The sequence below is a fragment of the Nomascus leucogenys genome, unplaced genomic scaffold, assembly GCF_006542625.1.
Source record: "Nomascus leucogenys isolate Asia unplaced genomic scaffold, Asia_NLE_v1 000971F_64457_qpd_obj, whole genome shotgun sequence".
NCBI lineage: Eukaryota > Metazoa > Chordata > Mammalia > Primates > Hylobatidae > Nomascus > Nomascus leucogenys.
Window position 1 is genome coordinate 1 of NW_022096870.1, and position 64705 is coordinate 64705.

At 53.7% G+C, this 64705-nt stretch overlaps 1 protein-coding gene across 1 annotated transcript; it reads left to right on the plus strand.

Moving 5' to 3' along the window:
* The first annotated feature begins 25933 nt into the window (after positions 1–25933).
* LOC115834073 (testicular haploid expressed gene protein) lies at positions 25934–41577 on the plus strand. The gene is made up of 9 exons (XM_030808856.1): positions 25934–26241; positions 27468–27590; positions 27879–27950; positions 28357–28418; positions 29175–29244; positions 30431–30548; positions 35098–35257; positions 41317–41461; positions 41496–41577. Exons 1-9 carry the CDS (start codon positions 25934–25936, stop codon positions 41575–41577), a joined length of 1140 nt encoding a protein of 379 aa, XP_030664716.1.
* Positions 41578–64705: the final 23128 nt, after the last annotated feature.

Sequence of the window (64705 nt, forward strand, 5' to 3'; positions counted from 1 at the left end):
AAAGGTGTTTCGGGAATACGGGGGTGGAGGTTGGCTTCCCTGGCTGTTTAATAACAGAGAGTTCTGCCGTGAACTCCAGGGAGGAAGGTGGAGAGGATTCCAGATAGCAAGGTCCTTCTCGCTGACTTTCAGAATGCCCTCCGCATTCTCCTGCCCTGGGTGGAGGCAGGCAGGGGGCAGGAGCCCAGCCCCTGATAATCCACCTCCCTTGGAGCAGCAGGTCTGGATGCTGCTTCGCGATTCCAGCTCTGTGACTGCATGGATGTCAGGAAACAGGACTCTGACCCCACACGGTGCCTACAGCATGGGTCCTGTCTCCCCTCAGAACCTTCAGACAGGACCCCGTCTCCACAGACCCCCTCCAGACATGGCCCTGTATCCCCCTCACGCCCCTCAGGGCAGGACCCCTTCCCCCTTCATGCCCCTCAGGGCAGGACTCCGTCCCCCTCACGCCCCTCAGGGCAGGACCCCGTCCCCCCTCAGACCCCTCAGGGCGGGACCCCGTCCCCCCTCAGACCCCTCAGGGCGGGACCCCGTCCCCCCTCACACCCCTGAGGACAGGACCCGGCCCTGTGCGCTCAGCCCAGGCTGGGCGGCTCTGTCTGTCCTGCTGCCCATGGGGTCCAGATATCTCCGCCATCTCAAATCCACCAGGAGCTTTTGGGAATTGGGGTTCCGCGCAGCCCGGCCTCCTGACAGTGGCCTGATGAGCCCAGCAGTCAGGGCCTGGGATGGGTTGACAGGGCTACGGGTGCCTTGTAGCCGCTTTGACCCCAGCCACTCATCCCTAGGCTGTGTGGGTGTGTGCGTGTGCATGCCAGGTAGGTGCACATATGTAGCCATGTGCTTCTGCATGTGTGTGCAGTGTGACTGCGTGTGTGCCCATGTTACTGTGTTCATATGTTCGCCGTATATAACAGTGCCCCTGTGGCCAGGTGAGGGCCTGCAAGCACTCGAGTATAGCTGCCTGTGTGCTGGCGTGTGCACGTGTAAGCACGTGAGCTGCCTATGCAATGTGTAACTGCGTTTGTGTGTGCCTGTGTCACCATGTGTGGTGCCTGGCGTGTGCATGTGTAAGCATGTGAGCTGTTTAATGCATGTGTAAACCTGTGTGTGTTTGTGTGTGCCTGTGTCACCATGTGTGGTGCTGGCGTGTGCATGTGTAAGCATGTGAGCTGAGAAATGCCAATGGTAAACCCTGTATGCGCTTGTTGTGGGACTGGTCACCATGTGTGTGCTTGGCGTGTGCACGTGTAAGCACGTGGAGAGCTGTGAATGCATGTGTAAACCCTGTAATGCGCTTGTGTGTGCCTGTGTCACTGCTGGTGTGCACTTGTGGTGTGCATTTGTGGCTCGTGCTCGGCGTGTCCTTGGGGCACTGCGGCTGTGGCATGCCCTCCCCCTCCCCCACTTCCAAGTGGGCGTCCATCCAGGGATGCTGCACTGTGTGGCGTCTCGCCCGCCTCAACTTGGCCCACTGCCCTTCAGGTCAGCCCCCACCCCAGGGGAGTCAGATGCCCTCGTTCACTCCTGGCTGTGGCCGTTTGCTGCCTTGTGACATTGACCCTGAGCGGAGTGAATCTACTGTTTGCAACTCCAGCATCCCTGGCACCACAGAGCGCTCGGCGCCAGTGGGTCTCCCGACCCTTCCTGAGTCTCCTGACCCTCAGGAAGGCCATGGGCACAAGCAGGGGGCACTCTGGTGCAAATTACAAAAAGATGCCCCTTCTTCAGAGTGGAGCCATCGTAGGGAACAATAGAGCCAAGAGATGAGAAGTCGGAAGCCTGGAGACATTGTGGACACCTGGATCCAGCTATGCCTGAGGTCCATAACTGCACACCATTTCAGCCCAGAGGGTGGGCCAGTAAAGTGCCTTCTTTGCTCAAGCCAGCTTGTTTCAGTTTTTTTGTTTTGTTTGGTTTTGTTTGTTTGTTTTTTGGAGACGGAGTCTTGCTCCGTCACCCAGGCTGGAGTACAGAGGTGCAGTCTCGGCTCACTGTAGCCCCTGCTTCCAGGGTTCAAGCGATTCTCCTGCCCCAGCCTACCAAGTAGCTGAGATTACAGGCGCCCACCACCACGCCCGGCTAGTTTTTTGTATTTTTAGTAGAGACGGGGTTTCCCCAACTTGGCCAGGCTAGTCTCGAACTCCTGACCTCAAGTGATCCACCTGCCTCGGCCTCCCAAAGTGCTGGGATTACAGGCGCCCGCCACCACGCCCGGTTGATTCATTTTTTAAGTTGACAGAACACTGATCCAGCAGGTCTCCCATCCCAAGAGGAGGTGTAACACCTTCCCAGGGCCCCTGCCTTGTGGCAAATCCTCTCTGGGGCCTTGAAACTCTAACGCTGGCGTGTGTGGGGAGCCTTTGGGGCGAGTTTCAGGCCCCACCTTCCACTTGGGGTGTGGCCCGGACCAGCGCGTGGCTTCTCTGGGTCTCAGGCTCCCCACGCCGAAGGCTCTGTGATGAGCCCTGGCGGCTTGTGTGCAGTAGAGCTCAATCCACAGGCTCACTGGGCGGAAGCCGGCACAAAATAGCGACGATAATTAATAGAATCACATCAGGGCCATAATTACAGGCGGCCTCAGACCCACCCAGGCGGGGCCTCTCTCGGTCTCTCTCTGCAGCACCCACCGCCCCAGTGCCGGATTCAATTAAGCTTTTGTTTTCTTCTCAGCTCCTGGGGGTGGGAGGGAGGGGCTGCCCACGGCCGGTTCCACTGACAGGAGGAGAAAAACGACTTCAATAAAAAGGAGGAGGCGGGCGCCGACCCACGCACACGCTCCTCCCCACGAGGGTGGGCGATTCCCGTGGGCGGCACTGAGGCCTGGCTCCACGGGGACCACAGGCAGGCGACCGGCGCCCGAGCCTCAGTTTACCCTACCGTACAGCGACGTGGTCCCAGAGCCTCCCTCCAGGGTCACACGTGGGGCAGGGCCTGTTGATTAACCCTATCGTGGGTGGGGGGTCGGGGGGACCCGCTGAACCCTCAGCAAGACGCTGCCGACTGCCATCCACGGATGGGGAAACCGAGGCACAGAAGGCAAAGGGGCCTGCGCACACCTCCCAGCTGACAGGACAGGAATTCGGACCAGGGCTGGACCCACGCTGCCCTTCCCAGGTGGGATGGACACCTGCGTGCATGGTCGGCCCCTGCCCTCCGGCTGAGAGGGCCCCAGGGCCGCCGTGGCCCAACGTGCTATGCGGAGCTGTGCTCTGCCGGCCGTGGGTCAGAATCCTGACAAGTCCCTATGTTCGCTGTGACTCAGTTTCCTCTGCAGCGCCCTGTACCCTCCCTGCCTGCTGGTGGGGCTGGGGTGAGCACTGACCCAGCACCCGTGGCGCCCAGTCCCGGTCACCGGCCGAGCCCTGCTGCAGCGCCACGGATGAGACCCGCACCTTCCCCCGTGTGGTGAGGACCCTCTTGTGCGGGGTAAGTTCTGGGCTTTGCCTTGGCTTTGGGAGGTGATTTCTGCCCCGCCTGAGAGGAGTGAGTGTCTTGGTCTAGGGTAGGGAGGGCCACACCAGCAAGACCCACCGTGGGACTCGGGAGCGCCTTGGTCCCACAGCGTCAGACCTCCTTGGAGCTTGAGGGCAACCCCGTGGCAAGCAGTCAATCAGTCAAGCCCCCACGAGGGAGTCCTCGTAGAGCTCTGGACGCCCAGGCTGCCGTGCCCTTTCCTGGTGGTCCGTGCGCCCTCTGAGTGTGCAGTTCTCGGCTTCCCGGGACAGGACCACGGGGCTTCTCCTGGATGCTGCTTCGTGTGCTGTTCCCCGGCCCATGGCACCTGCACCCCGGCACTGTGACAAACCCTGTGACGAGGACAGCTTGCTGGGAGTTCCGTGCGTCCTCACAAATCAGCAAGACTGAGAGTGGGCTTGGGAAACCCCGGAAGAGTGAGGGTGGGTGTGGGAACCCCTGGAAGAGGGAGGGTGGGTGTGGGAACCCCGGGAAGAGAGAGGGTGGGCTTGGAAACCCCCGAAGGGTGAGGGTGGGCGTGGGAATCCCCGGAAGAGGGAGGGTGGGCCTGGGAACCCCGGGAAGAGTGAGGGTGGGTGTGGGAACCCCTGGAAGAGGGAGGGTGGGCCTGGGAACCCCTGGGTGGCTGTTGGGGCTGGAATGGGGGCACTATTTTTGGGCCACTGCCCTCTGACCCTTCAGCCTGGCTCATCCAACCCCGGGGCCACAGAGTCCTCGTGGCCTCCCTGGGAGTGCGCGCCTGCCCGGCCATGGAGACACGTGACCCTTGCCCCCAAGCTCCCCTCTCACCTCCCTAACCCCTTTGCCTGTGGCCCAGGCGGCTCAGAGGCACCCGCCTGCCCACCAGCCACTGTGTCCCCACCCTCCCCTCCCACCTGGGCTCCCCCAGCCAAGCCACAGAATGCTCCTTCCTCATCTCCCAAAGTCATGGGGACAGCTCAGATCAGGGCCTGCAGCTCCCACACTCCCCACCGAGCACCCTGGGCCAGCCCCTCCCCCTCTCTGAGCCTCAGTTTCCCCCTGTGTAAGTGAGGTGCCCAGTGCACGCTACCCTCTAGGCTTCCGGCGATGGCAAAATTGAGCTTTCAAAGCACCCACTTCATAAACCTCATTCAGACCATGGGCCACCGTAGGTCAAAGGTGTGTCCAAGTGTTTACTGAGGAGCAGGGCGGGACTGAGTTTTATACGCAGCAGGAGGAAGGAGGCACCTGCCGCTCAGGGACAAAACTCATCCGCATTTGTTAATCCCAAGCAGCTTCCGACCCCGGAGCCGGGACACTGGCAAGAGTGGAGGGAAGCGTCCACAGAGTGACCCCTGGGTGGCCGGGCTGGTCGAGGCTCTGGAATAGAACTGATCCTCTGGGCGATTCGGCCCCTCGGGGACATGGGGCAACGTCTGGGGCTTCTGTGGTTGTCACGACTAGGGGAGCTCCTGGAGTGGGGTGCGCGGAGGCCAGGGACACTGCTCAGCACCCAGCAGTGCCCAGGACGGCCCCACCCCAGAGAATGATCCGCTCTGATGCCCACAGTGCCTAGGGTCCAGGATCGAAAGAGCGGGCAATGATATTTTTACCCCTTTCCAAGTTCTGGATAATTTTCCCAAACCTGAGGATGAAACGAGAGAAGGCGCATAAGCTGCCTAGCAAGGTGACTGCACACGGTGAGGCGTCACACGTGTTGGCTGCACTTGCTGAGGGGTCACACGTGTTGTCTGTACATGGTGAGGGGTCATACATGTTGGTGGCACACCGTGAGCAGATATGTGTTGGCTGTTCCCCTTTCCTTTGGCAAATGTGGACTGAGTGCTGCTGTGCCTCATCCTCGTGTCAGGGATACCACGGCTCCAGGGTGTCCCTGACATAATGTTCCCGGCCCCCTCCGCTCACCAGAGCTGGGACTCTCCCCATGGGGCAGTGGCCTCTGGGCCTGTCCCCTCCAGCCTGCTCCGAGCAATAGAAAGTGAAAGTGGGCAGCTTCCAAACCCAGGCCATGAAAAGGAGGCAGGTGGAGCCCAGGCCATGGAAAGGAGGTGGCCCAGGGAGGCAGGCGCAGCTGGCAGCCCTCGCAGGCCCCAGCCTCCTGGTCTTAGAGCAGACTCCCAGATGTCATGGAGCCGGGGCACCGTCCTTGGTCTGCCCGAGTTCCTTCCTGACTGAGGCTGTTTCTCATCAACCAGCGTTGGGGTGGATGCCTAGTCCGAGTCCTGCAAGCCTTGCCCTTGGAGGACTTCCTGGAAGAGGAGACCAGAGGACAAAAGGGTTGTGAAGCCCCAGAGCAGAAAGGACTCAGCCCCAAAACTCTAAGGAGGCCTGTGGGTCACAGAGGGAGACTGTTAAGAGGAGTGTGGACTTTGTCCTTTGGGCAAAGGGCTTGGATGAATGTTTTAGGATGACGTGAAGTGTCTGGAAGGAAGGGGCATGGCTGGGCAGCACAGAAGCCAAGGGGAGGGCAGGGCACTGGTGCTGAGTCTGGATGGGCGAGGCAGATGCCTGGCACCAGGGTGAGCAGAGAGGAGCAAGACACATTTGGAAGACACTGAGGCTGCGAAGCTTCCAGGAGGTGTTCAGGATGGTGGATGCGGGGGAGCCTGCCGAGTCCTGTCAGCGCGTTCACCTACCTGCAAGCCCAGGAGCCTCTGCCTTCCAAACGCACCGGGAACCTTCTCAGCAAGCAGGTGGAGCCTCTGAAGGCAGCAGCACAACGCCTCTCAGCCACACTTGGTGGAACACACGGGGCAGCCCAGGCAGGAGGAATTCAAGAGCGGCCAACACGAGCCTACCTGCTGCCAGCAATGGAAGTCAGGATGGGGCCCCCGGGGCAGGGACCAGGAGGGATGAGGGGCCTCTGGGGGCCGTCACAGGTGGTGTTTTCATCGGAGTGGGGGCTGCTATGGTGAGTTTGTTTATAAATGTTCACTGAGCTCATCAGGACCAAGTATGCAGAACACAAACTATTCAGACAACTCAGCAGCAAAATGACCAACAACCCCATTAAAAAATGGGCAAAAAGGCCGGGCGCGGTGGCTCACGCTTGTAATCCCAGCACTTTGGGAGGCCGAGGCGGGCGGATCACGAGGTCAGGAGATCGAGACCACGGTGAAACCCCGTCTCTACTAAAAAATACAAAAAATTAGCCGGGCGCGGTGGTGGGCGCCTGTAGTCCCAGCTACTCGGAGAGGCTGAGGCAGGAGAATGGCGTGAACCCGGGAGGCGGAGCTTGCAGTGAGCCGAGATTGCGCCACTGCACTCCAGCCTGGGCGACAGAGCGAGACTCCGTCTCAAAAAAAAAAAAAACAAACAAACAAACAAAAATAAATAAATAAATAAAAAATGGGCAAAAGACTTCAATGGGCATTTATTGAAGAAGACACAGAAGTGGCCAACAAGCACATGAAAACATGCTAGGCATCTTTCGTCATGACCGAAATGCCAATCGAAACTATAATGATACCACTTCCCACCTACTGGGAGAGCTGTACTCAAGAATATGGAAAATAACTAGTGTCGGTGAGGCTGTGGAGAAACAGGACCCCTACACGCTGCTGACGGGGCTGTAACGTGGTGTGGCCACCATGGCAAACAGTCTGCCAGTTCCTCAAAAAGGTAAACGCAGAAGTTCCACGCGGCCCAGCAGTTCAACCCCTGAGTGCACCCGAAAGAATTGAAAACTGTCACTCAAGCAAGCACTGGAGTGTTAACGTTCATAACAGCTCGAATTACATCATTCAAAACGTAGAAACAGCCCAAATGTCCGTCGGCAGAGAGAGATGAACCACCATGTGGCATATTCGTACACTGGAATAGTACCAATCACAAAAAAAATGGAGCATGGCCTTGAAACATGACACTCAGTGAAAAAACTCAGGCCAAAAGGATGCATATTATCTGCTTATATTTACATGAGATGTCAAATATAGGTAAATCCAGTGGATTTCTTTTTGAGATAAGAAGAATGTTTTGGGAGGCTAGACATGGTGGCTTGTACCTACAATCCTAGCAACGTGAGAGGCTGAGGCAGGAGGATCCCTTGAGCCCAGGAATTGGAGGCTGCAGTGAGCTGTGAATATGCTACTGCACTCCAGCCTGGGCCAAAAAGCAAGACCCCAACAATTTATTTATTATTTATTTATTTATTTATTTATTTATTTATTTATTTATTTTTGAGACTGAGTCTGGCTCTGTCCCCCAGGCTGGAGTGCAGTGGCACGATCTCGGCTCACTGCAAGCTCCGCCTCCTGGGTTCACGCCATTCTCCTGCCTCAGCCTCCCCAGTAGCTGGGACTACAGGCGCCTGCCACCACTCCCGGCTAATTTTTTTTGTATTTTTAGTAGAGACGAGGTTTCACCGTGTTAGCCAGGATGGTCTCAATCTCCTGACTTCGTGATCCGCCCGCCTCGGCCTCCCAAAGTGCTGGGATTACAGGCGTGAGCCACCGCGTCCGGCCCAACAATTTATTTTAAAAAAATGTTTTGGAGCCTAACAGAAGTTATAGTTGCACAACATTGTGAAGGTACTAAAAGACACTGAACTGATCGTGCTAAAGTGGCTAATATTACTTAAGGTGCGGCGGCTCACGCCTGTAATCCCAGCACTTTGGGAGGCCGAGGCTGGTGGATCACCTGAGGTCAGGAGTTTGAGACCAGACTGGCCAACATGGTGAAACCCTGTCTCTACTAAAAACACACAAAAAATTAGCCGGATGTGGTGGCGCATGACTGTAATCTCAGCTACGTGGGAGGCTGAGGCAGGAGAATGGCGTGAACCCGGGAGGCGGAGCTTGCAGTGAGCTGAGATCGCACCACTGCGCTCCAGCCTGGGGGACAGAGCAAGGCTCTGTCTCAAAAAAAAAAAAAGTGTCACAGAATGCTCTCACTTGGTGGCCAATCATCCATCCTATGATCCCTTTCATCACCCATTCCATTCATCCTTCCCATCGTCCTTCTCCATAATCCTTCCCATCATCCCTCCCATCATTCTTCCCTATCATCCTTCCCCATCACCCTCCATTATCCTTCCCCGTCATCCTTCCCATCATCCTTCTCCATCATCCTTCCCATCATCCTTCCCCATCGCCCTTCCCATCAACCTTCCCATCATCCTTCTCCATCATCTCTTCCATTAAATCCTCTCCAGTCATCCTCCCATCATCCTTCCCTGTCATTCTTCCCATCCTCCTTCCCCATCTCTCCCATTGTCTTTCCAGTCATCCTTCCCCATCATCTTTCCCCATTGTCCTTCTCGTTATCCTTCTCATTATCATCCTTCCCATCACCCATCCTGTCATCTTTCCATAACCTTTCCCATCATCCTTCACCGTCATCCTTCCCCATCATCACCTATCCCCACCATCCTTCTCCATCATCCTTTCCCACCATCCTTTCCTATCATCCTTCACCATCATACTTCCCCATCATCACCCACCCCACCATCCTTCCTTATCATCTGTTCCATTGTTTGTCCCTAGACCAGCTCTGTTTCCTCCACCCTGGTTTCTCGACTGTGAGCACCAGGCCTGCCACCTGCCGACTCTACACCGCCTGCCATCTCTCCCATCTCTCTCAAGGTAAAAACCCAAGTCCTTCCCATTCCCACCAGGCCCTGCATGACCTGCCTGGCCACCTCCTTGCTCTCACCTCCTCCCTTTCTCTCCCTTGCTCAGCCTGCTGCAGCCACATGAGCCTCCTTTTGCTTCCATCTGCACAGCAGGCACGTTGGTCTCAGAGTCTTTGCTCATACTGTACTCTTCCTAGATACCCTCACGGCCTTCACCTCAGTGGCCTTCCCTGCCTCCCACCCTCCCCCAACTCTTCTTTACTTTCTTCTCGGCACTCTGTGGGGGCCAGGACCACCTCCCAGCCTCTTCCCAGGCCCAGAACCGTGCTTGGCACATAGCAAGTGTTCAAGTTTTAGCTGAATAAATGTGTGTGATGGCCAAGGTGCTAAGATTTTTTCTGAGAAATCAACAGGATGGGGGCCTGGGGCCTCTTCCCACCTTCATAGGCAGCTGCAGACACCACCTCCACTGGCCCCCAGGCCCTCCTCACACCCACTCAAACTCACCGGCTCTCTTTGGCTGAAAAGAAGGGCTATTTTTAACCACGTCATCCTCCGCCTCAAGTGTTTAATTGCACAATAATAAGGGTGGGCGACGGGAGAGCAAACCTCAGATTACACCAGCACATGGGGCAGGGCTGCCGGCACTGCCTGCCCGCATGGTCCCTCACGTGGAGACCCTCACACACCCTGCCCCTAAGGTGAGGGAAGACCTTCAAGGCATGCGTGTTCTGAGGAGCCTGCAGGCCCAGAGAGAGCTGCTGCAGAGAGGGAGGTGCCTGCCTGGCACAGGGCTGCATAGACGTCTATCCAAACTGAGGGACGGCTGGTCCTGTAGAGCCACGGGCCCCATGGAACGGGGACCAGGCCGATGCCCTCCTCCCCAGCCGCACTCACCCCATTGTGGTTTGGTGTCTCCCTGCTGTCCCTGCAGGCTCTGGCCCCATCCCACCTCCAGGCCTTTCCTCCTGGTGCCCTCTCCCCTGATCACTTCCCAGTCCCTTCCTCACCTCCTTCACTTCTGTCTTTGCCCAAAGTCCCTTCCTGGGAAGGCCTCCCCGAACTCCCTACCTTCCTGCTTTCCCCACGACTCTGCCATCTCCTCCCTGCCGCGTTCTCCCGGCTAACAGACTCTGATTCACCATCGTGTTTCTTGCCTGTCTTCCCCACTAAGACACCAGCTCCAGGAGGGCAGGGATTTTGCCGATTTTGTTCACAGCTGGGTCCCCAGGGCCTCTGCCGGGACGGGCATGGCACACAGTCGGTGTGCAGTGTATGCTTGAGGTACTTGTGAATCAATGAACGGCTGTGCAGGACCTTGGCAGCTCTTCCGGAAGTGTTTGGATGTGGCCAGTGCTGCCCCTCCCCGCGGACTGAGCAGCCACCACCTGGGGCTGCCGTAGTGAAGGCACACGGCCTGGGTGTTCCCACAGCAGAGATGTGTCTCCCCCGTTCTGAACGCCAGAGCTTTGCCATCCAGGTGTCGGCAGGGCTGGCTCCTTCCAGAGGCTCAGAGGGAGGCTGCGTCTGTGCCCTTCTCCAGCTGGTGGTGGTGGCCGGTGGCCCTCGGCCTGTAGATGCCTCAGTCCAGTCTCTGCCTCTGTCCTTGCACGGCCGTTACCCCTGAGTGTGTTGTGAGCCCACTCCTCATCTTAGAGAGACGCCGGTCATCAGATTGAGGGTCCACCTGACTCCAGGGTGACCTCATCTTAACTCATCACATCTGCAAAGACCTTATTTCCAAATAAGGTCCTACTCATGGGTTCCAGGGACGGGCCATATTTTGGGGGGAGACACTCATGGGTTCCAGGGATGGGCTGTATTTTGGGGGGAGATACTCATGGGTTCCAGGGACGGGCCGTATTTTGGGGGGAGACACAACTCAACCCATCATACTCTCCTTGATGCTGATTAAATCAAAGTCTGAGCGCATCTGGACCTGCAGAGTTGGGGTCTCTGTAGGAGGTAAGGTGGGGGGCTGGCCCAAGACTCTATGCTTTGGATATTGTTTTCACATCTTTTAGATTTGATATCATTTTGATCTTACAGGAAAATGGCAAGATTACTTGTCATACAGCAGGAACTCCCCCTGACTCCACCCAGAGTCACCAGCGGGCTGGATTTTCCCCATTCGCTGTGTCATCTTCGGCGTCTGCACCTCTATCTGTATCTACAGCCACGGGTTATCTACGTACTGTACAATATTCATATTTTTACGCATTTTCAGAACCATTTAAGACTATGCTGGAGGTGCAATGCCCACTTCCTCCTAAACATACCAGCGTATCTTTTCTAAAAACCAGGATTCTCTTTTACAACCCCGGGGCTGTTGTCAATGTTGGGAAATTCCACATCCACACAATGCTCAGATCTAATCCGCTGCCTGCATTTAAATCTCACCGGCTGCTGTGGTGATGTCCCACTGTGGGTGGGGGGGCCTTGCTACCCCAGCAGGTACCATGGCAACAGATGCTGCTGGCTGGGCCTGCAGTGGAGCAGCCTGGGCTGGGAGCCAGCCGGGGCGGGGGCTGGGGGGCCAGGCCTGGAGGTGCTGCTGGCCCTCGGGTCGGGTTAATGGCACCCCGAGGACCACACAGAGTGAAGCTCCTGGGCCTCTCAGACCACTTGGCCTTGGCTAAGGGTTGCGAAGGGTTCTGAGGCCTTGCCAGGGCCCAGAGGGAAACAGTGTGGCCCTCGGCAATCGGCTGCTGATGTCTGCCTCAGGCCGGGCATGGCGTGGGCGCCGTGTGCTGTGTGTTCGTGTCCAGCTCTCGTGTTCGCAGATGAGGAACGGCCTCCTTCTGAGGCTTTGGCAAGCGTGGAGGAAGCAGAGCCCGGTTGCCCAGTCCACGGGCTTGACTGCACCCAGATGCTGGGGAGAAGGGGCTGCTGCATCAGCGCTGCTCACAGCTGGGCCCTGGGGAGCCACCGATGTCCCTCCACCTCCGCGTTCCCATCTGTGACAGGGAGCAATGGTGGCCGTCTCGGCATTCCCATCTGTGACAGGGAGCAATGGTGGCCGTCTCGGCGTTCCCATCTGTGACAGGGAGCAATGGTGGCCGTCTCGGCGTTCCCATCTGTCACAGGGAGCAATGGTGGCCGTCTCGGCGTTCCCATCTGTGACAGGGAGCAATGGTGGCCGTCTCGGCGTTCCCATCTGTCACAGGGAGCAATGGTGGCCGTCTCGGCGTTCCCATCTGTGACAGGGAGCAATGGTGGCCGTCTCGGCGTTCCCATCTGTGACAGGGAGCAATGGTGGCCGTCTCGGCGTTCCCATCTGTGACAGGGAGCAATGGTGGCCGTCTCGGCGTTCCCATCTGTGACAGGGAGCAATGGTGGCCGTCTCGGCGTTCCCATCTGTGACAGGGAGCAATGGTGGCCGTCTCGGCGTTCCCATCTGTGACAAGGAGCAATGGTGGCCGCGCCTTCAGGGCTGCTTGAGGACGGAGTGGGAGGATGTTGCTACATGCCGTGTTGTTGATGGTGTCTGTGGTTTTACGGTGACCCTACTCTCAGGCTACATGGGCTGCATCTGTTAGAGCCATGGGTCTGCACTGTTCAGAATCATGTCTTTGAGGCCACGCTCTACCCACCTCTGTCTCCCGTTACCATGGGGTCTTGGCCTGCGCTGCTCTAGAACCCCAAGCCCAGCTCAGGCCCCAGGAGAGACATGGATGGGTCCCCACAAGCCAGACCGCGGCCTCCCAGAACCACCAGCTCATGGGGGATATGGGAGCGAGTAGACACGCGAGTGCAGGAGCCACGGGCAGGGCATGTGCAAGAGGCCAGTGGTGGACTCAGAGGACAGGCAGACACACAGAGGAGAGAGAAAGAGGGAGGCGAGAGAGACAGGGGCATCGCCCTGTGTCTGGTGGGGAGGGGCTTGTCAAGGGCTGGGTTGGGGGTTGGGGCTGCAGAGGGACTGGGGGACTCGTCCCAGCCTCTCCTCCAAGTGCATCTTGGGCTGTTCCCCAGAAGCCGGCTCTTTGGACTGAAAATAGACCTCACAGCTCAGACACTGTTTCTGCAGCCACCCTGGTGGCCCCTCACGCGTCCCCCGCTTCCCCCGGAATGCTGAGTGTGGTGGTGAATTTTTTGTGTGAACTTGACTGGGCCGCAGGATCCCCCGAAGTTTGGTCAAACATCATTCTGGGCATGTCTGTGAGGATGTTTTTGGATGAGATGAACATTTGCAAACCACCCGCTCTTAGGAACACACCCAAACTCTGCTGTTGTGTTTAGGGTCTCATGAGTAAATCTGGGATGAATATTTATGTGTGAACATCAGTGACTACATGCTCTGTGACATGTTTGGACGTGTGTCCCTCCAATCGCACGCTGAAATGTGATCCCCAGAGTTGGTGTGGGGCCTGGTGGGAGGTGCTGGCTCATGGGGCAGATCCCGCCTGCAGGGCTTAGCCCATGCCCTTGGTGACACGTGAGTTGAGTTCTTGCTCACCTGAGGGCCCTTTAGGGAGGGGGCACCTTCCCCCTTGCTGCCTCTCGCTCACCTGAGGGCCCTTTAGGGAGGGGGCACCTTCCCCCTTGCTGCCTCTCGCTCACCTGAGGGCCCTTTAGGGAGGGGGGCACCTTCCCCCTTGCTGCCTCTCGCTCACCTGAGGGCCCTTTAGGGAGGGCGGCACCTTCCCCCTTGCTGCCTCTCGCTCACCTGAGAGCCCTTTAGGGAGGGCGGCACCTTCCCCCTTGCTGCCTCTCGCTCACCTGAGAGCCCTTTAGGGAGGGCGGCACCTTCCCCCTTGCTGCCTCTCGCTCACCTGAGAGCCCTTTAGGGAGGGCGGCACCTTCCCCCTTGCTGCCTCTCGCTCACCTGAGAGCCCTTTAGGGAGGGCGGTACCTTCCCCCTTGCTCCCTCTCACCCGTGATGCACCAGCTCCCTCTTCACCTTCCTTGAGGAGTAAACCTTCCTGGCCTCCCCAGAGGTGGCCCAGAGGCTGGTGTCACACTTCCTGTACAGCCCGCAGAACCGTGAGCAAACGAACCCTCTTCATTATGAACGACCCAGCCTCTTTATAGCGACACAACAACGGGCTGACACACTCCGTAAGACAGATGACTGGCGGTGAAGATCCTGGGCCCAAGGACGGGGCATCTGTGATGCAGGTACCTGCCGCCCAGTTCCCTTCTGAGGGCTGCGCCCATGCAGGGCTGAGGGTGTGGGGCCTGCCCCCACGCCAGCCCATCCTTGTCAACCCTGCATGTCTCTTTTTCTCTCTCTCTCTCTCTCTCTCTCGGCTCAATGCAACCTCCACCTCCCGGGTTCAAGTGATTCTTCTCCCTCAGCCTCCCGAGTAGCTGAGATTACAGGCGTGCACCACCACGCTCAGCTGATTTTTTTTTTTTTTTTTTTTTTGGAGACAGAGTCTGGCTCTGTCTCCCAGGCTGGAGTGCAGTGGCGCGATCTCGGCTCACTGCAAGCTCCGCCTTGCGGGTTCACGCCATTCTCCTGCCTCAGCCTCCCAAGTAGCTGGGACTACAGGCGCCCGCCACCACGGCCTGCTAATTTTTTTGTATTTTTAGTAGAGACGGGGTTTCACTATGTTGGCCAGGATGGTCTCGAACTCCTGACCTCGTGATCCGCCCACCTCGGCTTCCCAAAGTGCTGGGATTACAGGCTTCAGCCACCGCGCCCGGCCGATTTTTGTATTTTTAGTAGAGATGGGGTTTCACCATGTTGGCCAGGATGGTCTCGAACTCCTGACCTCAGGTGATCCGTCCGCCTTGGCCTCCAAAAGTGCTGGGATTACAGGCGTGAGCCACTGCGCCCCGCCCTTAACTTGAATTTCTTAAGGCTGGATGTGTGTTCCTAAGATCTTGGCCACCATATTTCTTCCATTTGTAACTTGCTCATCCAAGTTCTGACTCATCCTCCTGTTGGGGTTTTGACCTGTTACTAATATATGTGAGGTTATTATATAACAAGGATACGTGATCAAGGCCGAGGCCGAGACCCTGCTGTGTACTCATGGACCCTGCTGTGTACTCACGTGTACACGCGGCCGAGGCCGAGACCCTGCTGTGTACTCACGTGTACACGCGGCCGAGGCCGAGACCCTGCTGTGTACTCACGTGTACACGCGGCCGAGGCCGAGACCCTGCTGTGTACTCACGTGTACACGTGGCCGAGGCCGAGACCCTGCTGTGTACTCACGTGTACACGCGGCCGAGGCCGAGACCCTGCTGTGTACTCACGTGTACACGCGGCCGAGGCCCAGACCCTGCTGTGTACTCACGTGTACACGCGGCCGAGGCCGAGACCCTGCTGTGTACTCACGTGTACACACGGCCGAGGCCGAGACCCTGCTGTGTACTCACGTGTACACGCGGCCGAGGCCGAGACCCTGCTGTGTACTCACGTGTACACGCGGCCGAGGCCGAGACCCTGCTGTGTACTCACATGCTGTGTACTTGCAGACACCTGGCCGAGGCTGAGACTCAGAGCCCCTGCGGTCCCAGCTACTTGGGAGTCTGAGGTGGGAAGATCACTTGACCTCAGGAAGTTGAGGCAGCACAGTGTGTGGAGATTACACTGTTGCACTCCAGCCTGGGTGACAGAGCAAGACACTGCCTCAAAAATAAATACATAAATACTGAAATTTTTAGGGGTGGAGGGGCATGACATCTACAACTTAGCTTCAAACGTTCAGGAAAAAACTGACAGGATGGTAACACGGCGGCAGGTCCTTCACAGCGGGTGACCAGGTGAAGGACACACAGAGTTCTTAGTGGGACCTTAAAGCCAGTTTGACCTGGGAGCTGCTGAGGTGACCTCAGTGACACAAAGAAACCTTCTGCCCCCACCTCCCTCCCAGTCAGAGCTCACCAGACACCTTCTGCCTCCACCTCCCTCCCAGTCAGAGCTCACCAGGCGCCTTCAGCCCCCACCTCCCTCCCAGTCACAGCTCACTAGACACCTTTTGTCCCCACCTCCCTTCCCAGTCAAGCTCACCAGCGCCTTCTGCCCCACCTCCCTCCCAGTCAGCTCACTAGACACCTTCTGCCCCACCTCCCTCCCAGTCACAGCTCACCAGGCGCCTTCTGCCCCCACCTCCCTCCCAGTCAGAGCTCACCAGATGCCTTCTGCCTCCACCTCCCTCCCAGTCACAGCTCACCAGACGCCTTCTGCCATCACCTCCCTCCCAGTCAGAGCTCACCAGATGCCTTCTGCCTCCACCTCCCTCCCAGTCACAGCTCACCAGGCGCCTTCTGCCCCCACCTCCCTCCCAGTCACAGCTCACCAGATGCCTTCTGCCTCCACCTCCCTCCCAGTCACAGCTCACCAGACGCCTTCTGCCTCCACCTCCCTCCCAGTCACAGCTCACCAGATGCCTTCTGCCCCCACCTCCCTCCCAGTCACAGCTCACCAGACGCCTTCTGCCATCACCTCCCTCCCAGTCACAGCTCACCAGATGCCTTCTGCCCCCACCTCCCTCCCAGTCACAGCTCACCAGACGCCTTCTGCTCCCACCTTCCTCTCACTTCATCAGTTGCAGCGAGCTTTCTTTCAAAACGATACTACTTTTCTTGAAAGAAAGGCGTGCAAACAAACAGCAGTGAGAACAGAACAAGTTTACTAACCAGCTTCTAGGCTCTGCCCCAGGCTTGGGCCTGCTGTCTCTTTCTTAAAAACCATTGACAATGCTGGGTTGTTAAAAAGCATTGACAATGCTGGGGACGTTGAACTTCCATTAGCACCAAGCTGCGATTTTCCCCTTGAGTTAGCCAGGACTGGCCCTGAAGAAAAAGGGCAGTAATTTCTCATCACAGTATTTGGTGTTCTGTAGTCTGGGCCTTGTGTCGCTTAAAGGCACCTGGAAGATGCCGCTCTGAGTCCCTCCTCTGGGAAACAGGCTGTGAACTGTGGGTCACTGTGTGAGGGAAGAGCACAGTTGTGCCTGCACCCAGGGGAAAGCCTGGCGCCACCCGTCACCCTCGTCCAGTGACATTTGTGGGATTTCTCCTCAGCCATGACCAAGGCTGTGCTGTTCCTCCCCAACGAACACTGCAAGAGCAGGCCCAGAGGGAGGCGGCAGCGGATGATTTAGGTTCTGCAGGAGCTGACCTGGGTTCGCGCCCGGTGCAATCCCGGGCCAGTGCACTGCCTCTCTGAGCTCGTTTTGTCCTTGGTGAAACGAGGGTGGTCATGGGGAAAGCCGCATCGCAGGACAGACTGTGGGGGATGATTCGGGTCGGGAGCTGCCGTTCAGCCCTGGGTCCAGTGTTAATCCCGGCGAGGCCGACCAACTGCCCTTGACTGCGGCGGCATCTGGTGGTCACATGTGGTATTGCTGCCTCCTCGCCGGGTGCCGCCGGCCGTCACTCACTCAGGACGTTTACTGAAATTCTCTTCTGCACTTTGGGAGGCCGAGGCGGGCGGATCACCTGAGGATGGGAGCTCGAGAGCAGCCTGACCAACATGGAGAAACCCCATCTCTACTAAAATACAAAAACTAGCCAGGCATGGTGGCGTGCGCCTGTAATCCCAGCTACTCCGGAGGCTGAAGTGGGAGAAATGCTTGAACCCGAGAGGCAGAGGTTGGGGCGAGCTGAGGTGGCACCACTGCACTCCAGCCTGGGCAACAAGAGCGAAACCCTATCTCAAAAAAAAAAAAAAAACAACAACAAAAAAAGGAGTTCTGTTCTGGATGCTGCTGGAAGTCCAGGCATGAACAAGATAATCACAGTCTCCACCCTATTGGAGCATATATGCTAATGAGAGAAAAGACAATAAATATGTAAAAAGGCAACACAGAGCAAGATCATGATACATGCAACTAAGCAAACAAACTCCCCATAGATTTAGGTAGAAAAATGAGGAGGCCCTACTTTAGAAGAGGTGATTGGAGAAGGCTTTTTGGAGGAGGTGATATTTAAGGAGAATCTGGAAGGAGTCATGCCCCTGAATTGGGAGGGGGTTACTGAGCCCCGAACTGAGCTGGCGTGTGCACCAGAAAGGCCCGCGTGGCTATGAGAGCAGGCGTGAGAGAGGGACAGGGGAGGGGACTAGCTTGGTGGGCCTGGGGAGGGAGCCAGGCAGCAGGGGGTCTCCATGCTGAAGTAGAAGTGCTGGGGGCCCACAGCCCCACTTGGGTGGCTCTGACCACCGGGAACGGGAGGAAGGTGTGCTTCCGCTGTGCGCTGCTGCATGACAGGCAGCCCGGCCAGCAGCTGACGGCGGGCATTCGTCACTCTTCGTGATTCTGCGTTCTGCGCTAGGACACGATCTCACTAGGCAATAGGAACTTTCCAGCTCCGTCACAATCTTACACAACTGTCGTGGACCGAAACGTGCTACGCTGCCGAAGCTGTAATAGGTGCTCAGCAGACTCAGCCAGGCCTTCCCTCTGTAGGCTTAATTTGGAGTTGTTTCAAAATGAATCTGCCATTTTAGAGACTGGCAAGAGTGAATTTGACTGCGACTTCTTCCCCTTTCTCCTCTCTCTCCTCCCTCCGTTTTCTTTTGCAAGGACCTTAGGGGCATAAAATTAGGTGAACAATAATTATTTCCATCCACCCATTCATTTACCCATTCACGATTCAACCATGAGCTCATTACCCAACCAGAGAATAAGAATGTGATCAACCACTTCCTGCCACAGCCCCAGCAGTAGCAACACCTCCTACATCTGCTTATCAATCACCACGGTTCTGCTCCACCTCCTACATCTGCTCATCAATCACTACGGTTCTGCTCCACCTCCTACATCTGCTCATCAATCACTACGGTTCTGCTCCACCTCCTACATCTGCTCATCAATCACCACGGTTCTGGTCCACCTCCTACATCTGCTCATCAATCACCACGGTTCTGCTCCACTCCTACATCTGTCATCACTACGGTTCTGCTCCACCTCCTACATCTGCTTATCAATCACCACGGTTCTGCTCCACCTCCTACATCTGCTCATCACTACGGTTCTGCTCCACTCCTACATCTGCTCATCATCACACGGTCTGCTCCACTCCTACATCTGCTTTTCAATCACCACGGTTCTGCTCCACCTCCTACATCTGCTCATCACTACGGTTCTGCTCCACCTCCTACATCTGCTCATCAATCACCACGGTTCTGCTCCACCTCCTACATCTGCTCATCACTACGGTTCTGCTCCACCTCCTACATCTGCTCATCAATCACCACGGTTCTGCTCCACCTCCTACATCTGCTTTTCAATCACCACGGTTCTGCTCCACCTCCTACATCTGCTTATCAATCACCACGGTTCTGCTCCACCTCCTACATCTGCTCATCAATCACCACGGTTCTGCTCCACCTCCCACATCTGCTCATCAATCACCACGGTTCTGCTCCACCTCCTACGTCTGCTCATCACTACGGTTCTGCTCCACCTCCTACATCTGCTCATCACTACGGTTCTGCTCCACCTCCTACATCTGCTTATCAATCACCACGGTTCTGCTCCACCTCCTACATCTGCTCATCACTACGGTTCTGCTCCACCTCCTACATCTGCTTTTCAATCACCACGGTTCTGCTCCACCTCCTACATCTGCTCATCACTACGGTTCTGCTCCACCTCCCACATCTGCTCATCAATCACTACGGTTCTGCTCCACCTCCTACATCTGCTCATCAATCACTACGGTTCTGCTCCACCTCCTACATCTGCTCATTCACTACGGTTCTGCTCCACCTCCTACATCTGCTCATCAATCACTACGGTTCTGCTCCACCTCCTACATCTGCTCATCACTACGGTTCTGCTCCACTTCCTACACTGCTCATCAATCACCACGGTTCTGTTCCACCTCCTACATCTGCTCATCACTACGGTTCTGCTCCACCTCCTACATCTGCTTTTCAATCACTACGGTTCTGCTCCACCTCCTACATCTGCTCATCAATCACCACAGTTCTGCTCCACCTCCTACATCTGCCCATCAATCACCACGGTTCTGCTCCACCTCCTACATCTGCTCATCACTACGGTTCTGCTCCACCTCCTACATCTGCTTTTCAATCACCACGGTTCTGTTCCACCTCCTACATCTGCTCATCAATCACCACAGTTCTGCTCCACCTCCTACATCTGCCCATCAATCACCACGGTTCTGCTCCACCTCCTACATCTGCCCATCAATCACCACGGTTCTGCTCCACCTCCTACATCTGCTCATCAATCACCACGGTTCTGCTCCACCTCCTACATCTGCCCATCAATCACTACGGTTCTGCTCCACCTCCTACATCTGCTCATCACTACGGTTCTGCTCCACCTCCTACATCTGCTCATCAATCACCACGGTTCTGCTCCACCTCCTACATCTGCTCATCAATCACCACGGTTCTGCTCCACCTCCTACATCTGCTCATCACTACGGTTCTGCTCCACCTCCTACATCTGCTTTTCAATCACTACGGTTCTGCTCCACCTCCTACATCTGCTTTTCAATCACCACGGTTCTGCTCCACCTCCTACATCTGCTCATCACCACGGTTCTGCTCCACCTCCTACATCTGCTTTTCAATCACTACGGTTCTGCTCCACCTCCTACATCTGCTTTTCAATCACTACGGTTCTGCTCCACCTCCTACATCTGCTTTTCAATCACTACGGTTCTGCTCCACCTCCTACATCTGCTCTTCAATCACCACGGTTCTGTTCCACCTCCTACATCTGCTCATCAATCACCACAGTTCTGCTCCACCTCCTACATCTGCCCATCAATCACCACGGTTCTGCTCCACCTCCTACATCTGCTCATCAATCACCATGGTTCTGCTCCACCTCCTACATCTGCCCATCAATCACTACGGTTCTGCTCCACCTCCTACATCTGCTCATCACTACGGTTCTGCTCCACCTCCTACATCTGCTCATCAATCACCACGGTTCTGCTCCACCTCCTACATCTGCTCATCAATCACTACGGTTCTGCTCCACCTCCTACATCTGCTTTTCAATCACCACGGTTCTGCTCCACCTCCTACATCTGCTCATCAATCACCACGGTTCTGCTCCACCTCCTACATCTGCTTTTCAATCACTACGGTTCTGCTCCACCTCCTACATCTGCTCATCAATCACTACGGTTCTGCTCCACCTCCTACATCTGCTCATCACTACGGTTCTGCTCCACCTCCTACGTCTGCTTTTCAATCACCACGGTTCTGCTCCACCTCCTACATCTGCTTTTCAATCACCACGGTTCTGCTCCACCTCCTACATCTGCTCATCAATCACCACAGTTCTGCTCCACCTCCTACATCTGCTCATCACTACGGTTCTGCTCCACCTCCTACGTCTGCTCATCACTACGGTTCTGCTCCACCTCCTACATCTGCTCATCACTACGGTTCTGCTCCACCTCCTACGTCTGCTCATCACTACGGTTCTGCTCCACCTCCTACGTCTGCTTATCAATCACTATGGTTCTGCTCCACCTCCTACATCTGCTCATCAATCACTATGGTTCTGCTCCACCTCCTACATCTGCTCATCAATCACCACGGTTCTGGTCCACCTCCTACGTCTGCTTATCACTATGGTTCTGCTCCACCTCCTACATCTGCCCATCACTACAGTTCTGCTCTTTTCTTTCTTTTTTCTTTTTTTTTTGTGTGAGGAATCTCACTCTATCACCCAGGCTGCAGTGCAGTGGCAGGATCTTGGCTCATTGCAAACTCCACCTCCTGGGTTCAAGTGATTCTCCTTCCTCAGCCTCCTAAGTAGCTGAGTTTACAGGTGTGCGCCACCACGCCCAGCTAAGTTTTTGTATTTTTAGTAGAGATGGGGTTCACCATGTTGGCCAGGATGGTCTCGATCTCTTGGCGTTGTGATCCGCCTGCCTTGGCCTCCCAGAGTGCTGGGATTACAGGCCGGAGTCACCATGTCCGGCCAGCACTCTTCTATTTTCTTACTGATTTATAGGAGCTATTTATTCATGGTGGGTACTAATCAATTATAGACGTGACAAATGCTGCAGTGCCATTTGTGGTTTCTGTTTCCCCTTTTTTGAGGAGTCCTGTACATCAGGCTTAAATTAAATATGGCCGACTTGTTGGTCATGTATGATTAGCACTCTACATGTCTTGTTAAAAAAATTACTCCCTACCTGGAGGGCAAAAGCATGGTCACATTCATTTTTTTCTGTAAGTTTTGAAGTTGTGTTTCAGCTTTCACATCCATATCCACTGAGGGCTGATGTTGTGTGTGGTATGAGGTAGGTGTGATAGAAGGAACAGTGATCCCTAACGGTGTCCACATCCTCGTCCCTGGAACCTGGTGTGAAAGTGATGATATGGATGGGAGTTACCCAACGCGACAGTCGAGAGACCAGGGAAAAAGCATTCGGATGCATGTGCCTGCCCAGTATGGCATCACAGGCCAGCGCCCGAAATGGCCTGCCGTGACCCTAAAGCCAATTTGACTTGGGAGCTGTGGAAGTGACCTCAGCGAAATGAAGACGCCTTCTGCCCCCACCTCCCTCCCAGTCACAGCTCACCAGACACCTTCTGCCCCACCTCCCTCCAAGTCAGACATCACCAGACGCCTTCTGCCCCCACCTCCCTCCCAGTCAGAGCTCACCAGACACCTTCTGCCCCCACCTCCCTCCAAGTCACAGCTCAGCAGACGCCTTCTGTCCCCACCTCCCTCCCAGTCAGAGCTCACTAGACGCCTTCTGCCCCCACCTCCCTCCCAGTCACAGCTCACCAGACGCCTTCTGTCCCCACCTCCCTCCCAGTCAGAGCTCACCAGACACCTTCTGCCGCCACCTCCCTGTCACAGCTCACCAGGGGCCTTCTGCCGCCACTTCCCTGTCACAGCTCACCAGATGCCTTCTGCCCCCACCTCTCTCCCAGTCAGAGCTCACCAGCTCCCAAAACTTCCAGTTCTTGCGAGCTTTCTTTCGAAATAATTTGCAACATTGCTCCTTCTAGTAAAAGCCCCAGTTTGCGCTGCAGATATACTGAAGACCTCCCAGTCTGGGCTTGCCCCAAATTGCAATTCTGATTTTACGTATTTTCCCAAACAAAACATCTTACGTAAAAATGCATCTCTACGTGCTCGTTCGAGTTTGACACTGGGAGCACGTTATTTTATGTGGCAAAATGGACTTTGCAGGTGGGACTGGGGTTGTAGACCTGGAGGGTCAGAGCACCCTGCTAATCCAGGCTGACCTTCAATCACCTGTTTCCGTAATAACCAAGCGGGTTTCCCAGCCCTGCTCAGAGATGAATGCCAGTGGAGCATCCACATGTGAGGGGGCTTGACTGGCCATTGCTGGCTTTGAAAATGGAGCGAGGGGCCAGGACCGAGAAGAGTGGTGGCCTCTGGGTGCTGGGAAAGACCCCCAGCTTACACACACGGCAGTGCTGGGAAGGGCCCCCAGCTTACACACACGGCAGTGCTGGGAAGGGCCCCCAGCTTACACACACGGCAGTGCTGGGAAAGACCCCCAGCTTACACACATGGCAGTGCTGGGAAAGACCCCCAGCTTACACACACGGCAGTGCTGGGAAAGACCCCCAGCTTACACACACGGCAAGAACACAGATCTCAGTCCTACGGCCACAAGGCACTGAATTCTGTAGCCGCCAAATGAGCAGTAGACGAGCCTTCCCCTGAGGGCTCTGGGAGCCAGCCCTGTCCACACCGTGGCTTGAGTCCTGTGAGATCCATGTTGGGCTTCTGAGCCCAGGACGGCCAGGTAATCGCTCAGCGTTGCTGGAGCCTCTGCTTGTGATATGTGTTAAGGTGGCCACAGCAGAGAGGAACACAGTCGGGACCTGGTTTATTTTCTGCCAGGCAGACGCCCCAGGTCCGGGCAGTCAGAACCCCACACATCCCACAGCCCGGTCCCCGTCCCCCTCTATTTTCTGCTCACAGCAACATCACACGACATTCAGGAATCATGCACTTCCTCGGCTGTGAGTGTCTTGCTTTTCCACAGGATGTTGCAGCAGACACGGACCCTCCAACTCTCCCCTGAGGGCGGGCAGAGTTCTGCTGTCCCTGTCCCCGTCCGCTCCTGAGTTCCTCTGGCTCCTCCTGTAGAGACATCCAACCCCGACTCCACTGAGAAGGTGCTGGGTGCAGCTCCTCCAGCCGCGTGGCCCTGGGAGCTTCCCCGTCACCCTGGAGCGCTCGTCTGCCCCTCCTCCCCACAGCGGGCTGCCGTGAGGGCTAAACGCGCTGCAGCCTGGGTGCTGCCTGCGTGCTGCGAGCTGGAGGCTGCCAGATCCCCAACCGCGCCTCCCTGGAGTAGGCTTAGGGAGCGGCCTTGAGGTGCGGCGCCCTGCTCTGAATGAGGTCTCCTGGAAACACTGCAGTGGCCACATGCCCTCCAGCGGCAACGATGCCTAACTCATCTCTTTATGAAAGGCATGCGCAGATCTTGATGAGGTTTAACTTAAGAGAGAAAAAGAAACCATTGAGTGCAAGGTGAGGGTTTAGGAGACTTCAGGCCAAGAAAGGGGATTTTCCTATGGCCTCCTGGATGGGACCAGACCCTCCCCGGGGCCTTTCTGCCTGGAGTCCTCCGAGAGACCCCTTTCCCGACAGAGGTGATGGCGAGGCTGCGTCTGGGAGCAGAGCGTCAGGGAGATGGGATGGGAGCTGGAGAGGGCTTTGCGGATGGGACGGGAGCTGGAGAGGGCTTTGTGTGTGTCGATGAACTGGGTCTCTTGCGTGCCGAGTGGTCACCATGCCCGGAGGACTGGCCCCACGCTGGTGGCAGGGGTGAGGGACACAGCAGTCCTCGGGTGGGCTAGCACTGGGTGGGGGTGGGGGTGGGGGTCCTAGGCCAGGGAGCCCAGAAAGGGGAGGGATGGTCAGGGACTCTCCTTGCATGGGGGACCGACAGGCTTGAGTCTTCAATGATGAGTAGAAAACCACCAAGCACAGAAGGGAGAAAGGCTGGGTGGGGGCACAGCACAGAGGGGGAAAAGCTGGGTGGGGGCACAGAGGGGGAGAGGCTGGGTAGGGGCACAGCACAGAGGGGGAGAGGCTGGGTGGGGGCACAGCACAGAGGGGGAGAGGCTGGGTGGGGGCACAGCACAGACGGGGAGAGGCTGGGTCAGGGCACAGGGGAGAGGCTGGGTGGGGGCACAGCACAGAGGGGGAGAGGCTGGGTGGGGGCACAGAGGGGGAGAGGCTGGGTGGGGGCACAGCACAGAGGGGGAAAAGCTGGGTGGGGGCACAGTGTGGCAGAGGCGGGAAATTCAGCTCCTTTGGCGACCTACCAGGAATTCCTGAAGGCTGCAGCCTTGGGAATACAGTTATAAGTTATAAGCATTATTTTGTTGTGAGGATCGGAGCAGCCTATTTTGAAGTTATTTCTCATGAGAGGTTAGGGCTGGAAGGGTCTGTATCACTTAGGGTGTAGTTTTAGCTGCCAGGAATTGGAAACCAAGCCAAAACGACTTAGTACCAAGGAAACTTACTGTTTCAAGTAACAGGAAGCCTGGGCACAGGGTGGATTCCAAGGCTGCTAAGTTCAGAGGCTGGACAACCGCATCAAAGGCCCACCTTTCAGTTCATCTGCCCTCAGACGGCAGGCCTCACGGTCACAAGAAGGCTGCCTGGGCTCTGGACATTACAGACGGGCCCAACAGGGACAGGAACAGGAGACGAGGTCTCTTCCTTGTGTCTCCTTTTAAGAGAGGGAAGCCATAGCTAGATGTCCCTGCAGGTTCCCCTCAGGTCTCCTTCCTAAACCAATCCTGGGAGGTCCTGAGTGAGCCGTGACCACCAGGACTGATTCCTGATCCCGGCACAAGCCCAGGTGACCAGCATTGGAGACGGCGCACGGGTTAGAATGTGGACTGTGGCGGACACTCTGCTGTTGCCGCGGCCACCACAGACACATTTGGGTGCTGAGGGAGTGAGGCCGCGGGGGCTGGGAAGGGACCGGTGCATGGGGGACAGCAGGCGAAGGTCACTCGGGAACCAGCCCAGCTCTGAGGCTGCGGGCAGGTCGAAAAGGGAGCCGGACGGCGACCCCCATGGCCTCCAGAGCTCTGTGTACGAGAGCCGGCGGGTCACAGGCCCCGAACGCCAGGACCTGGACAATGCAGAGCTGGGACCAGGAGACCCAGAAGAGCAGCTTCCCCCCGAGGAGGTGGCCGGGGAGGAGTTCCCGGAGACCCTGGATCCCAAAGAGGCACTTTCTGAGTTGGAGAGAGTCCTGGACAAGGACTTAGGAGAGGACATTCCTGAAATCAGGTGGGCACCGGGAACGGGCCTGCCTGGGCGTGGTGGGGTAGGGCTCAGCCCCCTGGGCGCAGGCCCCCGGGCATGCGAAAGGGTCGTTCCCGGCCACTGGCCTGGCTCGCTGCTCCCGAGGGGCCCGGCCCTGCCGAGTCAGCCCAGGCGTGGGCTGGTCAGTTGGCGGCCAGCACCCTCACTGGGCCCTGAGGCAGACACCAGCAAACACTCCCCTATCCGGTGGCAGGAGGTGGAGTAAACAGCGCTGACTTTGGAGTTAGGCAGACTGAGTTCAGGTGCCCAGAGTTCCGAGTTTAGCAAGTGATGGCCTCAAGTCAGACAGAGAGAAAAAGAAATGGGAAAAAAATCCTCCCAACTCAAAAGTTGAAGCCATTCTAAGCACCACACATGGCTAAAAGGTTTTAAATGGTCGGGAGGAACACGTTTTGGGTGAACTAACGCTTCAGCGAATCAGCACTGGGGGCAGTGATTTTGGGCAAGTTGCCGGAGTGTCCCCAGCAAGGCACGCACTCTACATACCTCTGGGACTCGGCTCCCGTCCTCCCTGTGCTGTGGTCCCTGCACATGCCCACGCCCAACCTGCCCCCTTCTCACCGTGGTCTCCGTGCCGCCCAGGGAGGTTGGCCGCCCAAGAACAGAGCGGCAGCCCTGCCCTCACAGGACTGTGCCAACCTGCAGAGAAAACAGCAGGGATGTGAGGGGCTTCCGGGGAGAACATGGGAGCCAAGAGCTGCGTCGAGCAAGGACAGGGCAGATGTCCTGGCATTTGGCATCTTCGCCTGCTGCCTGTTTCCCTCCCACAGTCTGTGAGCTTTCAGGGAGGCAGGAGCCGCTCTCTTTAGAGGGTGGTTGCCCCTTTGGGGCCTGGCATACAGTAGGTACTTGATAAATGTCTGTGAGATGAGTAAACATTACCTCAGTACTCACCAAAACAGCCCCACCAGGTGGGAGCTGGTCTCACCTCCAGGTCACAGAGGAGGAAGCTGAGGACCAGGGGAGACAGGTGACCTGGACAGGTCTTCCAGCGAGCAGTGGAGCTGCGGTTGGTCCAGGCCTTCGTGGTGCCAAAGTCCTCCCTCAGGGACCCCTCGCGGGAAAGGAGAGGCGGGTGGGCGGGGTGAGTGCAGACAAAAGGTGCTTGAGCAAGACCCACGCTTCTCTGGGCTCCCAAACGCATCGGGGTGGGAAAGCAGCTCCAACTTCAATGTGGATTTCTCCCAAAGCCGGCTGTCCATCAGCCAGAAGCTCCCCAGCACCACCATGGCCAAAGCGAGGAAGAGGAGGAGGCGGAGGAGGCTCATGGAGCTGGCAGAGCCCAAGATAAACTGGCAAGTCCTGAAAGACAGGTGAGAACACGCCAGACCACGACCTCGTGGGGGCAGCGCTGGGGACCTTCTTGGCACCCGTCCCGGGCTCCTCCTGTCCCCACTGCTCGGCTCCCCTCCCCCAGCTGCCACCACATCCAACAAACTTAGGGTAGGTGGGGTTGGCCAGTTAAGCAGGCGGCCAGACACTGGGACTGGCTAGGGAACTGCGGCCCTCGTGGGCGGTGGCCAAAGGAGAGTGAGGAGTATGGGAGCAAACGGGAGACCCAGGGCAAAAGGCAGTGGGGCTCGGACCCTGTCTCCTCGCAGGAAGGGTTGCTGTGGTAAGGGGTATGCCTGGATTTCCCCACGCAAGATGAGCTTGCACTTCTGTCTCTACTGGTAAGTCCAGGGCTGTCTCCTCCATCTGCCTATGCTGGGGACACGTGTCAGGTTCCAGGGGACCCCTTCACTCCAGCCACCCTCCTCTCTCCAGGGAGGAGGATCAGCGGGGGCTCCTCAGATGTGGGGCTCTCCACCCTGGTGACCTGGGTCTGCTCCCAGGAGATGGCCCTGGGCCCTCTCCTTAGCTATGCTTCTCCCCCAGCCACCTCCTTCTCTGGACATCAGCCTTGCTCACAATAATCCACACGCCCGGTGGCCCCTCACTGTCCTTCTCTGGCTTACCGCCTCTCCCAGCAACTCCACACTCCCCCCTTGGCCACCCTCCCGGCAGAGACCCAGGCTTGTTTCCGGGCAGGGCCAGGGTTCTTTGCCTCCCTTGCCCTGAGCTGCCCGCTTATTCCAGGCCCTCTGTGTACTGGACCGAGCGGTTCCTTGAGGACACCACCCTCTCCATCACAGTGCCCGGTAAGTGGCGCCCATGCCTGCTGAGGCCCCTGCCCCCGGCTGCCGGCCTCCGGGGAACCTGCCCCGCCCCATCCAGATACTTCCGGCCTCCCTTCCCCCGTCTCCTCAGAGCCTCTGTCCTCCCCACTGGAGTCTGTCCCCTGAGGAGCCAGAGCTGAGACTGGTCCTAGGGGTGAGGGGTGTGGGGAACACTCTCCAGGATAGGGCCAAATCGGGGCAAGAATTTACAAAAAGACCCTTTGCTTTCCTTTCCACAATGATTTCCATGCTTTTCTTGAGAGGAATTTGGTATTGGGATATCACAGATACCTTCAAATGAGACACTTCGAGAGTTCCCCATAGAGGAGAATAACAGTCCAGTTCTCTGCTGTGCTGTTCTCACTTTGGACCCACTGTCATCAAACCCCAGGCTTGTACTAACTTCAGAACAAAACCCATTTTCCCAGCCTGGGGGTCCCTGGATCTGTATTGAGCCCCGTTGAGGAGCCATGGTGCTGAGCTGCTGTTCCAGCCCTGCCACTCCCATCCGGTGTCTGAGGAAGGAGCTTCAAGCCTCTGAGCCCCATTGTCCCTAAATCAGGGACAGCAAGTCTTCTCTCTGCAGGGTGTCTGGCCCCCAGTGGTCTCTGCCCACAGTTCTTGCAATTCAGCCTCCTGCCCAAGCTCATGAAAAGCTGAATTCCACATGCAGAAGCCCCTGGGAACTGCAGGGTGGTTACGCTGGGGTTCACTGACTCCGGTTCCCATTTTGCACAGCGGTGTCCCGCCGAGTGGAGGAACTGTCTCGGCCCAAGAGATTCTACCTGGAATATTACAACAACAACAGGTGGGGGAAGGAGGGCTGGGTGGGTACTCAGAGGGCGAGTTTGGCAGAAACGCCTTATTCTCCCCTGACAGGATGCGGCGTGGGAAAGGGTCCAGGTCCTACAGCCCTAGACCGCCTGTGTTCAGACGGGGCTGGCCTGCTTCCCAGCCCACATCCCCAGCAGGCTGCTTGGCCCCTTGCAACCGCATTGCCGGCTGTGGAATGCTGGTGGTGGAGGGCACCCGTGAAAGGGGATTTGCATAGTGCCTGACAGTTCGTGCTCAGATGTTATCATCATTGTGACTGTATCTTGTTTACTCAAAAAAAGGTAGAAATTGTAAGACACATTAGTATTTTATGTACAAAATTCTTTCTTACCACTTAGAGCCCCTGTGCTTGTTAAAAGTGACCTTTAGTTATTTAGACACAACATATTATTACCCATCTTTATGCAGGGTATGAAGGAAGTAGACAGCGGAAGTGTGTCCAACTGTTTTGAACCACTCACACACTGTTCTCACGCCTGTGTGCACTTTTAACGCCAAATCATATCGTAACCTGAAGACAATTTAAACTGCAATTAAACAACTCCTGTAGAAGCAGCAGTGCAGATCACATGAACAGCTACATCTGAGCACACACACAGATGCAGCCAGATGTAGCCATGACACTTCCGCCATCTGGCTGGCAGCACTCGTAAGCTGCATGCCAACCTCAGACCTGTTCGATGTGGAGACCCTGCCTTAGAATCAATGAAATGCGGCTTTATGTCCGGGCAGAGGCGTAGCTGAGACCTGATTTTAGCAGGCACAGCCGGGAGCTCAGCTGTCCTTCGCTTTCCCCAGCTTTGCATGGCAACCTCAGGCCAAACACTTTCATCCCTTGGGTCCAAGTGCTCACCCCAGGCTCTTGACGATGGGGGTGTGTAGAGAAGGCCTGGGAGGAGCTGCCATCCCAGAAGGGAACGGAGAAGGCCTGGACCTGAGGGGGGACGTTGCACATTGAGCAGAGACAACCCAGGGAGATGGTAGCTCTGTACTTGAGAACTCTTAGAAATTCTTTATGAATCCCTGTTTGGAGGCGCTTTCAAAACCCACCACTCTCCCAGGCTCTCTTAACCCCAGAAACAGAGGAGCTTGGAAAGACAGACACACACACACGCACCTCTCCCCGCCGAGCTGCTGGTCTAAAATTGGGACCTCCCCAGGACGACTCCTGTCTGGCCCATTCCTCGGTCCTCCCTGGAATACAGAGCATCGAGTCGCCTGAAGGAACTGGCCGCCCCGAAGATTCGTAGTAACTTCTGGAGCATGCCCATGTCTGAGGTGGGTGCCCCGTGCCCCCCGCGACTCACCCCCGCCAGGCGGGCTGGGACCCGGCAGAGAGTGAAAGAGGCTTTGCCTTTGGGAGTCAGGGGAGGAGGAGATGCGGCACAGGGCGGCTGCCTTTGTCCGGGAGCAGCTTTATTTTGATCTCTCACTGTCTTCAGAGCCGCCCAGGGGTCATCCTTCCCGGCACTTCAGCCCGGGGTGGATCCCAAAGCTTCCAGCTCACACTCAGGAATTAGAACAGTCTTATCTCAGGTGTTCAGAAAGCTCTCATCTCTCGCCCAGCTCAGGCCGGACACCTGGCCACTGGCAACCACTGACCTCGCTCTAAGCCTGTAGCTTTCGCTCTTCCGAAAGTCTGAACCGCGCAGCCTGCGGACTTGACCCGGCTTCTGCCGCCCCCGCCACCCGCTCTGCATGTGAGACTCTCGCGTGCGTTAGTAGTTTATTCCTTGTCATCGCCGGTTCACTTCCACAATTTGCCGATCCAGGCACCCACTGAAGGGTATTTGGGTGGCTTCCAGTTTAGGACCGTTACAATAAAACTGCTGTGAATATCTGTATACAGCTTTTTGTGGAGGTGTAAGTTTCCATATCTCCAGGGTAATACCCAGAATTGGAATTTCTCAGTTACTGGGTATATCTAACTTTTAAGAAACTGACCAACGGTTGTCCAAAGTGACGGCGCCATCTTGCATTCTCTACATACCTCTGGGACTCGGCTCCCGTCCTCCCTGCGCTGTGGTCCTTGCACGTGCCCACGCCCAACCTGGGTGGGGGGGATTGAGCTCAGGCTCTCCCGTCCTGGCCACCATCTTGCATTCTCCAAACGGGGAATGAGGTGAGGCAATCCCCTTCCTGGTTGCCATCTTGCATTCTCCGGGCCAGGAGTGGGAGCCCAGGCGCACCCTATCCTGGCCGCCATCTTGCGTTCTTTGGGCTGGAAGTGGGAGCTCAGGCTCTCCCTGTTGTCAGGCCTCTAAGGCCAAGCCAAGCCATCGCGTCCCCTGTGACTTGCACATATACACCCAGATGGCCTGAAGTAACTGAAGATCCGCAAAAGAAGTAAAAATAGCCTTAACTGATGACATTCCACCATTGTGATTTGTTTTTGCCCCACCCTAACTGATCAATGTACTTTGTAATCTCCCCTATCCTAAAGAAGGTACTTTGTAAATCTCCCCTACCCTTAAGAAGGTTCTTTGTAATTCTCCCCACCCTTAAGAATGTACTTTGTGAGATCCAAAAGAATGTACTTTGTGAGATCCAAAAATGCCTGCAAAACATTGCTCTCACCACCTATCCCAAAACCTATAAGAACTAATGATAATCCACCACCCTTTGCTGACTCTCTTTTCGGACTCAGCCTGCCTGCACCCAGGTGATTAAAAGCTTTTATTGCTCACACAAAGCCTGTTTAGTGGTCTCTTCACACGGACGTGCATGAAACCCATCCTGGCCATCATCTTGCATTCTCCCTGTGGGGAGTGGGAGCTCAGGTGCTTTCCATCCTGGCCGCCATATTGCATTCTGTAGGCAGGGAGTGGGAGCTCAGGTGCTCCCCACTCTGGCCACCATCCTGCATTCTCCGGGTGGGGAGTGGGAGGTCAGGCGCCCCATCCTGGCCGCCATCTTGCGTTCTCTTGGCAGGGAGTGGGAGCTCAGGCTCTCCCCATCTTGGCCACCATCTTGCATTCTCCAAGCGGAGAATGAGCTGAGACGATCCCCTTTCTGGTTGCCATCTTGCATTCTTTGGGAGGGGAGTGAGCTCTGGTGTGCCCCATCTTGGCCGCCATCTTGCATTCTCAGAGTGGGGAGGGGAAGCTCAGGCGCTCCCCATCCTGGCCGCCATCTTGTGTTCTCCAAACGGGGAATGAGCTGAGGCGTGCCCCATCCTGGCTGCCATCTTGCATTCTCCGAGCAGGGAGTGAGCTCGAGTGCTCCCCATCCTGGCAGCCATTTTGCATTCTCTGAGCAGGGAGTGGAAGCTCAGGTGCTCCCCATTTTGGCCGCCATCTTGCATTCTCCAAGCTGGGAATAAGCTGAGGTGATCCCCTTCCTGGTTGCCATCTTGCATTCTCTGGGGGGAGTGAGCTCTGGCGTGCCCTATCCTGGCCGCCATCTTGCATTCTCCGAGCAGGGAGTGGAAGATCAGGCGCTCCCCATCCTTGCCGCCATCTTGTGTTCTCCAAGCGGGGAATGAGCCGAGGCGTGCCCCATCCTGGCCGCCATCTTGTGTTCTTCAGGTGGGGAGTGAGCTCAGGTGCTCCCCATCCTGGCGCCATCTTGTGTTCTCCAAGCGGGCGATGAGCTGAAGTGATCCCCCTCCTGGTTGCCATCTTGCATTCTCTGAGCGAGGAATGAGCTGAGGCGATCCCCTTCCTGGTTGCCATCTTGCATTCTCTGTTGGGGGGAGTGAGCTCTGGCGTGCCGCATCCTGGCCGCCATCTTGCATTCTCCGAGTGGGGAGTGGAAGTTCAGGCACTCCCCATTGTGGCCAGCACTCGGTGGTGGTGCCCGCTTGCCTGCTTGTTGGTTTGTTCATCTGATTATTCCTAAACGTTTTGGCCGCTTCTCGCGTGGCATTAATTTCCATTTCCCTCACTGTGTGTGGTCGCATCTTCTCCTGTGGTGGTTTCTCAGACCCCATTTGGGAAGTTTAAAGTGACACCATCTCTCCCATAAAACCTCAGTAGGAATTTCTAACAGACAAGAACATTTTAAAACACGATCTCAGTAGCACTGATCACACTAAAAAGTGAACAATGGTTCCGTGATACCAACATGTGCAGTCCATGTTCCCTTTCCCACCTGTCTGAAGAACGGCTTCCTGCGGTTGGTTTGGATGCATCAGGGCCTGCCCCTCCAGGACCGGAGCTCCTTGAAAGCAGGACTGAAATGGAGTCTCGCCACCTCAGCAGCCCGGCCTGAGCTGTGTGAATGGAGGCTTCAGGGCTGGTGGGAAGAGAGGAGGCCGGAGGGAGTCAGGGAGGGAGAAGACAGATCATTGAGTGGGTGCTTAAATTGTAAACACCACAATATCTTTGCTGAGAGATGTGTCTGTGATTTTTATGGGGGAGCAATTTCAAGAAGAAAGGGACTGAAATTTCACAGTGACCTTTGAGGATGGTTTCATTTCATTCTCTGCCTCCACGCAGGCTCCAGACAGAGTTAGGACCAGCCAACAATCACAGACTCTCAGGTAACGCTCCAAGAATGGATGGACAGGAGCATGTAGTTAGGCGTGGGTCGGACACCTCCACTTCCCTTTTAAGGAAGAAAACATTTCAGCAGCTGTCCTCCCTCCCTCCCCAGAGGCATCGGGAATGGCCAGTTCCTCTTCCAGCAAAGCATAAGTGGGAGACGTGTGAAGCGGTCCTTTGCCTACTCCTTAGTTATTTTGCAGGCGGACTCCTACACACGTGTACGGGAGCCAGCCTGGTGAAGGGGAAGAGAGTGCCTATGAGGCGAGGGGAGGGAAGCCCTCTCCAATTTAAGGGTGTCTGAGCACCGCCCAGTACTCAGTCTCTGCGTAGGCTGGTGCAGAGTATCAAAAACACACTTTCAGTGGACCATGGGTTTTCTGGAAAATGTCAAGAATGTGTGTGTAGATGGGGTCTTGCTATGTTGCCCAGGCTGCTCTTGAACTCACGTGATCCTGCCACCTTGACCCCCCCAAAGTGCTGCCACTGTGCCTGCCACTGCTGAGAATTGATTTGGGGAGCAAGGGTGCCACGTTTCTGGGTGAAACGTCTGCAAGGTCTCCCACCTCGGCCAGCACTGCCCCACTGTCATCGTTTTCATACCCTGTCCCCTAGGTCGTGTTTTGTGGTTTTTGTGAACATAAATGACTCTGTCTTGCTTTCCCTCATTACCGTTTTCTACAGCAATTTGTGCCGATTTATGGAGGAAAAAAATGGTCTAACTGCTGGGTTGCCCTCTCTTGAGAATATGCTGCAGTCAGCTTGTGCAGCTACCAGCGGCCGGGCGCCCGGCTCCTTCCGGGGTGTGTGCGTGGTAACAAAGCTGCAGGGAACATCCCTGCACCCATTTCCGCGGGTCAGGTGCAGGAGTCCCTGTATGTGGCAGTAACCAAGCCTGTGCGTGTTCAGCTGAACCTAGTGGACGAATTGCTCCCTGAGCTGCCTGTACTAATTTACTCTCCTTCCAGTCATGCATGAGAGTCTCTCACCAGGGCTTGATAATGTCAGACTTTTTCATTGTTGCCAAATTTGTGAGCGTGGAGTGATATTTTGTTGTTTTAATTTACCAATTGTTGACATTACATTGGTCAAAAGACAGGATTATTGACCATTTAGGGTTCGTCTCCCGTATCATTTGCTCAGCCCTTTTGGGGTTTTTTTGGTTATTGATGTGGAGGAGCTCTTTATACATGATAGTTACTAATCCTTTCATGAATACATTACAAACCAACTTCTTCCCAGTCTGTCTTGTGTCTTTTAGTGTTGCTCCTGGGGTCCTTTTGCTCCAGGACCCACGAGGCATCATGGACTGTTTTACGTAATCCTTCTATTTCTCTTTCCAGGTGTCCCAGGTGTCCAGGGCAGCCCAAATGGCAGTCCCCAGCTCACGGATCCTCCAGTTGTCAAAGCCGAAGGCCCCAGCCGCCCTGTTGGAAGAGTGGGACCCCATGCCAAAACCCAAGCCACATGTGTCAGACTATAACCGCCTCCTTCACTTGGCCAGTAAGTAGGTGCCTCAGGCTAGGCATTTCCTGATGTCCTGTCCAAATCCCAGGGGACACCTTATACCTCTGCCTAGAGCGGGCAGAGGGAAGCTCTCCCCCATGAAAGAGAAGCAGGAATCACAGGGACGTGTGGTCCGGAAGCAGAGGGTGTTGTCTGAGAGGGTTTTCTAGCAGGAAAAAAAGATGCAGAAGAGAAAATCAGGGTGCAGAGCAGGGGCCAGAGAGCCCCGCTAAGGGACAAAGGCAGCTTTAACATGGGTGTTGGCCTGCCTCCATTCCTGTCCTTTAAAACAAATTGATTAAGCATTTTCCTCAACGGCAAGGGTAATATGTGCGAATTGCCAGAGAAGTTGCTTGGCCATTTAGGTTTACTCTTCTATATCGCTTTCCCAGGTTCCTGCTGCCTCGTGTTTTGGCGTTGTAGATTGAGAGCAGCTCTTTATGTAAGATGGTTATTAATCCCTTGTTGAACACATTGCACGATAACTTCTTCCCAGTCTGTGTCTTGTCTTTTAACTTCGCTTATGGGGACTTTTCTTTGTTTATTCATTCATTCTTTCATCCATTCCCTTGATATCTGTGAAATGATGAGTGGAATGAATGGAAACAGATGAGTGCTGATGCAGCACTGCCTTACACCGTCCTGCACACACTCGTGCTCACCACACACACACACACACACACACACACACACACAGTGAGTATAAACATCGATACACTGGTACACGCACGCCCTCATGCTCACCACAAACACGGTGAATATAAACATTGATACCCTGGTACACGCACACACTCGCGCTTACCACACACACACGGTGAGTATAAACATCCATACACTGGTACACGCACGCACTCACGCTCACCACAAACACGGTGAATATAAACATTGATACACTGGTACACGCACGCACACACGCTCACCACACACACACACGGTGAATATAAACACCCATACACTGGTACACGCATGCACTCATGCTCACCACACACACAAGTGGTGAGTATAAACATCCATACACTGGTACACGCACGCATGTATACATCCATCCATGTTTCAAATGTACATATAAATATATATCCGTGTGTGCGTGTGCATGTGTTTGTGCATGTGCGTGCGTGTGTGAGAGAATGACGGAGGGTTGAGGCTTCCACCCACTCATAGTTGGGACCACCTTTTTTTTTGAGACGGAGTCTTGCTCTGTCGCCCAGGCTGGAGTGCAGTGGCGAGATCTTGGCTCACTGCAACCTCTGCCTCCTGGGTTCAAGCAATTCTCCTGCCCAGCCACCCAAGTAGCTGGGACTACAGGGGCCTGCCACCACTCCTGGCTACTTTTTGTATTTTTAGTAGAGACAGGGTTTCATCATGTTGGCCAGGCTGGTCTTGAACTCCTGACCTCATGATCCGCACACCTCGGCCTCCCAAATTGCTGGGATTACAGGCGTGAGCCACCGCGCCTGGCCAGGAAGCAGCATTTTTAAAACGTGAAGCAGACGAGCAAATGAAGTGCACTGAACTATGTGGGGTTAGAGCAAGAGTGTGGCTGTTTCTCTGTGTGTGCTCACACTTGCTATGTGGTGGGGATAAGAGCGAGTGTGTGGCTGTTTCTCCGTGTGTGCTCACACTTGCTATGTGGTGGGGATAAGAGCGAGTGTGTGGCCGTTTCTCTGTGTGTGCTCACACTTGCTATGTGGTGGGGATAAGAGCGAGTGTGTGGCCGTTTCTCCGTGTGTGCTCACACTTGCTATGTGGTGGGGATAAGAGCGAGTGTGTGGCTGTTTCTCTGTGTGTGCTCACACTTGCTATGTGGTGGGGTAGAGTGAGTGTGTGGCTGTTTCTCTGTGTGTGCTCACACTTGCTATGTGGTGGGGATAAGAGCGAGTGTGTGGCTGTTTCTCTGTGTGTGCTCACACTTGCTATGTGGTGGGGATAAGAGCGAGTGTGTGGCTGTTTCTGTGTGTGTACTCACACTTGCTATGTGGTGGGGATAAGAGCGAGTGTGTGGCTGTTTCTCTGTGCTCACACTTGCTATGTGGTGGGGATAAGAGCGAGTGTGTGGCTGTTTCTCCGTGTGTGCTCACACTTGCTATGTGGTGGGGATAAGAGCGAGTGTGTGGCTGTTTCTCTGTGCTCACACTTGCTATGTGGTGGGGATAAGAGCGAGTGTGTGGCTGTTTCTCCGTGTGTGCTCACACTTGCTATGTGGTGGGGATAAGAGCGAGTGTGTGGCTGTTTCTCTGTGCTCACACTTGCTATGTGGTGGGGATAAGAGCGAGTGTGTGGCTGTTTCTCCGTGTGTGCTCACACTTGCTATGTGGTGGGGATAAGAGCGAGTGTGTGGCTGTTTCTCTGTGCTCACACTTGCTATGTGGTGGGGATAAGAGCGAGTGTGTGGCTGTTTCTCTGTGCTCACACTTGCTATGTGGTGGGGATAAGAGCGAGTGTGTGGCTGTTTCTCTGTGTGTGCTCACACTTGCTATGTGGTGGGGATAAGAGCGAGTGTGTGGCTGTTTCTCTGTGTGTGCTCACACTTGCTATGTGGTGGGGATAAGAGCGAGTGTGTGGCTGTTTCTCTGTGTGTGCTCACACTTGCTATGTGGTGGGGATAAGAGCGAGTGTGTGGCTGTTTCTCTGTGTGTGCTCACACTTGCTATGTGGTGGGGTAGAGCGAGTGTGTGGCTGTGCTGTTTCTGTGTGTGCTCACACTTGCTATGTGGTGGGGATAAGAGCGAGTGTGTGGCTGTTTCTTTGTGTGCTCACACTTGCTATGTGGACTCAGTAGCTGCTGCTACGGAGTGCTGGAAACTCAACAGAGTTTCAAAGCCCAGATGCCTACTAAATTCTCACAGAGGAGTTCAAAGAAGGCTAGGTTCTGGGCACGATTCTTCCAGCCCCCTCAGGGTCACCAAGGCCCCACTGCTTGACCCCCTTACCCTGCACAAGGGCATCTGCCAGGCAGAGCTCTCATCCACCCAGAAGGTGCAGAAGAGACAATTAGCGTGCAGAGCACGGGCCAGAGAAGCACTCACACCTGTACCAGTGAATGGATGTTTATATTCATGACGTGTGTGCGTGGTGAGCGCGGGTGCGTGCAGGATTCACGTGTGTGCGGGGTGAGCGCGGGTGCGTGCAGGATTCACGTGTGTGCGTGGTGAGCGCGGGTGCGTGCAGGATTCACGTGTGTGCGTGGTGAGCGCGGGTGCGTGCAGGATTCACGTGTGTGTGTGGTGAGCGCGGGTGCGTGCAGGATTCACGTGTGTGCGTGGTGAGCGTGGGTGCGTGCAGGATTCACGTGTGTGCGTGGTGAGCGCGGGTGCGTGCAGGATTCACGTGTGTGCGTGGTGAGCGCGGGTGCGTGCAGGACGGTCTAAGACAGTGCTGCATCTGCAGTTTCCATTCAGATGGCCTTGCCCAGCCACGTGCCACGTGGGGTTCTGCCTGCCTAGTGGAAGAGACTCCACGCTCTTTTCCCCAGGAGCCTCTTCACAGAGCCAGGGCTGGTCTGCCAAGAAGTGGGTAGCGCTTATTCATTTGCACAGAGGTTCCACGCAAAGAGGGATCTGGAAAGAAGGTGGGAGCTTCCCCAGAAATCAGAGGCCCTGCAGCCCTGAGAGGCAAGGTAGAGGACAGCCCAGCTGCTATGGCAGACTTGGTGGCCACCTTTCTTCCTAGTCTCCAAGCAGTCTGCTGCTATAAAGGAAGGGGTGGGGGAGAGATGGTGAGAAGGGGGTACCAGGAGGAGGGGGCCACGAGTGCCTGAGGGACAGTCACCAGGGGGCAAGACATGACGCCAGCCAGGGGGAGGAGATGCCTCCTGCCCCGACCCACTTACCACCATGACATGAGCAGGTGGAGGGGGGTGAACCAGGGTCACCTGGGTTGGCAGCAGAGTGAGGGGACTTGAGCTGTCTTGGCTGTGACCCCCTGAGTCCCCCTTTCAGGTACGTGTGGCCATTTTTTTTTTTTTTTTTTAGAGATAGGGTCTTGCTGTGTTGCTCAGTCTGGCCTCAAAACTCTAGGGCTTAAGTGGCCCTCCTGCCTCTGCCTCCGAAAGTGCTGGAAGGACGGGCATGTGCCGTTGAGCCTGGCTGCCTGTGGCCATTTGAAATATTTTTTCTTTTTCTTTCTTTCTTTTTTTTTTTTTTTTTTTTTGAGACAGAGTCTCGCTCTGTCACTCAGGCTGGAGTGCAATGGCGCGATCTCAGCTCACTGCAATCTCCGCCTCCCAGGTTCGCGCCATTCTCCTGCCTCAGCAGCTTGAGTAGCTGGGACTACAGGCAGCTGCCACCACGCCTGGCTAATTTTTTTTTGTATTTTTAGTAGAGATGGGGTTTCACTGTGTTAGCCAGGATGGTCTTGATCTCCTGACCTCCTGATCTGCCTGCCTTGACCTCCCGATCTGCCCGCCTTGACCTCCCAAAGTGCTGGGATTACAGGCATGAGTCACTGCGCCCGGCCGAAATATTTTTTTCTTTATAATTCACCCTGTTTTTAAGTGTAGATTTCATAGCTGGATGTGGCAGTGCATGACTGTAGCCCCAGCTACTTGGGAGGCTGAGGCGGGAGGATTGCTGGAACTCAGAAGTTCAAGTCAGGTGGAGGCTGCAGTGAGCTATGATCGTGCTCCAGCCTGGGAGACACAGCAAGACCCTGCCTCAAAATAAAATAAAATGGGGCCAGGCGTGGTGGCTCACGCCTGTAATCCCAGTACTTTGGGAGGCCGAGGCGGGCAGATTGCCTGAAGTCAGGAGTTCGAGACCAGCCTGGCCAACATGGTGAAACCCTGTCTCTACTGAAAATACAAAAAATGAGTCAGGCGTGGTGGCGGGCGCCTGTAGTGCCAGCTACTCGGAGGCTGAGGCAGGAGAATCGCTTGAACCCGGGGAGCGGAGGTTACAGTGAGCCAAGGTCATGCCACTGCACTCCAGCCTGGGCGACAGAGCAAGACTCTGTCTCAAAATAAAATAATAAAGTAAAATAAAATGATAAAATGAAATAAAAAATAGGCCAGGCGCAGTGGCTCACGCCTGTAATCCCAGCCCTTTCGGAGGCTGAGGCGGACAGATCGCCTGAGGTCAGGAGTTCAAGACCAGTCTGGCCAACATGGTGAAACCTCGTCTCTACTAACAATTGAAAGATTAGCTGGCTGTGGTGGTGCACGTCTGTAGTCCCAGCCACTCAGGAGGCTGAGGCAGGAGAATTGCTTGAACCCGGGAGGCGGAGGTTGCAGTGAGCCGAGATCACGCCACTGCACTCCAGCCTGGGCGACAGAGCAAGACTCTGTCTCAAAATAAATAAATAAAATAAAAAATATGTTTCAGTGGCTTTTAGTACAGTCACAGGGTTATGCAACCACCACCACGGTCAATTTCAGAACCTTCCTATGCCTTTAGAGGGCAGCCTCGTCCCCATCAGCTGTCACTCCCCATTCCCGTCCCCCAGCCCCTGGCACCCACATGTTCACTTCCGGACTCTGGATTGGCCTGTCCTGGACATTCGTAGAAATGGGATCACACACTGTGTGTCCTTTCGTGTCTCTGGCCTCTCGCAGAACGTGCTATCCTCAAGGCGCAGCCACGCTGTAGCCGGTGCTAGAGCCTCATTCCTTTTCTTGGCTGGGTCATATTCCACTCTGAGTAGACTACATTTTCATCCTCCATTTCTCTGCTGATGAGGAGGCCATTTGAATGTGGGAGCTTTTTTTTTTTTTTTTTTTTTTAGATGGAGTCTTGCTCTGTTGCCCAGGCTGGAGTGCAGTGGCGTGATCTGGGCTCACTGCAACCTCTTCCTCGCAAGTTCAAGCCATTCTCGTGCCTCAACCTCCCGAGTAGCTGGGACTACAGAGACGCACCACCACACTCGGCTAATTTTTGTGTTTCTAGTAGAGACGAGGTTTCATCATGTTGGCCGGGCTGGTCTTGAACTCCTGACCTCAGGTGATCCGCCTGCCTCAGCCTCCCACAGTGCTGGGATTCCAGGTGTGAGCTCCCATGCCCAGCCTGAATGTGGAGCTTTGGGGTTTGAGCTTCAGTGCTGTCCTTCTCTTCTGCCCCCACTAGGGCCCAAAGCTCAGTCGGACAAGTGCGTTCCTGACCGAGATCCTCGCTGGGAGGTGCTGGATGTCACCAAGAAGGTGGTGGCCAGCCCCCGGGTCATCTCCCTGGCCAAGCCCAAACTGCGCAAGGGCCTCAACGAGGGCTACAACCCCTATTACATCTCCCCGGCCTCCCTGGTGGCCCAGGCCTCCCCTCGCCCCTATGAGCTTGCCACCCCCAAAAGCATCACCAGAAAAGTGTGATCAACCCAGGCCTGGCCCCTAAGACCTCCGCTCCCAGTAAACACCCTCAGGCACCCTAACCCTGTGTATGTGATTATTCTGAGCTTTTTGGCCTGGAGAAGGGAGGGCAGGCTGGAAGGCCAAAAGAAGGATGAGGAGGACAATAATACTTATTTTTGCATCCAACCTGCGATTTGTCCAGCTGTTTATTTTCCGAGTCACTTTCACTGACCATCTCTAGCGCCTTCTGAATCTCTTCAGTCCAGACTTCTTCATCCACTCCTCCTGAGGGCCCACGGGACCGTCAGAGTCGGAACGACAGCCACAATCAAAGCAGCCGACGCTCCTCCTGAGGACCCACGGGACCGTCAGAGTCGGAACGACAGCCACAGTCAAACCAGCTGACACCTGTTACACAACTTATGGATCTTTAGAGTGACCTAATGATGGAGGGATTATCATTGTCCCCATTCCACAGACGTGGAGATTGAGGCTCAAATAGGTTAGGAAAACACCCCCAGTCCCTGCTATGGCCTGAACGCCTGTGTCTCCCCCAAATTCATATGTCGTAATTCCCACCCTCAAGGTGATGGTATTAGGAGGTGAGGCCTCGGGGAGGCGATGAGGTTATGGCGCAGAGCTGTCATGCATGGCATTGGTGAACTTATAAAAGAGGACCAAGAGATACCTGTCTGCCATGTGAGGACACTGAGAAGCAGGCGGTGTGCAACCAGGAGGACCCCCGTCACCAGCACCTGATCATGCTGGCACCCTGGTCTCAGGCTTGCAGCCTCCAGGACTGTGTGAAATAACCTTCTATTGTTTCTAACCCACCAGTCTATGGTACTTTGTTACAGCAGGGCAAATGGACAAAGACAGTTCCCATCTTAGCATCTGTTCGCTGCTGTAACAAACGCCCACAAATGGGGTGACTTAAAACACTACAGATTCGGGCCGGGCGTGGTGGCTCACGCCTGTAATCCCAGCACTTTGGGAGGCTGAGGCGGGCGGATCGCTTGAGGTCAGGAGTTCGAGACCTGACCAACATGGCAAAACCCCATCTCTACTGAAAATGCAAAAATTAATTGGGTGTGGTGGCGCATGCATGTAATCCCAGCTACTCAGGAGGCTGAGACAGGAGACGCTTCTGAACCTGGGAGGTCGAGGCTGCAGTGAGCCGAGATCGCACCACTACACTCTAGCCTGGGCGACAGAGAGAGACTGTAAGACTCTGTCTCAAAAACAACAACGACAACAAAAATCACATTTATTCTCTTATCCTTCTGGAGGCTGGCGTCCAAAGTGGATCGCACTTGGACTAAAGTCCAAGTATCAGCAGGGCTGCTTCTTCCAGAGGCCCCAGGGGAGAGTCTGTTTGCCGCCTTTTCTGGCATCTGGAGGCGCTTGCATCCCTGGTGTAGGGCTGCGGGCTGAGGCCTTTCATCTTCACATCCAGCAGCACAGCCTCTTCTCTCTGACTCTCACCCTCCTGCCTCCTCTCTTGAGGACACTGTAATGACCTTGGGCCACCTGGGTCATCAGGATAATCTCTCATCTCAGCATCCTTAATCCCATCCGCAAATCTCTTGTCATTTAAGGTGACCCACTCACAGGCCTGGGGACTGGGCTGGGAACGTCCTTGATCATTTAAGGTGACCCATTCACAGGCCTGGGGACGGGGCTGGGAATGTCCTCGAGGTGCTATTCTGCCAACCACAGAGAGTGGCGGCTTCCTTGGCACTCTCAATTTCTCTGTAGCCTGGAAGTGGGTGACATGGCTGGATGGGAGAGAGTTTTAGGAAGTACAATGTCAGAACTGGGTGAAATAAAATGACCAGGGCTGGCCGCGGTGGCTCACGCCTTAATCTCAGCATTTTGGGAGGCCAAGGCTGGGGGGTCGCCAGAGGTCAGAAGCACCAGACCAGCCTGGCCAACATGGCGAAATCCCATCTCTACTAAAAATGTAAAAATTAGCCAGGCGTGGTAGTGGACACCTGTAGTCCCAGCTACTTGGGAGGCTGAGGCAGGAGAATCACTTGAACCCGGGAGGCGGAGGTTGCAGTGAGCCAAGATCACACCACTGCACTCCAGCCTGGGTGACAGAGCGAGACTCTGTCTCAAAATAAAAAAATAAATAATCAGACTGTGGCGTCTGTGAAAGAAGCAGAGAGTACCCTGTTTCTCATGGGGTGGTATCACCATTTACCAAGATAGGGAACATTGGGAGAGGAGCTTTCTTCTAAATATGAGAGTGGGTAATGAATTCTGGGATTGAAACTGTAGAGTTTCAAGGTGCTTTGATTTTTTTTTTTTTTTTTTTTTTTGAGACAGAGTCTCGCTCCGTTACCCAGGCTGGAGTGCAGTGGTGTGGTCTCAGCTCACTGCAGCCTCCGACTCCCAGGTTCCAGTGATTCTCCTGCCTCAGCCTCCAGGGTAGCTGGGATTAGAGGCATGCACCACCATGTCTGGCTAATTTTTGTATTTTTAGTAGAGACGGGGTTTCACCATGTTGGCCAGGCTGGTCTCGAACTCCTGACCTCAGGTGATCTGGCCACCTCGGCCTCTCAAAGTGCTAGGATTACAGGCGCGAGCCACCATGCCTGGCCGGTGCTTTGCTGTTTCCAAGAGAAAATATACACCTACATCTGCACCGACATCTGTACCTGCAACTACATCTGTGCCTGCACCTACACCTCTGCCTATACTTACTCTTGTGCTGACACCTGCACCTAATCCTACAATGCACCCACACCTGTGCCTACATCTAAACCTGTGCCTGCACCTACACCTCTGCCTATATGTACAACTGTGCTACACCTACACCTGTGCCTGCACCTACACTGTTCTATGCCTACACCTGTGCCTACACCTACACCTGTGCCTGCACCTAAACCTGTGCCTGCACCGAAACCTGCACCTACACGATTTCTGCAACATTCTCTCCATTAGAGCCAAGGACAGGTGATGCCCACCAAAACCGGCCGGGCGCGGTGGCTCACGCCTGTAATCCCAGCACTTCGGGAGGCCAAGGTGGGTGGATCATGAGGTCAGGAGTTCAAGACCAGCCTGGCCAACATGGTGAAACCCCGTCTCTGCTAAAAATACAAAAATTCACCAGGCGTGGTGGCAGATGCCTGTAGTCTCAGCTACTCGGGAGGCTGAGGCAGGAGGATCACTTGAACCCGGGAGGCGGAGCTTGCGGTGAGCGGAGATCGCGCCACTGCACTCCAGCCTGGCGACAGAGTGAGACTCCGTCTCAAAAAAAAATAAAAAAATAAAAATAAAAACAAAATAACCTGTATATTCTTTAAAACTCATCATTGCCGGGCCGAGCGTGGTGGCTCATACCTGTAATCCCAGCACTTTGGGAGGCTGAGGCGGGCAGATTACTTGAGGTTAGGAGTTCAAGAACAGCCTGGGCAACACGGTGAAACTCCGTCTCTACTAAAAATACAAAACGAATTAGCTGAGCGTGGTGGCGCGTGCCTATAACTCCAACTACGCGGGAGGCTGAGGCAGGAGAATCGCTTGAGCCCGGGAGGCAGAGGTTGCAGTGAGCCGAGATAGCACCCCTGCACTCCAACCTGGGTGATGGAGTGGGATTCTGTCTCAAAAATAAATAAATAAAAATTAAAATTAAAAATAAATCAAATTAAATTAAAGGGCTAGGTGTAGTGGCTCGCGCCTGTAATCCCAGCACGTTGGGAGGATTAGGTGGGTGGATCACCTGAGGCCAGGAGTTCAAGACCAGCCTGGGCAACATGGAGAAACCTCATCTCTACTAAAAATACAAAATTAGCCGGGCGTGGTGGCTCATGCCTGTGATCCCAGCTACTCGGGAGGGTGAGGCAGGAGAATTGCTTGAAACCTGGGAGGCAGAGGTCGTGGTGAGCTGAGATCTTATTGCCCAATAAGAGTGAAATTCTGTCTCAAAATAATAATAATAATATTAGGAACAGGCTGGCAGTAGGAGTTTCTGTAGATTCGGTTTGGCATGAAACTTCAGGAAGAAGGGAATGCAGGCTGAATGAGTAACTGCCATGGGAAATCATATTTGCAGGAGGAAGGAATCTTCCCGTAAACTGGGTGCTGGCGTGGGGTTGCCTTCTAAACAACCCTGCTGTGCCAGCCTTGCTGAGTCAGAGAACAACAAAGGCTAAAATAACTCACTGTCACACATACTGTGTCACAGAAGGATTCCTACTAACAGGAGCAGAGTCCTGGCTTGATCATCATATAACCTCCTAATAAAGTCTGGTTTAGGGAGATCACCCTTATTCAAAGATGAGAAAGTAAAGGATGAGATTAAGGCTGGGCGCGGTGGCTCATGCTTGTAATCTCAGCACTTTGGGAGGCCAGGGCGGGTGGATCACCTGAGGTAGGGAGTTCAAGATCAGCCTGACCAACATGGAGAAACCCCCGTCTCTACAAAAATACAAAAAATAGCCAGGCGTGGTAGTGCATGCCTGTGATCCCAGCTACTTGGGAGGCTAAGGAAGGAGAATTGCTTGAACCTGGGAGGCAGAGGTTGTGGTGAGCCGAGATCACATCATTGCACTTCAACCTGGGCAACAAGAGTAAAACTCCATCTCTCAAAAAAGAAAGAAAGAAAAAGAAAAGGATAGGATTGAAATAAAGATGTCACAGAGAAAATAAGTTGTTTAAAAATCACCAAATACAGGCCAGGTGCGGTAGCTCATGCCTGTAATCCCAGCACTTTGGGAGGCCGAGGCAGGCAGATCACTTGAAGTTAGGAATTCAAGACCAGCCTGGCCAACATGGTGAAACCCCATCTCTACTAAAAATATAGAAATTAGCCTGGAGAGTTGGCGGGTGCCTGTAATCCCAGCTACTTGGGAGGCTGAGGCAGAAGAATCACTTGAACCTGAGAGGTGGAGGTTGCAGTGAGCCAAGATTGCACCATTGCACTCCAGCCTGGGCGACAGAGTGAAACCCTCTCTCAAAAACAAACAAACAAACAAAAAACAAACCACCAAATATTTAAGTAAATTATCACAAAGCAGGAATTCAGTTCATAGAAGATACGGAAAGGAAACAGAAGGAGATTAACATGAGGTTGCAGAATTTAGGAAAGAAATGGAAGAAAAAATGAAAGTCCAAATTAGTTAAAATGAAGTCTAAATTGCCTTAAGGAGACCAGACGTTGCAGAAGATATAATAGTAAAAGGACATGGAAAACAGGATTGACAAAAGCTAACACAATATATGAAAATAACAGATCATCATGAAGGGTCAGAGAGAAGATAATAGATTTGGAAGCTAGAAAAAGGCTATACTACATATATAAAAATTATATTCTCAAAGAAGAGATACAAAATAATGGAACGCAGCAAATATTTAAATTTATGATTTAAGAAAACTTCCCAGAAATACAAGATTTTCATCTATACATTGGAATAACTCACCATGTCCCAAGAAAAATGATACTAAATGGCTTACACCTGAGTGCATCAACATAATAAGACCAAGTGACTTAAAAGGGAAAAGCCTCACTCCAGACTTTATTTCAACAATATTTATTGCTAGAAGTCAATAGAAAAACGTCTACAAAGTTCTGGAGGACTTAATTTTGAAGTAAGATGGTCTGGAGAAATAATTTTATACCCAGCCAAACTGTCATTAAAAAATAAAGACATCAGCCAGGTGTAGCAGCTCATGCCTGTAATCCCAGCACTTTGGGAGGCTGAGGTGGGTGGATCACCTGAGGTCAGGAGTTTGAGACCAGCTTGGCCAACATGGTGAAACCCCGTTTCTACTAAAAATACAAAAATTAGCTGGGCGTGGTGGTGGGTGCCTGTAATCCCAGCTACTCGGGAGGCTGAGGCAGGAGAATTGCTTGAACTCAGGAGGCAGAGGTTGCAGTGAACCAAGATTGTGCCACTGCACTCCAGCCTGGGTGACAGAGTGAGACTCTGTCTCAAAATAAAATAAAATAAAATAAAATAAAATAAAATAAAATAAAGACATCAGACAAATGTCTTACAGCATGCAAGAATTGAAGGAACTTTCTGAAGAAACTATTTAAGAATGACTTTCAGCCAACTGAGAGAAAATGGAGAAGCCACAGCAAGAGAACTGATGCTGAGAGCTGAGTCCATCCACCTTGAGGACTGGCATTAAATAAAATCTAAGAAGAGTGGCTACAAATGTAGACGTTATAAATCTTGAAACTAGAAAGGGTATGGTTAACAAAAAGTGAGGGGAGCAGAGATAATAGGAAGTGGTACAGTTATACACATTCCCTATCAAAAAATTATTTTAAATGGATTATTCCATTAATAGAAATGTAAGTATATGTAAGAGCATAATGTTAAACAGGAAGAAAATCAATGTAATTAACTAGGATGCTGTAATTTAGGAGAGGGGGAATAGGGCAAAGCAGAAGTATTCTAATATCATTTTTTTAAACACTAGCGTCAATAGCTAGAAACAGTGTCAGCATCTAAAGCTGCGCTGTGCAGTCTTGTAGCCACATGTGGTTCTCGGGCAAGTAAAATGTGGCTAATTTGAATTGTGCGTCCTAGAAGTGTAAAACACACACCAGAGATTGAAAACAGTATGGAAAACAGAGTGTAAATATCTCAATAATTTTATATTGATTACACATGGGAAAGATAATATTTTACAGATATTTGTATTAAATAACATATTACAATTAATTTTACTTGTGTCTTTTTACATTTTTCATGTGCTTACTAGAAAACTTTAAATTGCATCACATTCTTGTTAGACAGTGTTGGTCTGAAGGAATGAAATTAAGTAGATTATATGAAATTGTAATTATAAAGGTGATCACTAGAATAAAAATACAAGCCATTTAAATTCTCAGAACAAGATGTAGTGGAGCTGTGGCACACCAGCCAGAAGATCCCCCCTAGAACTCAGCACTCGTCCTCCAGCCTCTGGGAATTGTCCTTGCCTGAAGACAACCGGTCCCCATGGTCACCTTCTCTCCCTCCCCAGTGACTGGTCAATGCATAGGTACGAAGCCTTTGTCCCGTGCCCCCGTAGGAGACAGCTCTGAGGGGCCAGCCCAGCTCCACAGCCGAAGCCTCCGTGGTAACTGTGCTGCAGATCCTTCTCTCTCTGCCCTGCTGCCTTCACCTCCCCACAGGTGCCAATCCCGAGGGCCCTCCTGTCAGAATTTCCTGCAATACAAATCTCTACCTCAGCATTCACTTCCTAGAGAATCTGACCTGCAAAAGGAGTTTGAGAAAGTAGATTCTAAAGTTGGATTTGGAAGCCAGATCACCCACCAGCATGCTGGTGGTGAGGCACCCGTGCCTTGTGGACGGGAACGCCGTGTGACTCACTGTGTCTTAGGTTTACTCCTACGTTTGCTCATAAGGTTGGGATTTGTCCTGTGATCCTTTCTGAGTTTAGCCTATTTAAGTCTCTTGATAGGATAAATGCTTCATCTTTGTTTTTCATCATATTTGTTACACTTTCTATTTTGTTTTGTTTTCTTTTGTTTTAAATTTCTTCTTTTTCTTTTTTAATATATATATATGTGTGTATATATGTGTGTGTATATACACATTTGTGTGTGTATATATATTTGTGTGTATATATGTGTGTGTATATGTATTTGTGTGTGTATATATATTGTGTGTATATGTATTTGTGTGTGTATATATGTGTGTGTATATATATTTGTGTGTATATATATTTGTGTGTGTATATATGTGTGTGTATATATATTTGTGTGTATATATATGTGTGTGTATATATATTTGTGGGTATATATGTGTGTGTATATATATATTTGTGTTTGTGTATATTTGTGTGTGTATATATGTGTGTATACATATTTGTGTGTGTATATATGTGTGTATATATATTTGTGTGTGTATATATTTGTGTGCATATATTGTGTACGTATTTGTGTGGGTGTATCTCTATATTTGTGTATGTATATATATTTGTGTGTGTGAATATGTGTGTGTGTGTATATATGTGTCTGTGTGTGTGTGTGTATATTTGTTATTCTTGTTGGTGGTGTTGTTTTTCGGCAGAGATGGGGTCTCATTATGTTGCCCAGGCTGGTCTTGAACTCCTAGGCTCAAGCGATCCTCCCGCCTCAGTCTCCCAAAGTGCTGGGATTACAGGTATGAGCCACCATACCCGGCCCTATTTTTTTTTTTTCTATTCATTTTCTTTTATGGCCATCTTCTCTCTCATTAGGTTACACTTTCAATTTGTATTGCTTCTTGCTATGGTTTGAATGACCGTGTCCCTCCAAAATTCACGTTGAAACTTAATCCCCAATGCAACTGTATTAAAAGGTGGCACCTTTGGCAGGTGATTCAGACATCAGGGCTCTGCCCTCAGGAGTTGATTAGCACCCTTATAAAAGGGCTGAAGGTCGGCCGGGCACGGTGGCTCACACCTGTAATCCCAGCACCTTGGGAGGCTGGGGGTGGGGGGCAGATCACCTGAGGTCGGGAGTTCGAGATCAGCCTAGCTAAAATGGTGAAACCCCATGTCCACTAAAAATATAAAAACTAGCTTGGCGTCGTGGTGCATGTCTGTAACCCCAGCTACTTGGGAGAGTGAGACAAGAGAATTGCTTGAACCCGGGAGGTGGAGGTTGCAGTGAGCCAAGATGACGCCATTGCACAGCCTGGGTGACAAAGGCAAAACTCCGTCTCAAAAAAAAAAAAAAAGGGCTCGAGGTCAAAGGGAGCACTCTCTGCCCGTCCCTCTGCCATGTGAGGGTTCAGTGTTCCTCCCTTTGGAGGATGCTGTACCAAGGCACCATCTTGGGAGCAGAGACCAGGCTCCCACCAGACACCAAAACTGCTGGTGCCTTGATCAAGGCTTTCCAGCCTCCAGAACTGTGATAAATAAACGTGTTTTTAAAACATATATATAAACTACCGCATCCGTGGTGCTTTATTACAGCAGCATGAATAGACTAAGATGGTTTTTTTTTTTTTTGAGACGGAGTCTCGCTTCGTCGCCCAGACTGGAGTGCAGTGGCGTGATCTCGGCTCACTGCAACCTCCGCCTCCCAGGTTCACGCCATTCTCTGGCCTCAGCCTCCTGAGTAGCTGGAACTACAGGCGTCCGCTACCACGCCCGGCTAATTTTTGTATTTTTAGTAGAGACGGGGTTTCACCGGGTTGGCCAGGCTGGTCTCGATCTCTTGACCTCGTGATCCGCCCACCTCGGCCACCCAAAGTGCTGGGATTACAGGCGTGAGCCACCGCGCCCGGCCTTGTTTGTTTTTTTAAACCTGTCAAAACGTGACTCATGTTTTGTGGCACAGGTTAGGTCTCCAGGAAATAGACTTCGAGACAGAGATGATGTGCAGAAATATTGTGGGGGTTACCCTTGGGGTCAACACCTGTCAGAGAGTGAAGGAGGCAGGGCTGGAGGGAGGGAGGAGCGAGCTGAGATAACCAAGCCTCCTCCAGCCCTACAGGAGCTCTGCAGCCTCATGGTTGACCCCAGTTGGTCTCAGGTGCCTGGGTCTTTATAGATCTGTACCAAGCAGTCGCTGATGTGGGCCGCCCCTCAGAGGGATAACTGACCCTGAGCAGAGGGGGACGTTAGTGCTTGTGTAGGGGAGGGTTTGATGACGCACCCAGCAGCATCCACTACTCACAGCTCCTCCGGTATCCTGTGAGGCCTCTTTTTCTAGCGAAAATTTGCAAGTGGGACATTGCTTGGGTGAACTACAGCGCCCCCTGCCTCCCCGCCTCGAGGCTGCAATGGATTCATCACCCCCGGCTCCACCACGCAGTCTCCATCTGCTCCAAGAGACGTAGCGATGTGGTGACCTGGATCCTCATGCCGGGACACCATGCCTCTGTCAAACTTGAGAGCTGCCCGGTGACCATGAAAACCAGGCAGAGAAGAAACAGGGAGGCTGTAGTGGAGGCACATGCAGGCATATCTCCTCCAACGTGAGGTGTCCGCTCAAACCACTGTGCCACGGCCAGGGGCACCCTCTCCAGCCTCTCCCCTTAAGCTCTCTGTTCAAGATTCACTGCTCTTTATTTTCTGAGTTTTACTTCATTTTATGCTCATGGAATAATTGCAAGAATGAGTATAGTAGAAAGCCTCCATACCGGCCGGGTGCGGTGGCTCACGCCTGTAATCCCAGCACTTTGGGAGGGCGAGGTGGGCGGATCACGAGGTCAACAGATCGAGACCATCCTGGCCAACATGGTGAAACCCCGTCTCTACTAAAAATACAAAAATTAGCCGGGTGCGGCACATGCCTGCAGTCCCAGCTACTCCGGAGGCTGAGCCAGGAGAATGGCGTGAACCCGGGAGGTGGAGCTTGCAGTGAGCCGAGATGGTGCCGCTGCACTCCAGCCTGGGCGACACAGTGAGACTCCGTATCAAAAAAAAAAAAAAAAAAAATTTACACAGGTTTATCTTTTCTGGCATTAACTTTTTTTTGTTGTTGTCGTTGTGGTTTTTTTTTTTTGAGACGGAGTCTTGCTCTATCGCCCAGGCTGGAATGCGATGGCGCCATCTTGGCTCACTGCAACCTCCGCCTCCCGGGTTCAAGCAATTCTCTTGCCTCAGCCTCCCGAGTAGTTGGGACTACAGGTGTGCACCACCACGCCCGGCTAATTTTTTGTATTATTTTAGTAGAGATCAGGTTTCACCATGCTAGCCAGGCTGGTCTTGAACTCCTGACCTCGTGATCTGCCTGCTTCGGCCTCCCAAAGTGCTGGGATTACAGGTGTGAGCCACCGCGCCCGGCCTGTTTTGTTTTGAGATGGAGTTTTGCTCTGTCGCCCAGGCTGGAGTGTACTGGCGCGATCTCAGCTCACTGCAACCTCCGCCTCCCGGGTTCAAGTGATTCTCCTGTCTCAGCCTCCTGAGCAGCTGGGATTACAGGCACCCGCCACCACACCCCACTGTGGCATTAACATTTCTGAAGAATACAGTCCCTCTTTTGTTTAACAGAATATTCCTTATTTGGGTTTGTCTGAAATTTCCTCATATGTAGATATGGGTTGTGCATTCCTGACTGCATTCAGTGATGCCATGTCCTGCTCTGGTGCACATGGTGTGCACCTGCCCTTTACCAGGGATGCTGAGTTTTATCACCCGCCCAACAAGTGGCCTCATTTCTCCACTGAGACTAACAGTCTATGGAGACAGACTTTCAGATCTTAAAATATCCTTCACTTTTTTTTTTTTTTTTTTGAGACAGGTCTCACTCTGTTGCCCAGGCTGGGGTGCAGTGGCACAATCACTGTTCACCACAGGCTCGACCTCCTGGGCTCAAGAGATCCTCCCACCTCGGCCTCCGGAGTAGCTGGCACTACAGGCACATTATCGTCATGCTCTCTAATGTTTAAAGTTTTTTTTTTTTTCTTTTTTTGAGACAGTGTCTCACTCTGTTTCCCAGGCGGGAGGGCAGTGATCTTAGCTCACTGCAACCTCTGCCTTCCCAGGTTCAAGTGATTCTCTTGCCTTAGGTTCCACAGAATAGCTGGGATTATGGGCACTCACCACTACGCCCGGATAATTTTTGTATTTTTAGTAGAGACAGGGTTTCACCATGTTGCCCAGGCTGGTCTCAAACTCCTGACCTCAAGTGATTCTCCTGTCTCCACCTCCGCAAGTGTTAGGATTACAGGTGTGAGTCACCGTACCAGGCCACAATACCCTTCTCTTCACCGAAGTCCTCATTTGACATCTACGTGATGATTCTTGCCAAGCCCTCTCGTAAGAGTCTTCCCTGGTTGTGCCAGTCGGACTCAAGCCCTTGTCTTCGGGCCCCTCCACCTGTTACAGCACAGCACCTCACTCTCTTATCTGTTTATGCTTCTCCCTGCTTCACAGGACCTCTGGCTACCCAGCACCCAGTTGAAGACTGCATGAGATATGTGTTCAGTGACTGAATGAATAATAATAAATGAATAATAAAGGAAGGAACCAACTGTTGAACAAATCAGTGAGGACTCTTCAACACGAGGGCCAGAACCCTCAATCTCAATGATGTAAACCAGAAAAGGAGTGAGGGTAGACCCCTCCAGAGTGGTTCTTCTATCTCTTGGTTGGTGAATTCTCAGAGAACTGAGTAATGCTTTTGCATCAGGAATCAAGGCTGGTGCATGTCAAGTTCTCACTATTCATTGGCTGATCACTGGGAAACAGGAATGAGGCTCATTCCTTTCTTCCCGGTCCCCAATTCCCTTCTTCCTGGTCTCCAATTCCCTTCTTCCTGGTCTCCACTCATTTGCGCAAGCCACACATCTGGAGGCCATCCTTCACTCTCTCCAGCTTCCCTCCATCAGCGAGTCTTGTGGTGTCCACCTTCCCAAGTCTCTCTGCACTCTGGTCCAGGCCCCACAGCTCCCACCTGGCCCGTGCCTCTTCACGCCCCACCCCTGCTTCCTATCCTCTCTCTGCATCGTGCGCCCCGAAGATTCACGCACTTATCCGTCTCAAATTTAAAGTGTGGCGAGTCCTTGCCTTCCCATCCTCCACTCTAAACGCCCTGAAGACAGGCGTTAGGGCTGTCTTCTTCAAACCCTCCCCCGGAGCCTAGCACAGGATCAGAACGTGCACGTGTTCCACAAATGTTCAATCTGCGAAACAACGACGGACTGCAGAGCCAAATGGCCCTGGGGTCAAGCCCACCTCCCTGCCTCCCGCCTTGGGCTCTCCGGCGCGGGGCCGCCGTTTCTAAAACCTCTCCGACTGGTGCGCGTTCGCAAGCTCCCCAATTGGTTCTTCCGCGCGCTAGTTTGCTCATCACGGGTGCCAAAGCGCAGAAAGTTCCAGAACCACGCCGCCCGGACACCAATTCTGGCTCTATCACTGACACTCTGGGTGGCCCGTCGCCCTGGGCCTCAGTTTCCTAGTGTGCAACGTGGGGTGTTAACAGCGAGCAGCCGAGAGATTGGAGAGGTCACACGGGACCACGTGGTCCCACGCAGGTGTGATGATCAGGAATTCGTATTTTTATGGAATGCAGTCTCCTCCGCCAAGGCCAAGGCCAAAGTCAGGCAGGGTCCAGCAGAGACGGCCGGGAAGATACCGCAAGGTCGCCAGAAGCCGCCGGCCACGCTCGGCTACGCGCCCGCGCCCGCGCACCTACTACGCGCCCGGCTCGCTCTCCACCCCCTCCAGGCTCCGCCCCTGCCCCGCCCTCCAGGATCCACAGCCAATGAGTGCGCGGCCCCTCATCCGGGGATCCCGGCGCGGCCACCGCCTCCCGCGCACACACGGCCATGGCGGAGGTGAGTGAGCGGGCCGGGGGAGCCGGCCCCCCGCCCCGCGCGTCCGCGCCCCCCGCCACCGTGGCTCGGCCTCGCCGTGGGCCCCAGGGACGGAGAGCCCCGCTCTAGAGCTCTGATGTCGGCCGGGGCGCCTGGCCCGTCCGGGGCCGGAGGGGCGCGGGGCTCCGTCGGCGGCCGCCCCCGGCCCGGCCCCCCCACAACTCCCCGGCTGCCACATCGCGGGCTGCAGTGCGCATGCGCGGCGGCGCGGGGCGGGCGGGGGCCGGGGTGGGGGAGGGGAGGGACGCGGGGCGGGGCTGGTGTCGGGGGTCCGGTGGGCGCGCGGCCGCGTTCCAGGGTCCGGCTCCGGTTCCCGGCCCCGGCCCCGCGGCACGCAGGCCTCCCCTCCGCGCCTTTGCCAACTTTGCGGAGAGCTGGGGCCGCCAGGCGCCCCGCGCTCGCCGTCGGGATCCCGGTGGACCCACCGCGCCTCCGCCGCCCGCGAGCCCCCCGGCGGGGCTGGGTCAGACCCCGGGCGGGATTTGAACTCCTGCCGCGGCCCCGCCTGGCGCAAACTGGGCGCAGGGGGGGGGGGGCTGCTGGGGCCTAGAGAGCGTCGGGGCTGATCTCAGAAGAGTTGGACCAGCCTCTCCCGGGCACGAAGTTACTTCTGGAGCCGCCTCCCTCGTCCAGGAAACGAGCCCGGGACCCTTTATCTGAAATCTTTGGGGCCAGCTATATTTTGGAATCCAGAATTTTTCCGATTTGAGGATCTGTGGGATTTTGGACTGTGATGTTTGATCAAACCCATCTAGGACTGTCTAGGATAAGACAACAGATAGCTTCGTGTCAGGTCAAACCAGGAAGGAAGAAACTTTCGTTTTTGGAGCTTTTTTTGATTTTGGAGTGGTGGATGAGCCTGTGTGGACTTGCTTTCACCTTAGAGGGCCTTGGTGAAGATGGAAAGAGATAATGTAGGTGAAGGTGCGGCGGCTGCGAGGTGCTCAGTCAGTGGGACTCAGTGCATGACTTCTGTGCGCAGAAGTTACGACAGGCGGGCAGACCCAAGAGCTGATCCTATCTCTGGGATAGAGCCCATAGGAAAAGGTGCCCACCCAGCCAGGCACAGCCGCCTCGTGGGAAGCCGGGATTCGAACTGCGGCCTGGCCGTGGTGCCACGTTGCGTGTTTATGTCTTGGCACCACACGAGTGGGCGTTGTGGAAGGCAGGACTGGCCATTCTCTCCCCCTGGTGACGACCTCAGGGGCAGTAACAGGCCTTGTGTTTATGCCAAAGACGGTGTAGGTGTCTCGCTGCTAGGCCAGACCTCACCAGCCAGTTCCTTCATCGAGAGTTAGTTCTTCTTGAGACGTTTAGGGAGACTGAGTCCCCATGCGGATGGTGACTGGCCTCCAGGGTCGGAGGCAGAAGCCGCGTCTCCCAGTGGCCCTGCAGCGACGTCGTGGTCGAATGAGTTGTGCTCCTGGCATCTGGGCAACACACATGGCCTGACAGGTAGCTCTGTGTCTGGGATGGCACAAGTCAGACTCCCAAGCCAGCCTCCCCCAGAGCTGCCATGTGGCTGTTCTGCCCTGCCCTAGGCTGAGCTCCTTAATGTACACAGCAGCTCGTGGTCCGGCTGCTCCTGGTAACCCTGTTTTACAGTTTGGGGTGGTGCCCTGTTGAGTGAATTTGATTTGATTTTCTAAGGAGGTCCCGCTCTGTCCTCGGCCTGAGGATCTGGGAGTGAATGGAGCAGACAGGGCCTGTGCTATAGGGATGCAGAGTCTGGTCAGAGAGAGACGTGGGTGGGTTAGGACCAACAAGTATGAGGTGCTGAGCGTGAGGGGCCATGGCGGGCTCTCTGACCACCGGACTTGTCCTGTGTGGTCTTGTGCAGGCTGCCCCTTTCCTCCTCTCTGGAATGGGAAGCTTAATGGTCAGCCTTCAGCGCTAGGAGGTCTGATGAGGTCCTGCCACAATGGCTTGTACATAGAAGTTGAATCTTGTGAAGTTGACGATATTGCGCTGTTTTTAACCCGTAAAAGTGGCAATTTGTCACTTTATAGCACGTGATCAGTACTAGCTACTTTATTATGTATCGGTATCCCAGATTAATTATGAGCACCACAGTGGCAGACGGGAATGCTTCATACTTTTCTCAAGGATACTAGATTAATCTTTTAAAAACCTAAGAGCACCATCTTTTGCTCCTGCCTAAAACCCTCCATGGCTTTTCATGGTCCCTGGGGTAAAATGCTCCTCCTTGCTGAGTCCCGCAGCCCTGTGAGGTGGTCCCCACGGATCTGCTGCCTACTCTAGGGCCCTGGGCTCCTGTTTGCTGGTGCACTCTACCCCTTTAGGGGCTGCCAACGAGTGATTCCACCTCGACTCAGGCCCCCCAGGCCTTCCCTGACCCGCAGTTGCAGAGCCCATGCGCCCTGTTTTCTCCTCTCGGTACCATACATGTCCACTTGTTTGTTATCTGTCTCCAAAACTAGCAGCTCCATGTGGGTGGAGGCAGGTGGAACTTGTTTCTCGGGTTAACCACCACGCCACTGCCTTGCTGAGCCCAGAGTGGGCGCCCGGGGAACATTGGTCAGACAGAGGAGTGGGGTGCTGGGCGGTCCAACAAGCTCCTGGCACTTGAGTTGGTGTGGGTGGGAGGAGGTTGTTCCAGTGACACTGGGGAGAGGGCTTGGGGCATGGGAGAGGTAGGTGCAGCCGTCTTGACGAATGGAACCTGCCACCCTGTCATTTTGGGTTAAGCTTTGAAGGGTGGCCCCTTGTGCTTTCTGGTGCACTCTACACCATTGGGGGCTGCCCTGGGAGAAGGGCTGGTCTGTGCTCTGCACTCAGGCCTCTGGTGCAGTCTTTATGCTGAGTAGCTGGCTGCCGCTTCTGCTGCCTGAAGACCCTGGTGGATGCCTGGGTCTGTGGCCTGTTGTCCTCTGGACCTTGTTTCTAGAACGCTGTTTGCGCTTCCTTCGCTTTTTTTGTTGCCTGGAATACCCTTGGCCTGCTCCCCCTCTTTTTCCTGCGTCCACTTTGACAAAACAGAGGACTTTGTCTTTCCTGGGAGTGAACTCAGAGGGAAACATGCAGTGTTCTCAGTGAGTGAAGCAGAGTCCCTGGGAACCTGCTTTGAGAGTAGACTTGCAGCTGGACACCAGGCAGGGGCAGCAGGAGGAAGAAGATCCGTGAAGTCTGTATTCCGTGGTAAGTTCCAGGAACTCAGAGTCGCCTGGAAATGAGCTTGGGGATCCCAGGCTGCTCAGGGCCTCCCTGTTGGTGGCCCTTTCTGCCGTTCCCAGCCGCTTCCCTCTTTGCCCCCCTCTGCCTTAGCTCTCCTGTTAAATGGCAAGTCACATAAGGGCCAGATGCTCCTCAGACCCTGCAGACCGCCTCTCCTGGGGCCGTATGTTACTCCCTGTTACTCGATGTGGATCTCGAGCCTGCGGGGCTGTTGTCCACTCGCCGTCCAGACTGGGGCCTCACTCGATGTGGTCGCCTGCCCTCCCCTTGTTAGTCCGGCTCCTGGTTGCGGGAGTAGAAAGCCAGCCCCTGACTGAGGCAGGAACCGTTGCCCAGAGAGCCTGTCCTCCCCCACAAGCCAGAGGGTCCTAGAGGGGCCGAGGGTGATTTCAGAGGTCACTTAGGGTGCTGTCCCTGTGGCTTCACACCGCGTGTGGCTGTGCAGAGTGGTTGTGGGCTGGTGGCCACCTGCTGTGTCCTGGAAAGACGTGAGGCCATCTCTGTCGGACCCGGGCCAAACCCAGGGCGGGAGGCGTGAGATGCCCCTGCAGGTGCCATGCACTCCGTGCCGCTTTTGCTTCCAGTCCCACTGGGGGCCCTGCTGGCTCTCCCGTCTGTCTTCTGTTTGTCCTCTGCCACCACGGAGCTAAACTTTCTACAGCTGGATGGGTCATGTCACTCTCCACTTAGAGCTTGAGGTGCTCCTTGGTCCTTGGCAGCCTTGTTGCTGGAGTCACTCCAGGGCCAGTGGCTGCCCCAGCTCCCTTCCATGGCTTTGCTGTACGTTGCTGTACAGTCGGCCCTTGAACCTCACGGGTTTAAACTGCATGGGTCACTTATACATGGATTTCCTTCCATCTCTGCCACCCCGAGACAGCAAGACCAACTCCTCCTCTTCCTCCTCAGCCTACTCAACGTGAAGGTGATGAGGACGAAGACCTTTAGGGTGATCCACTTCCACTTAATGAATAGTAAATACACTTTCTCTTTCTTACAGTTTTCTTAATAACTTTTTCTGTAATTTACTTTTTATGTGAGAATACAGTACATAATACAATATATAAAATGTGTTTATCAACTGTTGATGTTATCAGTAATGCTCCTGGCCAACAGGAGGCTATTAGTCAAGTTTCGGGGAGTCAGAAGTCATGCATGGGTTTTCACCTGTGTGGAGGGTTGGCACCCGTAACCCCGTGTTGTTCAAAGGCAACTGTACTAGCTGTTGTGCTCCCCAGTAGTGTGACGGGCCAGAAAGGGTTTGCAAGCCGCTGGCCTGAGCTCCACTTTGTAACTGCACCACTTAACCTGCTGTGTGAGTTTGGGTAACCGACTGTCTCTTTGAGCTTGTTTCCTTGTTTTTCTTATGAGGGGAATGATTATACCACCTGTGAGGTTTTTTCTTTTTTTTTTTTTGAGACGGAGTCTCGCTCTGTCGCCCAGGCTGGAGTGCAGTGGTGCAATCTCGGCTCACTGCAAGCTCCGCCTCCCGGGTTCACACCATTCTCCTGCCTTAGCCTCTCCGAGTAGCTGGGACTACAGGCGCCCGCCACCACACCCAGCTAATTTTTGTTTTTTTTTTTTTTTTTTTTTTAGTAGAGACAGGGTTTCATCGTGGTCTCAATCTCCTGACCTCATGATCCGCCCGCCTCGGCCTCCCAAAGTGCTGGGATTACAGGTGTGAGCCACCACGCCCGGCCTGAGGTTTTTCTTGAGGACCTGTGAAGAAGTATTGAAATTCTTACTACACAAGTTTTTAAACTTCATTAAATACTTTAATCTACTCTTTTTGGCAACAGCTTTACTGAGGTATAATTCATTTACCATGCAGTTCACCATTTTAATGTGTCCAGTTCAGTGGCTGTTAGTATATTCACCGAGTTGTGCAGTCACCATCACAGTCAATTTTAGGACATTTTCATCACCCCAAAAGGAACCCCACACACCTTGGTGGTCACTCCCCAAACCCCAGATCAACCCCCAGCCCCTTTCCACTAGGAATCCATTTTCTGTCTCTACGGATTTGCCTGCTCTAGACATTTGAGATTAAATGAGTCATACGATGCGTGGCCTTTCGTGTCTGGCTGTTTTCAGGAGCATGAGTCTTTCGAGGTACGTCCATGTGGTAGCGTGTCAGTGCGTCCGTCCTTTGCCCGATTGCCAGTCCTTTGTTTTGTTTTTGTCAGCTGATGGATATTAGGACCCTGACCTGGGTCACATGGTTAAATACTATTTAACTTTTGGAGGAACTGCTGGACTGTTTTCCAAAGTGGCTGCACTATTTTAACATTCCCACCAGCGGGGCACAGGAGAGTTCCAGTTTGTCCACGTTCTTGCCAACACTTATTACTATCTGTCTTTTGAACACAGTTTTTATTCTCTGATTAGGAAGTGGTATCATAGTGTGGACTTTGCTTGCTTTTCCCTGATATTACATGGAGCATCTTTTCCTGTGCTTATTGGCCATTTGTCTTTCCTCTTTGGAGAAATGTCTGTTCAGATCCTTTGCCCATTTTTCAATGGGATTATCTCTTCCTTATTGAGTTTTAAAAGTTCTTTATACTGAGAACAAGTTCCTTATCAGATAGATGATTTTTCAGATATTTTCTCCTATTCTCTCAGTTGTCCTTTCACTTTCTTTGTAGCATCCTTTGAAGCACAAAAGTTTTTAATTTTGGTGAAGTTGTTTATCCATTTGGGTTTTTTTTTTTTTTTTTTTTTGTCACTTGTGATTTTGGTGTCTTATCTTAAGAAACCATTGCCAAATCCAAGGTCACAAACTTTTTTTCCGCCACATTTTTAGACTCAATCAAAAGATTACAAATATTTATCCATATATTTTCTCTGAAAAGTTGTATGGTTTTAGCTCTTATATTTAAGGCCTTTGATCCCTTTTGAAGTAATTTTTGCATATGGTGTGAGACAGAGATCCAACCTCATTCTTTTGCACATGGATATTCAACTGTCCCACTACTATTTGTTAAAGACTGTTCATTCCCCCATGGAACTGTTTTGATACCTTTGTTGAAATCCAATTGACTGTGAATGTGTGAGTGTATTTCTGGATTCTCAGTTCTAGTTCATTGATCTTTGTGCTGTCCTTATGGCAGTACACACTGTTTTGATTGCTGTGGCTCTGTGGTGAATTTTGAAATTAGGAAGTATTGTTTCAAGATTGTTTGGGGCTGTTTTGGGTACCTTGAGCTTCCATATGCTTTTTGAAATTGGCTTGTGGGTTTCTACAAAGAAGCCAACTGGGGTTCAGATAGAGACGGTGTTGAATCTGTCAATCAGTGGAGGGTGTTGCCGTCTTAATGTTGTCTTCTCAGCCATGAACGTGGGATGCCTTTTCATTCCCTTGGATCTTCCTTCCAACACTGCTTTGTTCACTCAGAGTACTGTACACATTTCACACTTCCCTGGATGCTATTGTAAATGGAATTGTTCTTTTTTGTATTTGTTGCTTTTACATAGAAATAAAATTGATTTTTATGTATTGATTTTGTGTACTGCAACCTTGCTGAACTCACTTTAGTTTGAATAGTTTTTTAGATCATGTCACCGGCACCAGCACAGAGATAGTTTTACTTCTTCCTTACCAATCTTTTTCGTTTTTTTTTTTTTTTTTTTTTTTTGAGATGGAGTCTTGCTGTATCGCCAGGCCGGTGGCACGATCTCAGCTCACTGCAATCTCTGCCTCCTGGGTTCAAGCGATCCTCCTGCCTCAGCCTCCCGAGTAACTGGGACAACAGGTGCCTGCCACCACACCGGGCTAATTTTTACATTTTAGTAGAGACAGGGTTTCACCTTGTTGGCCAGGATGATCTCCATCTGTTGACCTCGTGATCTGCCCACCTTGGCCTCCCAAAGTGCTGGGATTACAGGCATGAGCCACCTCGCTCAGCCTTTTTTTTTTTTTTTTTTTTTTTTTTTTTTGGTGAGATGGAGTCTTGCTCTGTTGCCCAGGCTGCAGTGCAGTGGCACGATCTCAGCTTACTGCAACGTCCGCCACCCTGGTTCAAGCAATTCTCCTGCTTCAGCCTCCTGAGTAGCTGGGATTACAGGCACATGCCACAATGCCTGGCTAATTTTTTTGTATTTTTGGTAGAGACAGGGTTTCACCATGTTGGCCAGGCTGGTCTTGAACTCCTGACCTCAAGTGATCCCCCGCCTGGGCCTCCCGAAGTGCTGGGATTACAGGCGTGAGCCACCGTGCCCGGCTTCCTTACCGATCTTGATTCTTTTATTTGATGCTTTTACGCTGACTACACCATCCATTTAGCATGAGAGGCGAGAGTACACGTTGCTGTGCTCATGGTGTGAAGGAGGAAGCAGCCTTTCCCCACTGAGGGCAATGAGAAGTATGGGTTTTTCCGAGATGTTGTCAGCTTGAGAAGGAAGCTCCCTTCTGTTCTGAGTTTGTTGGGTATTTTTCATTATGGAAGTATGTTGGATTTTGTTGGATTGGGTATGTTGAGATGATCTTGTGTTGTGTTGTTTATTTTAGTGATGTGATGTATTATATTAATTGACTTTTGGATGTTAAATAGACCTTGCATCCCTGCGGTAAATCTTACTTGGTCATGGCTTTATAATCATCTTTATATGTTGCTGGATTCAGTTTGCTAGTATTTTGTTGAGGTTTTTGTGTTTATGTACATGAGAGATATCGTGGCTTCTTGTGGTGGCTCACACCCGTAATCCCAGCACTTTGGGAGGCCGAGGTGGGTGGATCACTTGAGTCAGGAGTTCGACACCAGCCTGGGCAACATGGTGAAACCCCATCTCTAGTAAAAATACAGAAATTAGCTGGGCGTGGTGGCGGGCACCTGTAGTCTTAGCTACTCGGGAGGCTAAGGCAGGAGAATCACTTGAACCTGGGCAGCAGAGGTTGCAGTGAGCCAAGATTGCGCCACTGCACTCCAGCTGGGCAACAGAGCAAGGCTCTGTCTGGAAAAAAAAAAGAGAGAGATATTGAACATGTGATACGGTAACTTATAATGGTTTTGTTTGCCTTTTTTTTTTTTTTTTTTTTTTTGAGACGGAGTCTCGCTCTGTCACCCAGGCTGGAGTGCAGTGGCGCTATCTCGGCTCAATGCAAGCTCCGCCTCCCGGGTTCACGCCATTCTCCTGCCTCAGCCTCTCCGAGTAGCTGAGACTACAGGTGCCCGCCACCATGCCCGGCTAATTTTTTGTATTTTTAGTAGAGATGGGGGTTTCACCATGGTCTCGATCTCCTGACCTTGTGATCCGCCCACCTCGGCCTCCCAATTGTTTGCCTTTTTATAAAAAAAATTGAGGTAATTGACAAACCATAAAATATGCCCATTTTAAAGTTTATATTCATTGATTTTTAGTGTATTCATGGCCATGCAACCATCACCTCTATCTGATTCTAAAACATTCTGTCATTCCCGAAAGAAGCCCTATCCCCGTTAGCAGTCCACTCTCCCACTGTCTCTCTCCCAGGCTCCTGGCCCCCACGAGCCCCCATTCTGTCTGGGGATTGGCCTGTTCTGGACGAGCCCCCATTCTGTCTGTGACTGGCCTGTTTTGGGACGTTTGGTATCAGTGGACCCTACGCTGTGGCCGTTGGTGTCTGGCTTTCCTCCAGCGCATGCCATTCTTGAGCTTCATCAGGTTGCAGTGTGGGTCAGGATTGTAGGCCTGTGTGTGGGCAGTTTTCAGTGTCACATGATGCATGTCCTGCCCTGGGCGAGAACGCCTCCACCCCGTGACGGTCCTTGGTGGGAGGCGGGGCGAGTGGCGGCCACACGCGTGTGCTGCTTCTAGTGCCCCCCAGCCCGCAGAGGCAGAGACAAAGCCCCGTCCCCGGTCACCGGGAACTGGGCTCTGACCAGGGCTTGCTCTTGGCTGCCACAACTGTGATGTCCAGAAGAAGGTTTTGGGCCGGCCCGAGCTAACCCTGCCTCTCTTCCTTCGCAGGCCTCCTCGCTGGGGAGGCAGAGTCCTCGCGTGGCCTCCTGCCTCGAGCACAGCCTGTGCCCCGGGGAGCCGGGGCTTGCAGACAACAAGCAGGTACCTTCCTCCCTCACTCCCCCTGCTCAGGTCCGCAAGGCCTTTGTAGCTGTGAGAGACAGAACGCCTGCTGGGCCTGGCTGAGCTGTGGACTGGCACAGCTTGGGCTTCCAGAGTCCAGGGTGTCCCAGCTCCCACCGTTCAGATGGAGCTGTGGGGCAGAGTGGTCAGGACTCCATCTTCCTGTTCTTTTAGCATGGGGCAGGAGCCCAGGTGACCCAAGACCATCCTCAGAGCCCAGCACCCCCAGCAGAGGACCTGGGCACATGCTTGCACCGAGCTGAGGGCTGCCTCATCTTGCCAGGATGTTGGGAAGGGGTGGCTTGCTGAGGGAGCTGGGGCTGAGAAGGTGGAGGGTGGCGAGACAGGCAGCACCCCGGGTTCCCTGCACCTCCCTGCGCTGCTGCTTGCCCGGTGGGCATCAAGGTCCCATGCCCGCCTGCCAGCCACCTGTGTTGGGCCCGTGGGAGGAGCTGACGCTGTAGGGCAAGGGTCTCTATGACTGTTCTTTCTTCCCCTGGCTGGGCTCCTTCTGCGGGCCAGGTGTGGGGCTGCATCTCTTTCCGGTATCAAACTAGTCCCCAGAGAAGGCAGTGCCATCCCTGTTTTTCCCTCACGTGGCTCCTCCGAGGATACGGTGGTCACTGAGGGTCCGGGCGCACC

Excerpts from the sequence above, each read along its gene's own strand:
- LOC115834073 (XM_030808856.1), top strand. The coding sequence starts at position 25,934 with ATGGGGGACAGCAGGCGAAGGTCACTCGGGAACCAGCCCAGCTCTGAG. Across the intron at positions 28,419-29,174 it reads CCTCTCCATCACAGTGCCCG|CGGTGTCCCGCCGAGTGGAG; the intron begins GTAAGTGGCGCC and ends CATTTTGCACAG. Across the intron at positions 29,245-30,430 it reads GAATATTACAACAACAACAG|GACGACTCCTGTCTGGCCCA; the intron begins GTGGGGGAAGGA and ends GGACCTCCCCAG.